Here is a 72,089-nt window from a genome sequence, read left to right as displayed (position 1 = left end):
ATGAACATTCGAATATGAATTTAAGCGATATAAATTGATTTCTAACTTTAATTTGATTACGGATGTATCAATGTTTCCATTTTTATATATCTTTATAGACAAAACAATATTTGTAATATAGAAAAATTTATCTGATCTTAATTAATTTAAATCATTAAATTGATACAATGATTGGGCGCTTAGTTCCCAACAAAAATTCATTCCTGATTTCAATGTCAGTTGGAAAGTATCTATTAAAAATATATGCGATATTCCTAATTATATTTCGCATGTTTGTTAAGAAGATAATAAACATAAACAATTCTAAATATAATAGATTAATAACTTAAATAGTCTACACTTGTTTAAAAAAAAAAACGTTCGATGTTTATCTCTTTCGGCATATGTTTTGGCAAAAACAAATAACTTATCGCGAAATTTTCCAAAACTACGTGCCAAAAGAAACGCGCCCCCTTTTTTTCGAACCCCTACAAAAAATTAAAGGGGTTCCATTAAATCTACTATAAAGTTTGTTACGCACTTTGAATTTAGATAAATTATTGACTGAAAACAAAAAAGTATATTAAATTAATAAAAATCCCCCAATATAAACAATTTAATTTAAAAAAAAACGTAAAAAGTTACAAAATGATAAAACTGGTTCAGGGTCAACATTTTTCACAACATAAATAAAATTTATTTCGACACTATAAATTTGAAGGCGAAGGACCAATACGATATAACAAATGAAGGGTATTTAAAATTTCTCTATATTGTTTACAAAACTTGAATTTTGGAAAATAAAAACAAAATTATAGCCTATTTATTTTTAGTTTAGAATAGAAAAAGCTAAAAATTATATGTATATCACTGACCGCCATCTGATGTTATGAGGGGCTACTTCTCCCCCGTCGCCACTTATTTATGTTGTTAGAAAAGCGTTCATTAATTTAATTGATTAAAAACAAAAATACTATACAACAACCGTTAAAAGGGGCTGGGACAGAAATCACGAGTGTTAATTTATGATGAAATGTAGATGAATCTGCTAATGATCTTATTTATTTATTAGATGTTGTAATTTTATTTTAATTAAAGGTATTTTTCGTTATTTTAACTATCATACTTAATTTAATGTTGGCTTTTGCATATTTTTTTTTTTTTTTAAATTTTTTACAACTTATTAAAAATTATTTAGAAAAGTGAAAAAATAATTTACGTCATTTTATTGGCCACTTGTTGTTAGTTTTTTGTTAAAATTTAAATTCTATAAGAATAAATCACAAACTTTGCTAAGAAATGTACGTGTTTTACAACGATTTATGGAAAATTGTTTTTTTTAATACATTGTGTAGTTCATAGTAAAAAGTTGTTACAAGCTTAACACTTATAGGTAGATGGATAGATAGATAGATAGATAGATAGATAGATAGATAGATAGATAGATAGATAGATAGATAGATAGATAGATAGATAGATAGATAGATAGATAGATAGATAGATAGATAGATAGATAGTTTAGTTTATTTCAGACTTGATTTGATTAAACTTGATTTGATAGATAGATAGATAGATAGATAGATAGATAGATAGCTAGATAGATAGATAGATAGATCGATAGATAGATAGATAGATAGTAGATAGATAGATAGATAGATAGATAGCATAGATAGATAGATAGATAGATAGATAGATAGATAGATAGATAGATAGATAGATAGATAGATAGATAGATAGATAGATAGATAGATAGATAGAAGATAGATAGATAGATAAGATAGATATATAGATAGATAGAAGATAGATAGAATAGATAGATAGATAGATCGATAGATAGATAGATAGATAGATAGATAGATAGATAGATAGATAGATAATAGCTAGATAGATAGATAGATTAGATAGATAGATAGATAGATAGATAGATAGCTAGATAGATAGATAGATAGATAGATAGATAGATAGATAGATAATGATAGATAGATAGATAGATAGATAGATAGATAGAATAGATAGATAGATAGATAGATAGATAGATAGATAGATAGATAGATAGATAGATAGATAGATAGATAGATAGATAGATAGATAGATAGATAGATAGATAGATAGATAGATAGATAGATAGATAGATAGATAGATAGATAGATAGATAGATAGATAGATAGATAGATAGATAGATAGATAGATAGATAGATAGATAGATAGATAGATAGATAGATAGATAGATAGATAGATAGATAGATAGATAGATAGATAGATAGATAGATAGATAGATAGATAGATAGATAGATAGATAGATAGATAGATAGATAGATAGATAGATAGATAGATAGATAGATAGATAGATAGATAGATAGATAGATAGATAGATAGATAGATAGATAGATAGATAGATAGATAGATAGATAGATAGATAGATAGATAGATAGATAGATAGATAGATAGATAGATAGATAGATAGATAGATAGATAGATAGATAGATAGATAGATAGATAGATAGATAGATAGATAGATAGATAGATAGATAGATAGATAGATAGATAGATAGATAGATAGATAGATAGATAGATAGATAGATAGATAGATAGATAGATAGATAGATAGATAGATAGATAGATAGATAGATAGATAGATAGATAGATAGATAGATAGATAGATAGATAGATAGATAGATAGATAGATAGATAGATAGATAGATAGATAGATAGATAGATAGATAGATAGATAGATAGATAGATAGATAGATAGATAGATAGATAGATAGATAGATAGATAGATAGATAGAAGATAGATAGATAGATAGATAGATAGATAGATAGATAGATAGATAGATAGATAGATAGATAGATCGATCTAGAAGAGATTAGACAAATTTTTCATTCACATGGTGTTTGTTTTTAAAATGATTTGATGTCATTATTTTTAGAGTGCAAGTTGACATTGAACCAAAATGGCGTTTTTTATGTAAGAGTTTTAAAAAATGTTATAATTTTTTTATAAACATTTTATATGCACTTAAAGGCCCTCCATAAATAGTCATTATTAGTATTAGTAGTAAGTATTTAGTAGTAACTTTTTAATTAGTGATTATAATAACAACAATAAATTGAATTGTTTTGTTTTGGTAAAACGATAAGATTTGAATAAAATTGTCACAACTAAATGCGCTGCACAGACTTCTAAAAATAATTGTTTATGAAATATTTTTTTTTTGAAAACAAACAATTATTTTATAAAGAACTTTGAAATGTACTTAAAGTATCAAAATGGTAAGAGCTGGATGTAACAGATACTTATATAAATACCTACATATCTTATATATTCGAGTGAAAGCATAACTAAGTTAAAACCCTCTCTAACTTAATTCGTAAGGTTGCATGTTCGAAATAAAAATGAGAACATTTTCGAATCGAGTGTGAGAACGCATTCCTCGCAGAGAGTTTTCTAAAACTGAAAGGAACCTTTATGTTATTTAAATGAAATCCTAAGAGTAAATAGATTAACATTTTTAAGAATATAAACTCTTCCCGCACAGATATCAAAGAACTTGTTTAAATTAGAATGCTACTTTATTTGTTTTCGTTCAAAATAAACAATTTACAACTCATTCTAAAAACAAATACATCAAGTAATTAAATTCTACAAACTAAAAGAAATTTAAACAATTTATTGTAATAAACAAATAAATCTAATTAACAAAATATCAAAACAACAAATAAAATCATGAAGTAAACAAATGTTACAATTAACATTGTTGACGTTTTCGCTTTTTTACAACCAACAACAAATCCTTCTAGAAGTCAGTAAAAAGTAAATAATTTATGAGGACCAACAACAGCACATGGCTCAAATTATTTAATTTAGTTTTTTTCTCTGTTGCAGTGTTTACCCAGAAAAACATTTGTGTAAAAATGATAATAAAATTGTACCAGCACGCTTGTCTTTATCATAATATTAAGATAAAATTATTTATTTACTGTGTTTTTTTTTCACTATCAAACAAAATCTGAAAACAAAATATATAATTATACCTTATAATAGATAGTATCATTTAAAAATTTTGTTAATAGACCTAAAAATTAATTAAAAAAAGTAATATCGAGACTTAGTTTTTTTGGGGTGATTTACTAGCACAATATTTCTTTGTGGCTGGACCGGCTTGATTATATGATTGATCCAACATTTCTAGCAGAGTACGTTGTCGGGATTTTGCATTTGTTTTTGCTGGTGAGCCGCCATTTGAGGGTGAACTTTTGTTGTCTGCTACTTTTTTCGGTGTGGATTTAATACTTGCTTCTGCTTCTGGTGCTGCCATTTTGAGCAGTTCTTCAGTTTCACTATCATCCGAAATAGATAGATCAATAGTGGCTGTGGTTTTAGGTGCTGCGACTATTTCATTTGTTTCATCATTTTCACCTTCTGGCGAGGTGGAAGCAAATATATCCTGACTTTCCTCTAGGCTTCGTTTGGCGTTTGAGGGAGGCGACCGTTTATTCATTGGTCGTGGGGTAATGGACATACTATTCAATGTTGTTGTGTTTTTCATATCAACCTTTCTTTCGGCATCATTATTCGTTTGGTTCGTCGCGTTTTCGATAGTTTGTTTCTTCGGCTGACTGCGCTGGAAGAAAAGTAAAAAGATAGAATATTTTGTTTGGTCTCATTGTTTAAAATGTTATTGAATGTTGTAGGTAGTACTACTAAAGTTCTAGTTACGTTCCAGTTCAATTTTTCTTCAGTACTAGTTCAGATCTAGTTCAGTTTTACTTCAGTTCTAGTTCAATTCCAGTTCAATTCTAGTTCATTTATTGTTCATTGCTAGTTCCAATTAATTTTCAGTTCTAGTTCCGGTTTAGTTCTTGTTCAGTTCTTGTTCAGTTCTTGTTCAGTTCTTGTTCAGTTCTAGTTCAGTTCTAGTTCAGTTCTAGTTCAGTTCTAGTTCAGTTCTAGTTCAGTTCTAGTTCAGTTCTAGTTCAGTTCTAGTTCAGTTCTAGTTCAGTTCTAGTTCAGTTCTAGTTCAGTTCTAGTTCAGTTCTAGTTCAGTTCAGTTCTAGTTCACTTCTAGTTCAGTTCTAGTTCACTTCTAGTTCAGTTCTAGTTCAGTTCTAGTTCAGTTGTAGTTCAGTTCTAGTTCAGTTCTAGTTCAGTTCTAGTTCAGTTCTAGTTCTAGTTCTGTTCTAGTTCAGTTCTAGTTCAGTTCTAGTTCAGTTCTAGTTCAGTTCTAGTTCAGTTCTAGTTCAGTTCTAGTTCAGTTCTAGTTCAGTTCCAGTTCAGTTCTAGTTCAGTTCTAGTTCTAGTTCAGTTCTAGTTCAGTTCTAGTTCAGTTCTAGTTCAGTTCTAGTTCAGTTCTAGTTCAGTTCTAGTTCAGTTCTAGTTCAGTTCTAGTTCAGTTCTAGTTCAGTTCTAGTTCAGTTCTAGTTCAGTTCTAGTTCAGTTCTAGTTCAGTTCTAGTTCAGTTCTAGTTCAGTTCTAGTTCAGTTCAGTTCAGTTCAGTTCTAGTTCAGTTCTAGTTCAGTTCTAGTTCAGTTCTAGTTCAGTTCTAGTTCAGTTCTAGTTCAGTTCTAGTTCAGTTCTAGTTCAGTTCTAGTTCAGTTCTAGTTCATTTATTGTTCATTGCTAGTTCCAATTAATTTTCAGTTCTAGTTCCGGTTTAGTTCTTGTTCAGTTCTAGTTCAGTTCTAGTTCAGTTCTACTTCAGTTCTAGTTCAGTTCTAGTTCAGTTCTAGTTCAGTTCTAGTTCAGTTCTAGTTCAGTTCTAGTTCAGTTCTAGTTCAGTTCTAGTTCAGTTCTAGTTCAGTTCTAGTTCAGTTCTAGTTCAGTTCTAGTTCAGTTCTAGTTCAGTTCTAGTTCAGTTCTAGTTCAGTTCTAGTTCAGTTCTAGTTCAGTTCTAGTTCAGTTCTAGTTCAGTTCTAGTTCAGTTCTAGTTCAGTTCTAGTTCAGTTCTAGTTCAGTTCTACTTCAGTTCTAGTTCAGTTCTGGTTCAGTTCTAGTTCAGTTCTAGTTCAGTTCTAGTTCAGTTCTAGTTCAGTTCTAGTTCAGTTCTAGTTCAGTTCTAGTGAGTTCTAGTTGAGTTCTAGTTCAGTTCTAGTTCAGTTCTAGTTCAGTTCTAGTTCAGTTCTAGTTCAGTTCTAGTTCAGTTCTAGTTCAGTTCTAGTTCAGTTCTAGTTCAGTTCTAGTTCAGTTCTAGTTCAGTTCTAGTTCTAGTTCAGTTCTAGTTCAGTTCTAGTTCAGTTCTAGTTCAGTTCTAGTTCAGTTCTAGTTCAGTTCTAGTTCAGTTCTAGTTCAGTTCTAGTTCAGTTCTAGTTCAGTTCTAGTTCAGTTCTAGTTCAGTTCTCGTTCAGTTCTAGATCAGTTCTTGTTCAGTTCTAGTTCATTTAACAAAATCAATTTTCGATCTTAATTTCTATTAAAGTATTTGTTTATTAAATGAATTAAAAATAAAAAAGGATATATTTCTGCTGTGTATATTTTATTTGTAAAATATTTAGCCATATGTTTCGTATAAATATCACAAACTCGAACTAAATTTAATTTGAATCATTAAAAAAATTTCGAAAATGAAAATACAATAACCTGGGGTTAGTAGTTTTAATATAAGAAATAAAAAGTAAAATGTAGTGTTAGTATTAATTTAGAAATACAAAAAAATATGTAATTATAGAAAATAATCTAAAGCTTGTCAAACAAGACAAATACTGATAAAAACAAAAGAAGTGCAATTTCTACTCACTACCAACTAAAATATCAATTGATGCTACAAATAATGTTTGAAAAAAATGATTTAAACATGCTTAATTTGTTTACCTTTATCTTTTCCAATTCGCTATATAAAAATGTATACAATTCCTTGGCGGGCAATTTACGGGTATAGAATTTTTTCAAAACCGACCATAAATCCTTGACCAAAATATTGTTCTCAATAAAGAATGTGTGCATCTTATGAACTTGATCGCGTAATTCCTCATTGCCAAATGTGAAATATACTAAAGGACGTGTGGTCACCGTACAGGCCATTAATTGCAATAAAGCCTTAAGCGTAGCCTCACCACCAAACGCACCACAACCCCAATTGCCCGAAGCCACACCGGGTGCTAATGTAGTGAGCGAAGTGGAAAAGCCTACATAAGCTTTATTCAGTTCGCGCAGCATTAACTCCTCGTGATACTGATGAGTTGAATCCTGAAAGTGTAAAGCATCTATGGCCACTATGTGGCACATACGTCTTCGTGAGGAGTCACGGGGTGTATTGTCTTCATGATTGCCAGCCCATTGGAAGGTATTGGCGTAGCCGGTATAATTGCTGTAACGTTCACAGCCCACCATTAGCAGAGCCTCGGTAGGTCTTAAACATTCGGTAAAAAGTTTGGAAATTATTAGTTCGGGACAAATAACAAAACGTATTTCCTCTTGGACACAACCTCCACCCAAAACACCACCGCCCAAGTATTTATTGGCAAAGTCCACTTGCAGCAGGCCCAAACCTTCATCCTCTATAGTGCCATCGGAGGTTATATGTAGAGGTGTTATACCTAAAGGTATAGAAGATTCCGACCAATTTGGCATTTCATTATGAGGCATATAACGTCTTTCAAATGTAACACATCCAGTGGGCACATTACTGCGATCATCTTCTAAAGGACATACCCGGCGGAAATAGTGGCAAATACATTTAATTTTTTCCAAAACTGCTGAACCGGATGATTGAAATAGACGATTAAAGTTAATATCAGGAAACGTACTGTACTCAGACTTTTTCTTTAAAGTATTACGTCTTGGATAGGTGCACAGGAAGGCATTAGCCAAAAGACAAGAGATTTGTTCCTGTGTTAAGGTGACGGCATGACATTTACCCTGCTTTAGCAGAGGTATTGGTGCCTGCACCAACTCTGGCAGCCTCAAGGCCAAACGTATTATACGTGGCAATAAGTTATCAAAGAATATTTTCGACTCATCCTCGTCGTACTCCTCACCGAACAGTTTATGTAAAGCACGAAAATTCCAAACTCCCTCATATTTAGTGTTATATGACAAAATCGCCGCCTGTAGATCATGGGAATTCTGTATGGGTCTGAGTAGAGCCTTTTCAATCATTTCCCAACGATTTTCAATGCTAGAGGAACCATCTTCTTGTACTACCGGATACTGCGACTTTGAAGAACACGGCAGTCTTACATGCAAGGCATCCCATTTGTGATGTGATTTTAAAGGTTTAGGTGGTTCAGTATCTGCATTACGTATGGGAAAATGATGTAAGACGGTATGAGACTCTGAGGGTTTCACCGCAGGCAAATGATCCAATTCAAAGGGATTTAGCTGACGATAAATCTCCGACATTGAACAGCCGCGCCAATTCACTTCAGGCAATTCATCTTAAATTTGAAGAAAAAGTAGTAAAATTAAAAGAAAATAGTTGTAATATTGTAGTTGCTATTTACCCTCCGACATTTGTCCATTTCTTGAATCCTCCTCGCCATCACCCAACATTCTTCCACACTTGACGGTGGCCACTGTTATACGCCTGCAACTTAATGCAGATTGTAATAGAGTCTGTTGAAATTTAAGCAAAATGTTTGCTGTTTTTTATTGAAACACTTTTTAAATAAAATAAATATAGATTTCTAATGTTTTTTATTAATAAAATTGCACTGATGTTTCATCAATTTCTATAAAAAATACATTTTTACCGGCTGTTCAACTTAGTGTTGTTTATTTATTGTTTTTCATTGATTACTCGTTATTCGTTTTTGCTCTCAAAATGTCAAAAAGAGAAATCTACATAATTTGCATCTGGCAATGCTGTTTGGTTATACAGCAGGGTGTGTTATATTTAAATGTTAAAGTGTGGAAAAATGAAATAGTTTTAAGTTAAAACTTTAATATTTAGAAAAAATAATTAATATTTTTTGTAAAATTTATTGAAATTAATTTAAAAAAATGTATTTTTTGCATTTTTATTGTCATAGTTGCACAAAATGTTAATAAATATTTACCTGTGGTACTTTAATTTTAAATAGTGGTGAAATGAATACAGATTTTCATAAATTAGTTAGTTAGTTAGTTGGTTAGTTAGTTAGTTAGTTATTTAGTTAGTTAGTAGTTAGTTAGTTAGTTAGTTAGTTAGTCGTTAGTTAGTTTAGTTAGTTAGTTAGTTAGTAGTTAGTTAGTTAGTTAGTTAGTTAGTTAGTAGTTAGTTAGTTAGTTAGTTAGTTAGTTAGTTAGTTAGTTAGTTAGTTAGTAGTAGTTAGTTAGTTAGTTAGTTAGTTAGTTAGTTAGTAGTTAGTTAGTTAGTTAGTTAGTTAGTTAGTTAGTTAGTTAGTTAGTTCGTTAGTTAGTTAGTTAGTTAGTTAGTAGTTAGTTAGTTAGTTAGTAGTAGTTAGTTAGTTAGTTAGTTAGTTTAGTTAGTTAGTTAGTTAGTTAGTAGTTAGTTAGTTAGTTAGTTAGTTAGTTAGTTAGTTAGTTAGTTAGTTAGTAGTTAGTTCGTTAGTTAGTTAGTTAGTAGTTAGTTAGTAGTTAGTTAGTTAGTTAGTAAGTTAGTAGTTAGTTAGTTAGTGTAGTTAGTTAGTTAGTTAGTTAGTCGTTAGTTAGTTAGTTAGTTAGTTAGTTACTTAGTTAGTATTAGTTAGTTAGTTAGTTAGTTAGTTAGTTAGTTAGTTAGTTAGTTAGTTAGTTAGTTAGTTAGTTAGTAGTTAGTTAGTAGTTAGTTAGTTAGTTTTAGTTAGTTAGTTAGTTTAAAATAAAATATAATATAGTAAAATTAACATTTTAATTACAATATTGCATAAAACAACAATATTACAAAAAATATTTAAAAAACCATAAACTAAAATTATAATATGTATTAAAATTGATTTAAAATAGTTTTTTTTTTTATAAAACAATTTCAATCATAAACAATCGTTTATTTACAAACAAAGTCTGACTAACAAAAACAACATGCAGAGTACATTTGTAATAGAGAGCAATTGCATTGTAAATAAACAATGCACATACATACATACCTACAGAAAAAGTATGTGGAAGAATACCGTTAGTTGAAATAAAAGAAAACAGAAAAAACGAAAACAAATTGTCATCAGTTTTTATTTTAAAGTGAAGCTTAAAGGAGTAAAAGTGAAAAATAATTGAAATTTAAAGTGTTTGTAATTAAATTAATATTTTAATAGTGTGATTAATTTATAAAAAGTGTTTAACAATATTAAATACATACATAAATTGTTATAAAAATATAAAAATGTGAAATGGAGCCTTAAACTAAGAAGGAGGCAGCAGTTCTTTTGTTCCCGATGATGCAGAAATGGGTGAGTGACTTTTATTAAGTTACTTTTTTTGTTAAATTTTAGAAATTGAATTGATTTATAAAAGGAAGAATCTATTTAAATTGAAAGTCAACTTTTGGAACATTTCACTTTATCAAAGAGATGTCCATATGGGTAAACTGGTAACTTTTTGAGATTCTGTAAGAAAGGCCAAAGAATTAACTTAAACTAAATTGTTTGATAGAATCATTTTATAACCAATTGCTACATACATATGTGACAAATTATGATATACAATGATCTGCCATGGCGTCAATCACATTTGGGCATGATAGGAATTTTTTTTCACGCAAGCCACATTAGTGTTTGTTTGTTTAATTTAATTGTCAAATTTGATTTTATGTTTTTGATTTGGAAAGCCATTTTTATTGTATGTATGTACGTAGGTAATTAAAGTGGTCACAGTCTCAATTCAATATTGGAAGACTAAAAGTTAAGGAAAGTTTTATTTGGCAGATAATTAAAGAACTAAAGGCAAATATTTAAATAAATGATGTTGGTTTACTTTATTCATATAAAATCTTTTGGAAAACTGAGTTGCAATATATCCGCAATTGAGCTGAAGTTATGTTTTTACGCCACTTTAGTAAATGGTATATTAGAATTATTTCTCAGTCGATTATGCGCTTTATTGTTATTTTAATTTAATGATTCCTACGTAGGTACGTACCTATATCCGATATTTATAAAGTTTGTTTTGTACTGAAAGTGGACAAACAGTTATACATACATATGTTGGAAATGCAGTAATTGTGATGAAATTTAGCATGTGTTACAATTTTGAACTCAAAAATTATATTGTAAAGTGTAGTGATCATCGAGCCATATACATATGTCCCTAGATACCATGATGTTCCTTAAAGGAAATGATATTAACGCTCATTACTGGCACGTTGTACGTTCATTTACATGTTGGTAGAAAAGGATCCTTATATGTATGATGCTCAATTAAGGTAGTATCATCCGATGCTTAGACACATAGTTTCCTAGACATAGTTCCTTAGATTTATTCAATTTGAGTTTATAAGGAAAGTATTATTCGGAAAGAATAACATTGCATGGAAAGGTTTCCTGCGGATATTTGTACTAATGTTTGTTTGACCATGATGATCAGTGCTTCAAAAGTCCCTACAAATTATTTATCTGTAATACGATCGGGTCTGAATTTGTGCAGTACACTTTGATGACATGTCCTATAATCGACTAAAACTAAATTGTTTTGATAGAATCATTTTATAACCAATTGCTACATTCATATGTGACAAATTATGATATACAATGATCTGCCATGGCGTCAATCACATTTGGGCATGATAGGAATTTTTTCACGCAAGCCACATTAGTTTGTTCGTTTAATTTAATTGTCAAATTTGATTTTATGTTTTTGATTTGGAAAGCCATTTTTATTGTATGTATGTATGTAGGTAATTAAAGTGATCACAGTCTCAATTCAATATTTGAAGACTAAAAGATAAGGAATGTTTTATTTGGCAGATAATTAAAGAACTAAAGGCACATATTTAAATAAAAGATGCTGGTTTACTTTATTCATATAAAATCATTTGGAAAACTGAGTTGCAATATATCCTCAATTGAGCTGAAGTTATGTTTTTACACCCTGCGCCACTTTAGTAGGATGGTATATTAGAATTATTTCTCAGTAGATTATGCGCTTTATTGTTATTTTAATTTAATGATTCCTACGTAGGTACGTACCTATATCCGATATTGATAAAGTTTGTTTTGTACTGAAAGTGGACAAACAGTTATTCATATGTTGGAAATGCAGTAATTGTGATGAAATTTAGCATGTGTTACAATTATGAACTCAAAAATTATATTGTAAAGTGTAGTGATCATCGAGCCATATACATATGTCCCTAGATACCATGACGTTCCTTAAAGGAAATGAGATTAACGCTCATTTCTGGCACGTTGTACGTTCATTTACATGTTGGAAGAAAAGGATCCTTATATGTATGATGCTCAATTAATATACTATCATCCAATGCTTAGACACATAATTTCCTAGACATAGTTCCTTAGATTTATTCAATTTGTGTTTATAAGGAAAGTATTATTCGTAAGGAATATCTTTGCATGGAACGGTTTCCTGCGAATATTTGTACTAATGTTTGTTTGACCATGATGATCAGTGCTTCAAAAGTCCCTACAAATTATTTATCTGTAATACGATCGGGTCTGAATTTGTGCAGTACACTTTGATGACATGTCCTATAATCGACTTTGTTCAATTCGCCTAAAGATAACAGCCGATCGGCTGTGCATACTGTGCTTTATATCTTATATATGTTTTAATTATTAACATTTCCAAAGACTTGGTTGACGTAGTGCTCATGGTCCCACTTATGTATATCCATTTAACATGTACATTGAACCTGTAGTAGATTTTTATTACAAATTTGATTCAAAGAAGTCCTTAAGGTTAGTGAAGCATAAGTTAGAATTGGTCTAATAACGCTTTTATAGGATTTGACCAATGTTATATGTAGTGGGACTTAGTTTTAATTTCATGCTTAGGTCGTAGGTCTTGCTATAATCCAAATTGAGTTCTATCTGTCAGTAGTTTTTGTAGACTAAATTGATTTTCATGCAAAAGGTCCAATTTATCATCAATAGTTGAGCTCCATCCGTCGGAACTTTTTTGTAGATTAAATTGATTTTCAAGCAATGGCCTTTCTATAGTCCAATTTATATTCATAAGATTATTTGTGGGTAAGATTAAACTATTAAATACTCTATTCATTCGACTTGTGCATAGAATAGTAAATATACTAAATTATAGACTTTTCAAGAGATTAGTCCATAGAATATTCAATATATTAATCAATAGTGTATATAGGTCTTGACTCCCGGTGCATTTGTCGTTACACTAGTCAATAGATTTCTGATAAGTCTTCGTAGGGATCAGATAAGAAAGCTCTCAACAGTAATGAGACTTATTGGCAATCATGCCAGGAGACTGACTGGGTGGGAAGACTGTCTGGGAGATTGTTGCGACTGTCTGAAATATACTATGTGCAGGGAACAATATTTTGTTTTTTTTTCCTGTTAGGTATGGGGAAAATCTCAAAAATATCCTAAACTTTATAACTCAAACCGGTTAGTTTAGCTCTGGAGGTAGTGAGTAGTACTATAATGGACTCCTACGACCACTAGAGTATCACAACATCATCAAAATTTGTGGACCCAAGTGATTTGCCCTTTGTTCCTAAAACTTAGTCGGTAGACTGGTCATATGATTAGTCCATATGGTAAACAAGTCCATAGTAAAGACTAAACTTAACGATCGAATAAAATAGCCACATCAAATAGTACTTGATGTGGCTTCTCTCCTCAATAGCCATTTTAAAAGTTTCCCTAATATTATTCCTTTAATAAATAAAAATCACAAAATATTATTTTTTTAAAGTTTCATTTTATTTTGTTTTTCGTGTGGTATTTGTTTTTATAACATTTAATTAAAATGACAATATTTTTACAACAGTAATTATTTAAAAAATAAAAGAAAATACGAAATTTAAATAAAAGTTTTACAATAAATTTATGTGTGTTGTATACATACTATATATTGACTTTGAGGAATTACGGTTACATGTTGTGTTATTTTATTTTTTTTTTATAATTTTTATATTTTCAATTTTATTTAAAGGAAACAAAAAATAAACAATGTGGTGGTTATTTTACTGGAACGGAACAATTGAACTTTAGTTGTTTTGCTTCTGTTTTTAAAAAATGTTTCTTTCGTTTTGGTTTTTTTAATTTATTTTTCTTTAAATTGTTTAAATAATGGCAGGCTTTTTATTTCATAGTTTTGTATTTATGTAGGTTCTTTTTGTTTTGTGTTCTCAATTAGACTGTAGGATTTTTTTAAAACTTTAACGAAAACTTTCAAAAAAAATCATTTTAATAAATTTAATTTTGAAAAATTTAGGTGTATAATAATATAATTTGTTTTTGTATGTGCTAAATTTATTTTTTTATTTTTGTTTAATGAAATTTTAATAAAATATTTGTTGTTGTTTAGTTTTATCTCAATATTTATAATTTTTTTCTTTTTTGGTTTTTCTTAATAAAAAGACACGAAAGTGAAAGAGGTTGGTTTTATGTTTTTTTTAATTTTTGCCATAATTTTGTTTACTTATAAATTATACATGTTCTAGTATTCTTAAATATTAAAAACACACCGAGAAATTTTATTAAAAAAATTATTTGTTATTTATTTCTTTTTGTTTTTATTATTTGCTATCGAATTTTAAAATTTTGAGTTTAATATATTCTAAACTTTTAATTTTGTTTTGTATTAATTTTTCTTATTTTTTAAACACCAAAAGCTTAAATTTAGTTTCATTTTTTTTAAGAGTTTTAGAGAGAGAGAGAGAGTGAAAAGTTATCTAAATATTTTTAATTTTTTACAAAATCTTTTTTTTTTTAAATTTATTTCTTTAATATTAATAAATTTTCTCAGCACATTCTTGTTAAACATAAAATATAAAAAAAGGTTTATTTCAACTTTTGTTAAATAAAGAATTAAAAAAGTTTTTGTTAGAGTTGAAAATTATATTTAAAAAAAAAAAGTTTATTTTGTAGTTTAGGTTTGTTTTCTTGTATTTTATTTTTTTTAACTAAAATAAAGAAATTTTACTTTATCACATTTGCATTACGTCTTTGTTCTTAGCACCTGATAAACAATTTTCAAAGTATTTTTAAAAATCGTTGCTTTTCCATTTGTTTATTTAATTATACTTTAAAAACTGTTTTCAAAATTTTGCTCAACTTTTTTAAAGTTTTGCAAAATTTGTTTTACTCATCCACGCCTTTTTTTAAAAAAACTCTTATCTATTTTTTGTTCTACTTACAGTTAAAAAATCTTTTCTTTTTGCTTTCTTTCCTTAAATAATTTATTTTTTTCAAACATTTCCTTTCTTCTTTAGAATATTTCTTATTTACATTAATTCTGCCAACTCAAACTTTATCACAAATCTTTAAAAAAAATGCTTCTTTCCATATATTTTTTTCATTTAATCCTATTTCGTTTTTTGTTTTGTTTTTCTTTAACATTACACTTCATTTCATTTATTTTCTTTAACATTCATTTGCCATAACGTCTCACTCTTTAGTTTTTGTTCATTTTTTATTTATTATGTGAAAAGTAAAATTTTTTATTAAGGATAAAGTTTACAAGACAATTTTGCTATTATGTTTCATTTCATTCGTTCCAGAACATTTCATAATATTCACTTGTAATTCTACTTTTCATTTCCAACTCTGTTCTGGAATTCTATATTTACAGGAGTAAACTGACTCCTGTAATACATCTACATATCCGCTTGTTTAAAGGTTGGTTGTAACCTATTCCTAGAAATCTTACTGGTTAAAATCTGGCATCTATCGTTCATTTATTCACGAATTCATTTGAAAATATTTCCATAAATTGAAAAAAAAGTTGATGTATTACCCAAAAAAATTATATTCCCCCCTATTTGGCATTTCAATTCGAATCGAAATTTTCTCCGTTTGGTAACTTTGATATTCTGCATTTCGATTCGACGTAGCTGCGATCGTAAAGCAGAATGCAACATTGAAACGAAATGGAATTACATCTTATTTTTCTTATGATTCCAATTATTTGATGGAATACCATCTTACGATCGTTACGTAACTGAAAGCAAGAACGTAATCAAAATGCAGAATAGAGGTGATTGATTGAAATGCCGGTCCTAGACTCACAAAGGTATTATTCTGGTTCTTTATTCTATATTAAGGCGATCTGTCTGTCGGCCTATCGTTGTTACCTCAATTTTTATTGAACTAAAGTAATACTTGTACCGGGAATGTTCCCAGACATGATATAATTGGGTCACATACAGTAGCCTAGGAGTAAATCAAAGCAAGACAGAACTGGTACTGTTCATAAAAAACAATATTCCAAGCATCAACCTGCCGCGCTTACAGAACTGCGAAATCTCCTTATCAAACAATGCTAAATATGTAGTTATTATCCTAGAATCCAAATTACCTTTGAAATTTAACATCTAACACAGAGTCAAAAAAGCAACGGTCACCTACTATATCTGTCGTAAAATGTTTGGGATGAAATGGGAACTTACTCCCAACATAGTCAAATAGATGTATACAGCTATAGTTACGTTCTATTCTTTTATACATATCTCTTGTATAGTGGACTTCAACTAAGAAGAAATCAGTTTTACAAAGTTCGGAAATCAGCATGCATTGGAATGACAGATGCTCTAGAAACTAGTCCTTCAGAAGCTCTGAATACTATATTGCACAACGTATAGACCTGAATATAATGCGAGATGTAACTCATCCGGAAGTTGGAGATCAAAAACATATGGACATGCTAAGATTTTAAGCCTATTATTATTCTAGGAGCGAGTGGTGTAGGTGTAACCTACATAGAGAATATACCACCAGAATATTTGCTGATGGTTCTATAATAGAGTGCGGCGTTGTTTCTGACGTCTTCTGTAAAGAAGCTGGGTATTGTTTTACGGTATGAAATATTTGCGACAATGTCAGCCTATACGGTACTATATGATCTCTATATTCGTGGCAACATAGAAAGTTTTGTCGATAATCAAGCGGCGCTTCTTTCACTAAACTCTCATATACTACCAATTCCCTATTAGTCAGACAAAGTAAGAAATATATGGCAGGGTCGCCTATCTGACATTACCTTTGATATCTTCAAAGCAGTATCCTCAGATTCTTCAAAAGGCTGAAAATAAATTAAATAACCTAGGGGGGTAAAGGAGCCAAGTTATTGTGGCCAATGAGAAACACATATGACACCTTATAAACCGAAATAGGCAGGATATATCGAGGTTGATAGCAGTAATACGATGGCTGCTAGCAGACATGCAAGTCGGCTTAGGCTACATCTGACATCTGACGATTGGGGTGGTCCTGTCAAAACGGAGTCCCTTCGACCCTACTTGATTGGTCGCGCGTGGTAGTGAACTACCACGATAACTGACAAACCAACTAGGCCCTAAACGCTAGGTACTCGTACAAGACGTCTAGTGCAAGATATGATACCTTATAAACCGAAATAGGTGGGATATATCGAGGTTGATAGCAGTAATACCAGGACACTGGGTGCTAGGCAGACATACAAGCCTGCTTAGACTATCCTTCAATGAACTCTGTCGCAGTTACAATGACAGGGAAAGGGAAGAAATAGTCTTCCATCTTCATCTTAATATTTCTCACGGCTACAGAATGGATTTAATATTACAAAATACTACATCTGACGAGTGGGGTGGTCCTGTCAAAGAGGAGTCCCTTCGATCTTTTCAATGTTAAAGCTTATTCGATAACGAATATAGAGATAAGAACCAAGATTTGAAAATTTTGAATCTATATTAAAAAACAATATACCGAAAGAAATGAAACATTGTTACATCATTGTCATTTGATATACTTTATCCCTATCATTGATTGTTATTTGAAATTAAATTATTTAAAAATTATAATTATTGTAGTTTTTTTTCTAAATCAAACAAGAAGAAACCCATAACTTTTGTATTATTTTCTTTAGATATCTGTTGTTGTTTTTGTTTCTAATGTATGAAGGATTTGTTGTATTTTGTTTTTTAAATCTCATTTTTAATATTTTTTGCTCGTTTTTTTATTAAAAATCAGTCTCTATTGCATGTTGTTTGTTTGTTTGTTTTAGTTAAAATGTTTGTTTTTGTTAATTACTATTGTTTGTATAAAAGTTTTATTTTTAATTAAACTTTATTTAGTTTTTAATTATTTTTCTTTAGTACGCTTGGCTTATTATTTTCTTTTATTAGTTTTTTTTGTTTTTTTTTTTCATCTAATGTTTTGATTTATTTTTAATTATTTATTAAAAACTATTGCGTATGTGCCTTAGAAAAAATATCACATTCTTACTTCGTTCGATCGAGAGACTTGTTATTTTTTTTTTTACTTTTTTTTTATAAATTTTTGTTTTAATTTTTCTTATTTACAAGACTTTTTTTGTTTTTTTGATTTCTGCTAAAATATATATATATTTATTTATTTTTTTAAAAATATATCAATATTTTGAGGTCATTACGAAAATTATTGCTAAAAATTGTGGTTTGTTTTTCATGTTCTGTTTTTTTTTTTTTTTTTTTTTAACTTAAAATATGTTTCAAACCTTAGTTTCACTTATGTATAGTTTTAGTTATCTAAGTTAATTGTGGTTTTTTAAACTTAATTATTATTTAACTTATAGTTGTAGGTTTTTTGTTTTATTTTTTTTTATAAATATTGTAGACATTTATATAAAAATTAATTTTCTTTTTTTTTTGTTTAGAATTCAAAATATTTTTTTTAGTTTATGCTGTTAAAAATGTTTAAGAGTATTTTTTTTTTTTAGTTTCCTTTAAGTTTAAGAGAAAAAGATAGAGAGTTAAAAATATTGCTCACAACATCAACAGTAAAATATTTTTTTTTTTATTTTTTATATATTTTGTTTTTTTAATATCCAAAAAGACATCTAACACCAAAAAATAGATTTATAAAATTGTATTTAATTTTTTTTTGTTTAGTTTTTTTGTTATTTATATAAATGTATTTTGTAAGTAATTTACATAAGATTGTTTACTTTTTTATTTTTTTTTATTTGTTAACAAGAATTTTTAATTTTTACATAAAACTTAAAATTGGTAATAAAAAAAATAAGAGTCCCTTTTGAAAAAAGTCTGTGTGTTCAACTAAATTATACTAGAAAATTTAAATTACCTTTTTTTTGGAAAGAAAACAAATATTAGATACGTCTTTTTTGTGTTAAGGTGACGACGATATATTAAAATTGACATTCCTCCCATTTAAAATAGGATTTTTTTGTTTTTATCCACAAATACTGCTGAAGATCTTATCCAAATACATTTCAAGTAAATCCCGATATCGAATTTAAGCTAAAATATGTATAACCGTCCGACGATAATAATTGGTGAATGCTTTTTCTTAAGATCATAATTGTCTCTATTAACTTTCTCCATTTTACTAAACCGCTAGCTGATAGCACTAATAAATGGACACTGGGTGCTAGACAGACATGCAAGTCGGTTTGAAGGTACTTCATATCCAACCTTAGTGAGATATCTCGATCTAAACTTAATAACATCGTGAGATTTATCAACGCTACAGACTAGATCTAATACTATACAATAATCCATCTGGTGAGTGGAGTGGTCCTATCAAAACGGAGTCCCTTCGACTCTACTTGACTGTTCGCGCACAGTGAAATATCACGATTTCCTTTAGTACAGAGTATTCCCTTAATTAATCGAGTAAAATTTATCGAAATTTCCTTGTTTGAGATGATGGCTTTCGATATTATTTCTTTCCACACAAAAGTTTACTCGCTCATGAATGCTCATGAATATGTTTATGAAACTATTGATAGCACGGAATGACAATAGAATCAGTAACAGTAAAAGAATTTCAGAGTCTTTATCATGGATTTTTAAACAAATATCTCTCAAAAGAAATCAAAATTTTAAATTAAAGATTCAGGGTATGATGACCTAATTTTCGAGGTTTTTGTTTGAAATAATCTGCTTGCATTTTTAACTTAAATAATATCAGATCACCATATTTTTTAAAATTCCATACTCTAGGCGAATAGGGTTTGGGAGTGATGAATTAAATTGTTTTACATCGAAATACTTCTGCAGAAAGTTTGTTCCACATTTTCCTTGTTATAATGTGTTATACGATCCACTGGCCAATCGACGTTTCTCTAATTTCAGAAAAAAAAAAACATATTCCACTGTAATATTAATAGAAGAGTGATATATATTCCACTTTATGAAGGTGCACCAGCTATTAAATAGAGTTGATACTCTAATATCTCCAATAAGTAGCTTCGCTCTTTCCTTTAAGCGCTCGAGTAGGTGCAAAATAGACAGGGAAACTCCGACCATTACATGAGAGTTGCATTCCATTTTTCGGATAAAAGCGGTGAATATCGCAAGAATATCAGATAGATTATGTGTTACACCGTATAAAGAGACACTTGTTTTGATTATTTTGACTTCATGTCCAGAATATCAAGTTTTTCTGATTTCTTAGGTTATAAACGACATCAAATGCAATTAATTTTCATAATATTCCAAAGTTCAGGGTTGTTAGCTTTTCCCTTTTTAGGAATTGCCTTTACAGTAGATTGATTGGAGGATGTATACTACATTAAATCCGAAGAAATATACTCTCCTCCTCTTCATGGAAGATAAATGTTTTTTTTTTTGGTAAAAATAAACATATTCTTCACTGAATGTATTATCTAACAATGTTCAGAAACTTAGTTTCCTGGACGTAATTCCTAAGAATTTTCCAATCAATGTCCGTGAGGAATGTTATATCCGGTTTAATATCACTTCCAAGACATTTAGATCTAACTTTGACAAATGCCTGACATTGACAAAGATAGTGCTCCAGGGTTTCACTGTTCTTTCCACATGCTCTACTTTCGTCTGAAGCAGCACGTCCAATTTTGAATAGCTTTGCTCGTAATACTGTGTGTGCACTCAGATTACGTACCCTGGTACCTATGTACCTCAGACTTGCTTATTTTTTGGAGATTTCTCGTCATTCTATAAGATAATTGTGGTTATACCCGCTGTTTCATTGTTAAAAGAGTTTAGTTAATCTAAAAATAAATTTAATCCAATGCTAATCCACTTTGCGGTTTTTGAAATATAGTTTGAGTTAAAAACTTACTCCTCAAACCAGTTTTAATGATCAAATGCCAGTAATAGAAGTTTTCTAATAATCTGGCCATGTTTTGGCATTTCTTATCCTGGTTTAATCCACTTTCATTAGCCGCTTAACATTCGAATATTAATTCTCTAGATTTTTGTTAAAGTTCTGAAAATATGTAGTTGTCAATCACGGAATATAGTAATATGCCCATAAATCAGTATAATGCCAAACAACCGGCGAAATCACGACTACTGATTGGGGACTAAGAAACTCAGTTTCTGAGCGTAGTTCAATTAAACCTTAATGTTTAATTATATTAGTCCAAAACTAATATTTTCCATGAATTTTGCACAACAGACCCTATTCGATCTAGGTGTATTTCTTCGGCTTTGGTGTAGTATATATTTGATAATTTTGAGTTCTCTGATAGTACACACAACTTTTAAAATTCTTAAAAACTTTCAAAACAAATGTTTGAGGTCTACCTCATGGTACAAGTTAATCAAATACAAAATAATATACAAAAATAAATTATAATTATAAATGAAAAAATATCTTAAATAATATTATATACAAATATTGAAACCTTTTAAAAATTGTCCTTAAATTGATTTTTAAAAAAAGTATAGATTTTTCTTGATTATTTTTTTTTTTACATTTTTCAATATTTTTAATTTTGTAAATTTTCTAAACACGTCTATTTGTTTTCTCAAAAATGTTTCGTTTTTTATTATAAATAGACACCGAAAACACACATTTAATGATTAAATTTAGTTTTGTTTTTGTTCTGCTTTAATTATATAAAGTTTATACATATACATTTATATAATTTAAAAAAAATGCATTTAATTCATTTGTTTATAATGCAAAAATGTTCGTTGTTATTTTATTTTAATTTTATATTTCTAACGCTATATATAAAAAAATATTATTTTATTTTATTTTATTTTATTTTTTAAATATATTTTTTAAAATGTATATTTTTTAGGTGAAATGATAAAAATACTACTAATAAAATTTATTAAATAAAAGTCTTTAAATCCCTCCAATTGGTTTGAAAATAAATACAATTTTTTTATAGATTTTTATAAAAAAATTAAATGTTTTACTTTTTATAATTTCAACTAATTTTTTTTGTGTGTTTTTATATAATTTACAAGTATTTTTCTAAAAAAACTTTCTTTAAATGAATTTTTTTGATTTCAAATATATTTTAAGAAATTGGACACCAATATTTTATTTTTAATGAAATATTGCTTTGTTTATATATAATTTAATATGCTTTTTTATTTATTTGTTTTTTCCTTTAGTTTTTCATTAATAAAAATTGTAGTTTTTGTACAATTAGTTGCAGTTTAAAAATTAAATATGTTAAAAAATTAAAAAAAAAATCAAAAAATAAAAATCATAAGTTTTGTTTTTTGTTAAAAAAATCAAATTTTATTTAAAAAAAATAATATAAAATAACATTAAACATAATAAAAATTATATTTTATAAATATTGTTCTATTTTATTTAAAATATAATAATAATTTTATTTACTTCACAATTTTCACAGCTTCTTTTTGTTGTGTGTTTATTTAATTTAATTTAATGTTAAGAATTTTTTATATATAATTTTCTTATAAGAAAATTGAGAAGTTTTGAAATTATATAAATTTTGTTTTTGTGATGCTAAATAAAAAATTATTTAAATTATAGAAACTTTTTTTAAAAATAAAAATTAGTTATTTTGTTTATAAATAATAGTAATAATAATAATAATAAAAAAGGACAGTATTCTGTTACCAAAAGTTTTAAAATTAGGCAGTGTTTTAAGTTGAAAAGTTAATAAAAAGTCTAAAATCAATTACAAGAATAATAAAAATAAATGTTAGTAAGTCTTAGAAGAAAAAAAAATATAATAATTAATTAAATAATAAACTTGAAACTTAAATGTCTTTTATTTAAAGCTCTGCAAAAAAATAAATAATTGAAGAAAAAAAAAAAATAATTTAGCAATATAGTATTTTGTTTGTTTAAAATAATCTAGAGCTTTACAATTTTTTTTTTAATATTAAACGAGTTATATAATGAACACTTTTTTTATAAAGAAAAATTATAAATATATATTTAAATTATTATTAATGAAAGAGTAACAGTTTAACTGTCTCCTAAACAAAATGTGAAATTTAAAATTATACACCCTAGAGATATTTGCAGCAGTGTTAAGAGTTTGGTTTTCGCTTAAGATCTAAAAGTTTTAATTAAACTGCATTTAGGTTTATTTCTTTTTACAATTTATTTTTGAAAGACATAATTAATTTCTCTGGGAGATCATTTTCCTCAATTTTAATTTGAGGAAAGAAAAACCTTTTTCAATGATTCCTTGCATATTCTGAGATCTGGTCCTTGCATAGTACGGAGTTAAATATTAATTCGCCTTTAATTATTGGAAAGAGACATGTTTAGAGCGAGTTTTAATCTTGGAGATCAAAGGCCAAAGAGGAATCAGTAATGTCTTCCACTGGGTTTTATGTAGAGATTTAGATTCACTTTATTCATTAGGGGACTAATTCGATATAACTTCTAGGGTTAAACCCTTTGGGAGGGGAGCCAGTCCCCTCTTCTCTATATCTTTATGGCCTTGTTCTTTTTCTAATGTTTTGTTTCTATATTTTTGGATCTTCACTTCCTACGAAGGGAATCACAATCGACCTTATGGTCCCCGAGTGGGTTTGCATTTTTTCCCTTCTATATGTAATACCAATAGTTCCAAGATTGCTTTTTAAGAATCTAAAGTGAACTGAACTAGAACTGAACTAGAACTGAACTAGAACTGAACTAGAACTGAACTAGAACTGAACTAGAACTGAACTAGAACTGAACTAGAACTGAACTAGAACTGAACTAGAACTGAACTAGAACTGAACTAGAACTGAACTAGAACTGAACTAGAACTAAACTAGAACTGAACTAGAACTAAACTAGAACTGAACTAGAACTGAACTAGAACTGAACTAGAACTGTACTAGAACTGAACGAACTAGAACTGAACTAGAACTGAACTAGAACTGAACTAGAACTGAACTAGAACTAAACTAGAACTAAACTAGAACTGAACTAGAACTGAACTAGAACTGAACTAGAACTGAACTAGAACTGAACTAGAACTGAACTAGAACTGAACTAGAACTGAACTAGAACTGAACTAGAACTGAACTAGAACTGAACTAGAACTGAACTAGAACTGAACTAGAACTGAACTAGAACTGAACTAGAACTGAACTAGAACTGAACTAGAACTGAACTAGAACTGAACTAGAACTGAACTAGAACTGAACTAGAACTGAACTAGAACTGAACTAGAACTGAACTAGAACTGAACTAGAACTGAACTAGAACTAGAACTGAACTAGAACTGAACTAGAACTGAACTAGAACTGAACTAGAACTGAACTAGAACTGAACTAGAACTGAACTAGAACTGAACTAGAACTGAACTAGAACTGAACTAGAACTGAACTAGAACTGAACTAGAACTGAACTAGAACTGAACTAGAACTGAACTAGAACTGAACTAGAACTGAACTAGAACTGAACTAGAACTGAACTAGAACTGAACTAGAACTGAACTAGAACTGAACTAGAACTGAACTAGAACTGAACTAGAACTGAACTAGAACTGAACTAGAACTGAACTAGAACTGAACTAGAACTGAACTAGAACTGAACTAGAACTGAACTAGAACTGAACTAGAACTGAACTAGAACTGAACTAGAACTGAACTAGAACTGAACTAGAACTGAACTAGAACTGAACTAGAACTGAACTAGAACTGAACTAGAACTGAACTAGAACTGAACTAGAACTGAACTAGAACTGAACTAGAACTGAACTAGAACTGAACTAGAACTGAACTAGAACTGAACTAGAACTGAACTAGAACTGAACTAGAACTGAACTAGAACTGAACTAGAACTGAACTAGAACTGAACTAGAACTGAACTAGAACTGAACTAGAACTGAACTAGAACTGAACTAGAACTGAACTAGAACTGAACTAGAACTGAACTAGAACTGAACTAGAACTTGAACTAGAACTGAACTAGAACTGGAACTAGAACTGAACTAGAACTGAACTAGAACTGAACTAGAACTGACTAGAACTAACTAGAACTGAACTAGAACTGAACTAGAACTGAACTAGAACTGAACTAAACTGAACTAGACAGCTGAACTAGAACTGAACTAGAACTGAACTAGAACTGAACTAGAACTGAACTAGAACTGAACTAGAACTGAACTAAGAACTGAACTAGAACTGAACTAGAACTGAACTAGAACTGAACTAGAACTGAACTAGAACTGAACTAGAATGAACTAGAACTGAACTAGAACTGAACTAAGAACTAGAACTGAACTAGAACTGAACTAGAACTGAACTAGAACTGAACTAGAACTGAACTCGAACTGAACTCGAACTGAACTAGAACTGAACTAGAACTGAACTAGAACTGAACTAGAACTAAACTAGAACTGAACTAGAACTGAACTAGAACTGAACTATAACTGAAGTAGAACTGAAGTAGAACTGAACTAGAACAGAACTAGAACTAACTAGAACGAAATAAACTGAACTAGAAAGAACTGAACTAGAACTGAACTAGAACTGAACTAGAACTGAACTAGAACTGAACTAGAACTGAACTAGAACTGAACTAGAACTGAACTAGAACTGAACTAGAACTGAACTAGAACTGAACTAGAACTGAACTAGAACTGAACTAGAACTGAACTAGAACTGAACTAGAACTGAACTAGAACTGAACTAGAACTGAACTAGAACTGAACTAGAACTGAACTAGAACTGAACTAGAACTGAACTAGAACTGAACTAGAACTGAACTAGAACTGAACTAGAACTGAACTAGAACTGAACTAGAACTGAACTAGAACTGAACTAGAACTGAACTAGAACTGAACTAGAACTGAACTAGAACTGAACTAGAACTGAACTAGAACTGAACTAGAACTGAACTAGAACTGAACTAGAACTGAACTAGAACTGAACTAGAACTGAACTAGAACTGAACTAGAACTGAACTAGAACTGAACTAGAACTGAACTAGAACTGAACTATAACTAAACTAGAACTGAACTAAAACTGAACTAGAACTTAATTAGAACCGTGAACTGTGATAAGTCGCCCACAGATTTTGAATTAACAAATAGATCTTAAAGTTGTTCAACTCACAATCGGTGTCGTAGTGTTGTATGTTGTCATTTTTATTTCTTTTGTTTTCCAATACAACAATTCGATACAACAATACCAATTGTAAATTGGACAAATATATATTTTTAATTAATGTAGTAATAACAGTTTAAAAGCAAATATCTAAAAGGTGCATTTACAAAATACTTTCTTTTTTACAATAGAATTTTTTTGATATTTTTAACATGAAACATTATTTATAAAAACAAATATACACCAATTTTATAATTTATTAAAACAAAATAATTAAAAATCTATTGTTCTTAAAAAAAAGAATTTAAAACTTTAAACAAAACTTTCTTTTCATTCCGTTTCTTTTTCTGATTTCGTTTACGGGTATTTTTAATGTAATTTCTGTTTTTTATGTTTTACAATTTATGAGGTACTTTTATATTTTTGGCACAGTGAAAGTTTTTTCTTTTTAACTTTTTTATTTATTTAATTTTTTTTTGTAGTTAATTGATTATTTACTGTTTTGCTTTTTTATTTTAATTTACTTTATAACATTTACATTTTTTAGTTTATTACTTTTGTGTGTTTTTCGATTTTATTTTATTTTAAGAATTAATTCATTGGTACGGCAAAATTTTTTTTAGTTTTATTTTGTTTGTATTATTTTTTAAATATTTTAAATTACTTTGTTTTTTTTATACATAAAGGGTTTTCTTGTGTTTAATTAGGTTTTTTGTTTGTTTTTATTTAATTATTGAAACTACATTAAGTTTTAATTCGATGTTCTTGGTTCAATATTGTTTGTTTTTTTTACATTTATTTAGTTTAAGGTTTTTTATTGGTTTTGTTTATAAAAAAAATATTATTAATATATAAGAAATAAAAAAATTGCATATGTTTTCTGTATTAGACAAAATTAATAAACTAAAAATTAAATAAAATTTTCTATTGTTTTTGTTTTGTTAGTTTTAAGTTACTTGTGCTATTTATTTTGTTTTTTTAATCACAGTTTTGTATTAATTATATTCTTTTTTGTTGTAGTTAATGTTTTGTGTTTTAGTTTAAATATATATTTTGATTATATTGTTGTTGTTTTTGTTTAACAATTATTTGATTGTTTGTTGTAGTATGTAGCTATTTTTAATTAAATTATTCTTTTTTTTTTTGTTTGATTGTTAAATAAAAAAAATTTAACTATTGGCGGTGGCTGCTTAAAATTGTATATAATAAGTTTAGGTTTTTAGTAAAAATTTGTGTATTTGTAAATAAACTATTTAAATATTTTTATTTATTTTGTTTTATGGTAGTTTAAAAACAAAAAAAATCATAAAAATATTTTTTTCTGTTTTAAAAAATAGTTATTGTATATTGCTCTATTTGTTTTAAATATATATATATTTTTTTTAATAAAAAAAATTTTTAACTATTGCTATGCCTCTTTTTTGCTATTTTGTTTTTGTAGATTTGTGTATATAATCAATATTAGAAAGTAGTTAACAATATTATTTCTTTAAGTTTAGTTTATAATTATTATTGCATTTTGTTTTTTGTATAAAATAATATTAAAAAAAAGAAACTATTTATTTTATTTTATTTTATTTAGTTTTTGTGTTTAAAAATTTGTCTATTATGCTTCTTTTAAGGCTATTTAGGTTCTTTTTTTTTGCATTTGATTTGTTTTATTTTGTTTCTTAATAAACATTAAAAATAATTCAAATCATAATTAAATTATAATAAAAAATAAATAAAATCTTTAAAATAAACGGCAGATTAGTTAGATTTTAAATACTTGTTTCTTTCCTTTTTATAGTTTGAGTGTTTTTTTTTTTCTGTAATAATAATTAATACTTTTCTTGCTTGTTTTTAGTTTTTAATTTATATCTGAAACCAAATTTAGTTTTATTTTTGTAACTTTCAAGAAAAACTCTCAACTGTGATGTGTGTGTGTAAGTGTTTTAATTTTCTTTTATATATATTTTTCCTATTTAAAATATAATTTTGTAAAGCCCCATAAAATTTTGTTTGTAAATCCTATTTCTTTTTTCCTTAAACTCAATCCAGCACCAAATCATAAAATTTAATCAAAAATTTTTTTTCTTTTTGAAATTATTAAATAAAATTCTAATAAAAATAATAAACTAAAGGAAATTTTACTTTTAAAGCACTTTTTGTTAGTAATTTAGTGTTGTGAACTATCATGAAGTAACATGAAATGTTAGGAAATTTAATAATTGATTTGTGTTCAGTTCGTAGAACCATTTTAGATCCTTTAATTTAAAATAAAAGTTTTTTTTGAACTTTAAGCCTTCACAAACAAATACTACTTTTTAAGAACAATTCTAAAACCAGTTCATGTTTCAGTATTTTGTTAAATTGCCTTTAAGCTTTAGAAGTTTGTAGCTCGAAGGACCATTTAAAACCTAAACTTTGTTTAAAAAGGTGTTTTACTTGCATAGAGGGGTAGACACGAAAGTTATTTAACAATAAAATTTAACTTTCTATTCGAATGTTTTGAAAACAATTTATGTTTAAGAACCTTGTGGTTTGTAAGTTTTAAAAAATTTAAAAATTTGGAAATTTTTAAATTTGAAGGAGCATTTTGGATTAGTAAACTTTGTGCTACAAGCTTCTCTAACTAAGAATTTGCTTAAGTCATTTAGAACGAACAACTCTTGAAGTTTTAAAACTTTACACTTCGTAGGACCATTTTATATTAAAAATGCAAGCTTTTCTTGAATTCAAAACCAGTTCAAATACTTCTTTTTAGACACAATTCTAGAACTAGTTCTTATTTAAGTTATTTTTGTTTGATTGGAAAGTATTTTCTTTTAAAAACCTTAATGTTGTAAAAATTTTGCAATTCGAAGGACCATTTTAGGTCCATTAATGAACTAAAACTTTCGAAAACAAATACACATTCTTAGGAACAATTCTTGAACTTGTACTTTTTTCCGTGATTTTTTTAATTGCTTTAATTAAAACAGGTTTTAACTTCTGTATAATTTATTGAATAAAACTTGGCACGTTTGCGTACGATATGTAAGATTTTATGTTTCGTAGTTCGAAGGACCATTTGAAACACAAACTTTACTTGCATATAGGGGAAGATATGGAAGTTATTTAACAAAAAAGTTAAACTTCCTAATAGATGTTTTGAAAACAATTGAAGTTTTATTACCTCGTAGTTCGGAGGACCCTTTTAGGTATCTTTGCTTGAAATGATTTTGATCTCATATACAAAGAAGTGCTATTTAATGGATTGTATTAATTTAAACATGTTTTAAATATGTAAGATTGTATACTTAGTAGTTCGAAGGACCATTCAAAACACAAACATTATTTGCATATATTGGAGGATATGGATGGAAGTCATTTCACAAAAAAGTTAAACTTTCTAAAGAATGTTTTGAAATTGAAATTTTATTACTTCATAGTTCGAAGGACCATTTTAGGTATCTTTGCTTGAAATGCTTTTGATCTCACATACAAAGAATTGCTATTAGATGGATTGTATGTTTCAATTTTGTAATTTGAGGGACAAGCTTTGATTGAAAAGTTTGTTTATTGAAATGGTTATAAAATATCATGTTGTAGTTGATAAGGTATCCGAATGACTTTTCCAGAGTACCAAGAACCGGCAGTGATATAGATATTGTTGATTAGAAGGAAATTATCTTCTTATGTTTTGAAAACAATTGACGTTTTATTATCTCGTAGTTTGAAGGACCATTTTAGGTATCTTTGCTTGAAATGCCTTTGATCCCACATACAAAGAAGGGCTATTTGATGGATTGTATGTTTCAATTTGAAAGAGTTAAGTAATCTCATGTTGAAGTTGATAATAAGGTACCCAAAATACTTATCAAGAGTTCCAAGAACCGGCAGTGATATAGATATTCTATGTATATTTAACTTCCTAATCGAATGTTTTGAAAACAATTGAAGTTTTATTACTTCATAGTTCGAAGGACCATTAAAGGTATCATTGCTTGAAATGATTTTGATCTCACACACAAAAAAGGGCTATTTGATGTATTGTATTAATTAAAACATTTTTTAAATATGTATACGTAGTAGTTCGAAGGACCATTCAAAACACAAACTTTACTTGCATATAGAGGAAGATACATATGGAAGTTATTTAACAAAAAAGTTTAACTTCTTAATAGAATGTTTTGAAAACAATTGAAATTTTATTACCTCGTAGTTCGAAGGACCATTTTAGGTGTCTTTGCTTGAAATGCCTTTGATCCCACATACAAAGAAGGGCTATTTGATGGATTGTATGTTTCAATTTTGTAGTTTGAAGGACAATACTAGATACCTCAATTTGAAATGCAAGCTTCGATTGATAAGTTTTTTTTTGCTGAAAAGGTTATGTAATCTCATGTTGTAGTTGATAATAAGATACCCAAAATACTTATCAAGAGTTCCAAGAACCCGCAGTGATATAGATATTCTATGTATATTTAACTTTCTAATAGAATGTTTTGAAAACAATTAAAGTTTTATTACTTCATAGTTCGAAGGACCATTAAAGGTGTCATTGCTTGAAATGATTTTGATCTCACACACAAAAAAGGGCTATTTGATGGATTGTTTTAATTAAAACATGTTTTAAATATGTATACGTAGTAGTTCGAAGGACCATTCAAAACACAAACCTTACTTGCATATAGGGGAAGATATGGAAGTTATTTAACATCAAAGTTTAACTTCCTAATGTAATGTTTTGAAAGCAATTGAAATTTTATTACCTCGTAGTTCGAAGGACCATTTTAGGTATCTTTGCTTGAAAGGGACATTTTCCTAATTGCAACAAAATTCCATAACATTCCACATTTCTTTCGTTACATTAATATTTTTTAAAATATTTTCTTATAATTTTACTCCACAAAAAGTGCTAGTTATTAATATTCATTTTTAAATCAATTTTATAATTATAATCCAAAATAAGTTTCAGATATGTACCTAATCATATATATTTCTTAATTTTCAATTTAGAGCCTTTAAGACAAAAAATAAAATTTATTTTTTTTATTATTACTAAACTTTTACTAAAGTTATTAAAAAAAGTAATGTAATTTATAAAAGTAATAAAATAATACCCATAATTTGTTCCCATCTCAACTAGCAAGCCAAATGAAAATTGAATTTCAGTTTTTTACTATAATTAATTTGAATGAAATCTATACACCTAAACAAATCAAATCTTATATATTATAGTTAAAAAAAATATAATTAAAGAAAAAAATGAAACAATATCAAAAGTAAAAGATTTCCTTAAAATCTTTACAATTCCACTTTGTGTGTAAAATTTGAAACATAAACTATAAATAAGTTTTGTTTCTTTAGTATTTTCTCTATACATATCTTATCTATATATATATAAAATCTATATAAACCCCAAGATCTTACGTATTATGCTAAAATCCATATGTCGACATATTTTGAATTTTTATTTGTTGATTTTCCTTCTTTCTCTGTTTAACAATTGATCTAAGTTTTAAGTTGTTTTCACGGGCTGTAAAGTTGTATTAAAACTAACGGCGAAGGAGTCTTCTCCTTCGCGCCTCATCTCAGCGTGGAGCATTATGAATGTGTGTAGTTAGATGTTTGGAGAGATAATCGGCACGAGCAAAACATTTGCCACACGATTCACAATGATAGGGCCTTTCACCGGTGTGTATACGTAAATGACGTGTTAAATCGGATTTGCCACCGAAAGCACGACCGCAGAAGAGGCAAACAAATGGACGTTCACCGGTATGTTTGCGTACATGCAATTTTAGATTCTCCTTAGAACGTACACATTTACCACAGAACGGGCAAGCAAAACGGGAGGCAGGAGGTCTAAGTAAGAAAAATGGTAGAATACAAAAATAGTAAAAGTGTTATATTCGACTGAGCCGAATTTTATATATCCATCATCAAAACTTTTAATGTTCTACAATTATATCGGAATTAGGATTTTTTTATTCAATACTTAGCAGTTTAAACTATTAGGTCCATTTTAAGAGACATTGTCTAAATTTTAAAAAATTTTATGTTTCATTTATTTAATATGTATTTATATGTTGATTTAAGCCATTTTATCGATTTTGGTTAATTTTAACCCACATAGACCATTTATTTAGAATGTATTTATATCTTGATTTAAGCCATTTTATCGATTTTGGTTAATTTTAACCCACATGCCAATCGTTCTCTTTGTTTTAAGATGGACGGACAGACATTCAGGTCTTTATGTTTTTATGGGTGGGCGATTTAGCCTATTTTCATTACGAAATGATTCTGAACATCATAAAATATTTTGGTAAAATTTCATCCTACTAGGTCCTCTCTTCACTGTCCTATAATGCTCTCAACAGACAGACGGACGGACATATCTCGATCTTCTCTTTTTTGATGGTGGATAGAGAAAAAATATCGTTTAAAATCATCATTTACCTCTTGTCTCTTTGCCTTTCCTGAGCATCCACCCGTAAGAAATTGAGTATAGAGGCTTCTTGTGGATTAAGACCCAAAAATTGTTCGTTGGGCAAACGTTCAGCATTGATTAGTGACGTTATAGAATTAAGAGAATTTAAAGAATTCATGGAATTGGCGGCGGCAGCAGCAGCTGCCACTGCTGCTTGCTGTGCAGTTTGAGGTGTCATTTGTTGCTGATGTTGGGGTGTGGTTGCGGCAGCTGCTGCAGCAGCCATAGCCGACATATTATGAGCCAAATGGCCAGGCAGTTGAGGTGCTAAGTGTGGGTGATGTACCAGAGTATGTGGGTGATGTTGTGGTGGTGGCGGTGGTGGATGTTGCTGTTGATGATTTGAGTGATAGGAGGAATCCGTTTCAATATGACTGGTTAGAGATGCTTGAAGTAGACGAGGCTGTAACATTAGATAAATACATATACATCCTTTTTCCTTTTTATGGGCAAATTAACCAGCATACTTACCCTCTTATTTGTACTATGTATTCCTTCAGAGCTGCTTATGTTAGGCTCATTGCTGTTGGTCTGAATTGTTGTATTGGCCGAGGTCTGATTTTCCTGATAACTCATTAAACCGGCGGAATCTACGGTGGCATCTTGTTCATCATCGTGTTTAAGCTGTTGTTGCTGATGCTGCAGCTGTTGTTCCTCTTCCTCACGCTCCTTTTTAATATTAATACGCAAATCTTCGACAGTATCGGTGTCGGCCATCATCATATTCGGCTCCTGAGAACTGCTGACCATTTCGTGTTCCTGCAACTGTTGTTGCAAATGTGCAGCAAATGGATTCTTACCCTTTTTGCCATGTAAACGTTCTAAGGCATGATTCAATCTGTGCTTTTTGAACGATTTCAAATAGCGAAACTGCATGCCACAAACGTCACATGTAAAAAGTTTATCCGCCGGTAAACGGGCCCGATGATTGGTTTCTTTGTGTTTGGCATAAGCTGAACGATATCGATAGGATTGACCACATTGTTCACAAATAAAAGGTTTTTCCTCACCTGGTCCCAAAAGGGGATGTTGCAGAGCGGCATGTTGTTCCAATAGCCAAACATTGGGAAACTGAGCATTGCACACTATACAGCGGGTCTCCTCCTCAATGGGCTCACTAAACAGTGATGAGGTATCCGAGGGACTTTTCAGCAGACTGCTGCGGCTGAGCGACAATTGTCCTGGTGTTCCTGGAGCCGGTGGTGGCGTAGATGAGGTAGATGAAGAGGAGCTTTTCTCCTTGCAACTTGAGGTATCAGTTGGAGTTGTTGAATTCAGCAAGAGCTGTGAATACGACTTTAAACTCGCTTCACCCGTCATCATTCCACTGGAATGACGGCGTTGTAATAGTTGTTCTAAGGAATCTTTATAAAGCATCGATGAGGTAATGGAACTGGTAGTGGCGGCACTTGAATTGCCACTATCACGATCTCTTATAGCAGCAGCTTCATCATGATGGCTGGTTGTCAATTCGATAACGCCATCATTGTCATCGTCTTTGTGACAGGGGGTTATAGATCTTTCGGAGCTTTTGTGTAGAGATGATAAGGATGTCGAAGATGAAGCACTCAACAGGGATGGACCGCTGGAGGTGGCAGTTTGTTGAGGTGAGGGTGTGCTTTGTCTAGTTGACTTGGTTAGTTTTTGTGTTTGTAATTGTTGCTGCAATTGTTGTTGATGATGTTGCTGATGAAAAAATGCAGCTGGTGACGGATAACGTATATTAAAAGGTGGTTGCTGTTGTTGTTGTTTGTACTGCTGTTGCTGTGGTGTGGAACGGTGTTGCTGTGTTTGTTTACTAGCTAAATCGGTAGGCCCTCCAAAATGGGCTGCAGAGGATGCGGTGGCAGCTAAAGCTGCTGATGATAATGAGGATCTAGCTAATAAATCGGCAGTGTTAAGATGCATATGATTGGCATGATAATCTTTGGAAAGTAAATCGCTTAAAGGATTAAAACGTTGGCTAAAGTCCTTAGATGTAGGAGGTGGTGTTAGCAAACCGCGATTTCTATAATGAGTTTTTTGTTAAGTACAAAAAAATGTTTTTTTTGTTTATATGTAATTGAATTATTTTACCTTAAAGCTTCCTCTGCTAACCAAGTTTGATGATGCAACATGGTTAATATTCTGGACGGATCAATATCAAATAAACTCAAACCCAAAGGTGTAAAGGGAAAAGCAAATGGCGTAGGACATCTGGTGGCCATACCAAAATTACGTAACAGCTTTTGTTGGATGTTAAAAAAAAAAATAAAAACAAAAAATAAAGAAATAAATAATCAATATTAGTATTAGTAGGCAATTGAGGGTATTTTATATGTTTATAGGATTTCAAGGTTTAAAGGTTTACTTTTTTTGTATCATTTGTAAAATTAAAAAGCCAATATTTTATTATAAAATGTAGATAAACATGCGTCTAATTATAAATACACACAACATTTAGTTAAAAAAAAACATTTAATTATTAAGATGATTTTACTAAACAAATATGAAAATAGGAGTTGTCAAACTAAAAATTTGAACTAAAAAAATATTTTAGGCAGATATTCTAAAGATATAATGCTATAATGTTTATTTTAATTTATTGTTTTTTGGTTTTGCTAAAGCTTACCATTGTATTGTTATCCTGTAGGGAAAAACTGTAAGGATCTCTTTTTTTTTTTTGTTGTGTTAAAAGTATATATTTTGGTATAATCATAGTATAATTATAATTTGTTTACTTTTGAATTTGTAATTACAAAAGAGTTTGAAATTTTCGTTAAGATAATATGATGGTAAAATGTTGACTCGATTTAAATAACTTTTTTATTTTACTATACTTGAGAGGGTATTATGCGTTTGTGTTTGTAATACCCAAAGTCCTATATCCAACTAAAATTATATCAATCTGAATTATTTTCTGAGTCGATTAGCAAATTCCCCCTGTCCATCCTTCCATCCGTCCGTCTATGTGATAAGTCAAGATATTTCACTAAAGATGAAACTTCTGAAAAAGGGTTAAAATGCTAGTGTTCTAAGCTAGTAGACCGGAGGTAGTGGGTTAGATTCCCATCTGAGGCACTGGCTAAGGAGCGCATAACAGACCCGATACAGGCCTAGATGTTTTTCTTCGGATTTGATCTATGTACATACTCCTTTCAAACTAACTAACCAACTTACAAGTTTAATAGAAGGTTTGATGACCCAGTCGAATTTCGTAATGATCGGGTCCCCTCATCTTGTGTGGAAGATAACCCTTCAGATCCTTTGCTATGATAGTTAGTTATGATAGCCCAGTTTTAATTATTTCATTTTCTCTGAGTCCATTTTAACCAAAATAACAGTTGAAAATATCTGATTTAGAAAGATAATATCTCACATTCATTTTAAAGTTAATGTGATGAAAAAATATACAATTTGTTGGACCAGCGATAAGTTTGAGCTAGAAAAGTGTGTATATGTTTTACCTCTCGAATTGTTGATAAGGTTGTCATTTAATGGTTAAACGAAATCATCAAAATATGATTGATTTTGACAGTTTAATTTCAAAGCATTACCAAGAATGTACTAATGGTATCTTAGTCCACAGTGTCTTATCTATTTTTAACTGTTCAATAGTGAACTAGTGATTATAGTCTACTATATAGTCAAGCCTGATCTATAGTCCACACTATAGACTGATCTACAGTTAAAAACTATAGACTGATCTAAAATCAATATTAGAAATTGATCTGGAGTCAAGGTTGTTGACTAATTTATAGTCAAGTTTATAGACGGATCTCTGATTCAGACTATAGACTGTTCAATAGTGAAGATTAAACTAGACAAGCCTACAGACTGATCTATAGTCAAGCCTATAAACTGATCTACAGTTAAGAACTATAAACAAATCTAAAATCAAGATTGTAAATTGATCTGGAGTCAAGGTTATTGACTTATTTATAGCCAAGTTTCTAGACTGATCGCTGATTCAAACTATTCAATAGTGAAGATTTAACTAGTCAACTAGACTGATCTATAGTTGAGAACTATAGACTGAACTACGGTTAAGAACTATAGACTGATCTTAAATCAAGATTAGAAATTGATCGGGAGTCAAGGTTATTGGTAATTTATAGTCAAGTTTCTAGACTGATCTCTGATTCAGACTATAGACTGTTCAATAGTGAAGATTTAACTAGTCAAGCCTATAGGCTGATCTATAGTCAACACTATAGACTGATCTACAGTTAAGAACTATAGACTGATCTAAAATCAAGATTAGAAATTGATCTGGAGTCAAGTTTCTAGACTGATCTCTGATTCAGAATATAGACTGTTCAATAGTGAAGACTTAACTAGTCAAGCCTATAGACTGATCTATAGTCAACACTATAGACTGATCTACAGTTAAGAACTATAGACTGATCTAAAATCAAGATTATAAATTGATCTGAAGTCAAGGTTATTGGTAATTTATAGTCAAGTTTCTAGACCGATCTCTGATTCAGACTATAGACTGTTCAATCGTGAAGATTTAACTAGTCAAGCCTATAGACTGATCTATAGTCAACACTATAGACTGATCTACAGTTAAGAACTATAGACCGATCTAAAATCAAGATTAGAAATTGATCTGGAGTCAAGTTTCTAGACTGATCTCTGATTCACACTGTTCAATAGTGAAGACTTATCTAGTCAAGCCTATAAGATCTATAGTCAACACTATAGACTATAGACTATCTACAGTTAAGAACGGTAGACTGGTCTACAGTTAGGAGCTAAAATCAAGATTAGAAATTGATATGGTGTCAAGGTTATTGACTATTTTATAGTCAAGTTTATAGACTGATTTCTGATTCAGACTATACACTGTTCAATAGTTAAGACTATAGTTGATCCACCTTATATGGCTGAATCACTAAAGTTAGCAGAAAATAGAATCGAATTTATTACAGTCCTATAGTAATCGGGTTGCTATAATGCTACTGTTTGCATATTAAGAAGTTAGTATCGCTTCTTGCGGTACTTTTAATGAAAAATACTAACAAAATTTATTTGTTTTTTTATATTTTAATGTTTATTGGTTGTTCAAAATGTTTTTTTTTTTTTCTTATTTTTTCATATATTTTTTTGTTGTTTTTTTATCGTTTTTTTATATTTTGGTTTATAACTATTTTTTATGCAAAAAATAAAATATGTAGAAAAAAACGTAACACGTTTTCTTTACAATAAAAATCAGTTTCATATTTTGTTTAATCAGTAATTTTTCTTGTTGTTGTTTTTTTTTTTGTTTTAGCTTCAATACGGCGCATTTTTTTCTTTAAAGGTTATTTATCATTATTATTATAATAATATTTTTTGTTTTTTTTTCTTGTGTTTTAAATATTTTTTTACTGAGGTTTTTTCATCTAAATATGTTTAAGTTTTAGCATCATCTCTAAATTTGCAACCTTGTATTTTTTTTTACTTAATAATTTATTGCGGGGGAAAAATTATATATTTTTAATATTTTTTGTTTTTATAATTTCTTCTTGAAGTGGGGGGGGGGGGTTGTTTTAAGTAAATGTTTTTTTTTTTGGGGGTTTATTTCTTCTGTTCAATTGTTGTTAATTAATCTTCATAATTTACAGCTATGATATGCATTTTTTGTAAATTTTATTTTTTATTTTGTTTAAATTTTAAATTTTTTGTTGTTTTTTTTTTTTTTTTTCTTTCAAAATAAACCTAAAAAGTTGTTTTTTTTCTGTCCTCTGTTTTGGTGTCCTTAATTAGGCGGCCTAAAATATTTTTTTTTTAAATTTATTATTTTAATATAATTTTTTTTATTTATTTTTTTGTGTTGCAGTTTATTTTATTTTTTTATTTTGGAATTTATTTATTTTTTATTATTTTATTTGAATTTCCCGTACTAAAAATGATTATGGCCAAATATCTGGTTTACTTTTTTTTTAATTATTTTTAATTAAAACTAATTAAATAATTGTTTGTCTTATTTTTGTTATTGGTTATGTGGAAAATTGTGCCTTGTTTTTTTTTTAATATATAATTATATATGAGTAGTTTATAAAATGGTTAATTTATTATTTTTTTGTTTTAAACCTTTAATATCATAAATTAAAATTTTAACCTTCCGAAATGTTTTTGTTTATTTTTTTTTAGAAATTTTGTTTTAAAAGAAAGAAAACTTCATGCATTTCTTTTTTTTTGTTTAAATAAAACCTTTATTAATAATTTAAAATAAAAATATATTTTTTTTATATTTTTGTTGTGTAGTGTTTAAATATTTATTTTGTTTTAAATAATAATGGGAACTTAAAATTTCTTGTTATAGCATTAAATATTGTTTGTTTTTTTTTAATTAATAAAAAAAATTAATTACTTAAATCTTAAACATACTAAATTATTAATGTTTTTAAAAAATAAAATTATTTTTCTTTTAAATTAAACATATTTTAAAAAGGGGTCAATATATTACTTTTTTTTCTTTCAACCATTTCATAGCTTCAATAAGTGTGTTTTTTTTTTCTTAATTTTTAATTTTATTATTTTTTTCTTTTTTAAATTAATATATTGTGTTTTATGTTGAAAACAATTGTGTTTTGTCTTAAAATTTAAACTGTTTTTGTTTAATTTAAAAAAAACTTATTCTTTATGTTTTAATAATTTTGGTTCTTTTTTTTTTTTGTTTTTTTAATTAATAACTTATGATTTTTTTAAGTATTTTTTTGTTTTCTTGTCTTATTTGTTGTTTATATTTAAACCTTCTTAAGTATATTAATTATTAAAAATATATTTATTTTTTTTTTTTCGTAGGAACATATTGACGTAATTTAACGTATTGCAGCTATTTTTTGTGTTTTTTTCTTCTTTCTTTTACAAATTTAAAAAAATAATAATAAATTTAAAATTATTGAAAGTATGAAAAGTTTTATTTAGTTTTTTTTTAATAGAATTATTGAAAAGTTTTTAGAGTAGCTGTCCTAAGTATTTAGGAAAATCAAAGAAACAATTTCAAAACTTTTTTTTTATTGAAAACAAAACTTTTCTAACTGGAAGCTTTTTTTACAGAGATAACTGAGTTTGTTCAAGATTTATCATTAATAAACGCTTGATTTAGTTACAGAAAACAACTTTTACACATTCTGGTTACTAAATTTTTATTCAGAAACAAATTCGTCTCATTAAGCTTTATTTTATTTTAACCATTTGCGTTTGGAACTGATTTCTATTAAGGAGTGAGTCAGTACAAAACCTATACACACTTTTTTTGTGAAATGAAAATTCAAATTTTCGTTATATTGACTATAGACAAGACAATAGTCTGGACTATAGACAAGACTATAGTCTGGACTATAGACAAGACTATAGTCTGGACTATAGACAAGACTATAGTCTGGACTATAGACAATACTATAGTCTGGACTATAGACAAGACTATGGTCTCGACTATAGACAAGACTATAGTCTAGACTATAGACAAGACTATAGTCTGGACTATAGACAAGACTATAGTCTGGACTATAGACAAGACTATAGTTTGGACTATATACAAGACAATAGTTTGGACTATAGACAAGACAATAGTGTGGTCTATAGATAAGACAATAGTCTGGACTATAGGAAAGACTCTAGTCTGGACTATAGAAAAGACTTTAGTCTGGACAATAGGAAAAACTTTAGGCTGGACTATAGACAAGACTATAGTCTGGACTATAGACAAGACTATAGTCTGGACTATAGACAAGACAATAGCCTTGACTACAGACAAGACTTTACTATAGACAAGACTATAGTCTGGACTACAGACTAGACTATAGTCTGGACTACAGACAAGACTATAGTCTGGACTACAGACAAGACTATAGTCTGGACTACAGACAAGTCTATAGTCTGGACTATAGACAAGGCAATAATCTGGACTATAATCTAGACTATAGACTGCACTATAATCTGGACTATAGACAGGACTATAGCATGGACTATAATCGGGACTATAGACTGGACTATATTCTGGACTATAGACTGGGCTATAGTCTGGACTATAGACTGGACTTAAGTCTAGACTATAGACAAGACAATAGTCTGTACTATAGATAAGACAATAGTTTGGACTATAGTAAAAACGATAGTCTGGACTATATACAAGACTATAGTCTGGACTATATACAAGACTATAGTCTGGACTATATACAAGACTATAGTCTGGACTATATACAAAACTATAGTCTGGGCTATATAAAAGACTATAGTCTGGTCTATATACAAAACTATAGCCTGGACTATAGGAAAGACTTTAGTCTGGACTATGGTCAATGCTATAGACAAGACTATAGTCTGAACTATAGTCAATGCTATAGACAAGACTATAGTCTGGACTATAGTCAATGCTATAGACAAGACTATAGTTTGGACTATAGGCAAGACTATAGTCTGGACTATAGACAAGACTATAGTCTGGACTATAGTAAATGCTATAGACAAGACTATAGTCTGGACTATAGACAAAACTATAGTCTGGACTATAGACAAGACTATATTCTGTAATATAGTCTGGACCATAGACTGGACTATAGACAAGACTATAGATTGCACTACAATCTGGACTATAGACTGGACTATGGACTGAACCATAGTCAGCACTATAGACTGGACTATATACAAGACTATAGTCTGGACTATATACAAAATTATATTCTGGACTATATACAAGACTATGTACACAGCTATTTTTAAAGAGATCATAGTTTCTTCGTTTTCTAGGCCGATTTGGCATCATGCCACTATGAAAATAGGCTGTTAAGTAGTATTCAAACAATAATGAAAATTTTCAACCACGAGGGGCAAATCCAAAAACTGTCCAGAACTTCGGTCTGTGGAAAGGTATAGGACTTTTGTAAAAAAGGAATTTAAGAACACAGGACATGTCGTCTGACTTTAGTGGAATGCAAGGGAAGCAACTATAAAATCTCTATGGGAGAATTTCCGAAAAAGGTGGATTAATCTATAAATACCGAGTAATATCGGTTTTAGTTTATTTTAACTAAGTAAAAGTATAAGCTATTTTCTGACGCCTGTTCTTATTTAGCTCAATGAGATAATGTGGTTGATAAAGATCACTCATTATCAAGTAATGTGTGAAATAACTACTGGCCATTACGGAAAATTTAAGATTTTTTATCTATGGCTTTCCTAGAGCTAGTTATGAGGGCGATAAATTCAAACTAAAATCACTGACTTAAGATCTGGTTATAGAAAAGTTTCATTGAACTAGAATCACTTCTACAGAACCAGTGGCGAAAGGTTCAAATTTGATGTGATTTTCTTTAAGGATCATACTATCTCCATATTTATATATGTATCTTCCAGTTATCTGTTTTTCCAAATTACAATTTGTTTTCAATAGTTGTTTAATCTTTATGCAAAAAAAAACAATTAGACCTCATCTTAAAAAAAATATACAAAATAAGTACTAAAACAAAGAAACATATTTAAAGAAAAGTAAATAAATCTTAAAACTGTTAAGAGTTAAAATAGTTAATGTCTTTTTTTTTTAATTGTTGATCATAGCTATTGAGTGAATATATTTAAAAAACAAATAATAAAAAAAAAATTCTGTAAAAATGTGTGTAAAAAATGAATGAGCCTCATAGGAAACTTAAATTTTCAACCTTTAGGTACTATTTTATGTATGTATTAATGTATGTATTTATGTATGTATTTATGTATGTAATTATGTTATGTATGTATGCTTAAAAAACAAATTATTAATGAATTTTTACTATTTACTAATAATAGTTGTAGTAAATGGTAGTTAGGTCTATTTTATTTATGTATATATTACAAATTTATCTAAAAAAAAACACTGAAACAATATTATTATTATTTTATGTTTAAAAAAAGGAACAATATTTTAATAAAACTAATTATGAAATAAATGTTAAAGTTAAAATTATAATTGTTAAAATGATATTAATTAAAAAAAAAATATTAAAAAAAACTTAAATTAATAAAATAATTTAAAATTGTTTATTATAATTATGTTAAAAATTATAAGATGTTATTTGTTATTAGAAAATATTTCGGAAAGGTTAAAAATTACATAAAATTATTATTATTATGCTGTTTGTTCAATTCAATTAAATTTTTCATTATTATAATGTAATGAAATTTAAAATGATTCTTGATAGCAACAAGTTTTATTTTTGTTGTTTGTAAGTTTTTGTTTAATTATTTCTTCTTTTATTGGGGGCATAAACTAAAAAAGAAAACATTTTACAAATTTATTTTTTTTTATAATTTGTTGTATTTTCTGTTAAGGATATGCAAAAAACTACTTTGTCTGAGTTAAGTTTTATTTCTTTTTTTTAATTTTTAAACTGTTAAATATTGTATATAAGTTTTATTATATACTATTTTTTATCATTCCAATGTCCATATTTTGGTCAAGTTTTAATTCTTGTTTTTTTTTTTTACTAAAAAGCTCTAACTTTGTTAAGGTTAGTTTAACTTTTCTCTACACCCTTTCAAGCCCCTTTTAAGGTTAGGGTTTAAGTCTTTCTAAGCTTAGGTCTTTAATATCTTCATTTTGTTTTGTATAAGTCAATTCATTTATTTTTTTTTCTTAAAAGAAAAAACTATTCAAAATAGTTTTTCTTTTTATTTCATCTGTATGTGTTGTGTGTTTGTTTATATAAAATATTTTTGTATTTATTTTTTATATATAAATATATATGTATTGTGTTTTTTTCATATTTTTTTATTTTAAAAAGGGGGAGATTAGGCACTACAGTGTGTGTTTTTCTTATTTTTTATTTCAATTTTCAATAATTTTACCAAATTGTTTATGTTTTGTTTTATTTTATTTTTAGAAAAAAAAGTATACTTTTAAACCAAATAAAATTTTCTTCTTATTGAGCAAATTATTATTTCTCATTTTTTTTTTCATTTTCCAAGAAGCCTTAATTATTTTATACCAATTTTATTTAGTAGTCTTTACTATTTCTTTAAAATTGGTTCTATTTGTTGTTGGTTTTTGTTTTTTTTTTTTTTGTCAAAATTATTATTTTCTGAGTGGGAGTGTTTTTTTTTATAAATTATTTACATTTTTAAAAACTAAATAATAATTTAAATGCTGTTTTTTTTTTAAATTTTTATTTACATTATAATTTTTATTTATTATATTATCAATTCAGTATTTCAATTTATTTTTTCTTTTATATATTTTTTAAGTTTTAATAGCTTGGCACTCAAATTATAATTAATTATTTATTTTCTTTATATAATTTTCTATTTTTATTTAGTTATTTATTTTGTTTAAATGATTGGTTACGGTAAATTAGCTATTTTTTTGTTGTTGTTAATCAATCTATTTGTTTGTTTTAAGTTTATTGCTTTGAAACCAATGTAGATTCTTATTGTTTTTTTTTAATATATTTTCTTTTAAAATATTTTCTTATTTTCTTCGGCTAAATCCTATTTATGTTAACGGTCTTTCAATTGGTTTATTTCTTTAATATATTTCTTTATACAAGTTTCTGGTAACATTTTTCTGTCTGTTTTAATATATTTTGAAAAAATCATATACACAAAAGGTTTTGTGGGTGTTTGCTGGAAGTTAAGGGAGGGCGAAGAGATTTCGGAGTTATTAACAAGAATTTGTCTAGACTTGTTAGTAGCCAAGACTATAATCTGAATTGTTTTCCAGTCTATGTTAATCAGTACCCTAATCTCGACTCCATTCTAGACGATAGTCAAGATCATACCCTTTAATTTGAATTATAGACAAAACTATTGACGATAGTCAAGATCATACCTTTTAATTTGGATTATAGACAAAACTATTGTTTGGACTGTAAATAAAACTATAGACTATAGTCTGGACTATACCCAAGACTATAGTCTATACTATAGTCTGGACTATAGACAAGACTGTAGACTGGACTATAGGCAAGACTGTAATCTGGACTATAAACAAGACTATAGTCTGGACTATAAACAAGACAATAGTCTGGACTATAGACAAGACTATAGTTTGGATTATAGATAAGACTACAGTCTGGACTACAGACAAGACTATAGTCCTGTCTATAGTCCTGACTATAGACACGTCTATAGTCAGGACTATAGACGTGTCTATAGTCTGGACTATAAACAAGACTATAGTCTGCTCTATAGACAATACTATAGTCTGCTCTATAGACAAGACTATAGTCTGGACTATAGACAAGACTATAGTCTGGATTATAGATAAGACTACAGTCTGGACTACAGACAAGACTATAGACGAGTCTATAGTCAGGACTATAGATAAGACTATAGTCTGGACTATAGACAAGACTATAGTCTGGACTATAGTCCGGACTATACACAAGACTACAGTCTGAACTATATATAGTCTGACCTATATATAGTCTGAACTATATATAGTCTGACCTATATATAGTCTGAACTATATATAGTCTAGATTATAGACAAGACTATAGTTTGGACTATAGACAAGACTCTAGACAAGTCTGACAAGACTATAGTCTAGACTTTAGACTAGACTGGACTATAGACAAGACTGGACTATAGACAAGACTGGACTATAGACAAGACTGGACTAAAGACAAGACTATAGTCTGAACGATAGAAAAGACTATAGTCTGGACTATAGACAAGACTGTAGTCTGGACTATAGACAAGACTATAGTCTGGACTATAGACAAGACTTATAGTCTGGACGATAGACAAGACTGAATTATAGACGAAACTACAGTCTGGACTATATACAAGACTACAATCTGGACTATATACAAGACTATAGTCTGGACTATAAACAAGACTATAGTCTGGACTATAGACAAGACTATAGTCTGAACTATAGATAAGACTATAGTCTGGACGATAGAAAAGACTATAGTCTGGAGTATAGACAAAACTATAGTCTGGAGTATAGACAAAACTAAAGTCTGGACTATAGACAAGACTATAGCCTGGACTATAGACAAGACTATAGTCTGGACTATAAACAAGACTATAGTCTGGATTATAAACAAGACTATAGTCTGGACTATAGACAAGACTATAGCCTGAACTATAGACAAGACTATTGTCTGGACGATAGAAAAGACTATAGTCTGGAGTATAGACAAAACTATAGTCTGGACTATAAACAAGACTAAAGTCTGGACGATAGACAAGACTATAGCCTGGACTATGGACAAGAATATAATAATCTAGATCATAGACAATACTATAAAATTTTTAATTTTTGATAAAAATGTAGTATTTTTACGAAAATTTCGATTTTGAAAGTTTAAAATTTAAAGTTTTAAAACTTCTTAACTTTTTTGTTAAATGATCTATTTATATTTAAAATAATCTTATCATCCACATCTTAACTTCCAAAACTGTTTAACCTTTTGGTATGGAAAATACTTGAGAAAATTTCTATAAGAATTTTAAAATATATAATTAGTTTATTTTTGCATTTAATTAAAAAAATTAAAGAAATAATAAAATCAAAAAAACAACAAAAAACTTAAAAAAATTGATAACTATTTGTTACTTATTAGTTTTATTTATTGTAAACGGTTTATTTGTTATAAGTTTATGTAAAAATATTTTATTTAAAAACTGTTTATTATTTTAATTTAAAAAAACAAATCAAGGCATTTTGAACAGGGTACTAAGGAAAAATACTTTTATTTTTGTTCAATATTTTATCGGTTTGTAAATAAAACTTTTTATGGTTTTATTTTAATTATTATTTTTAAACTAATTGTTTAAAAACAATAACAACGGCAGCTACGGGTAAAGAGAGAGAGAGAGGAATGATACGATTAAGAATTAAAACTTATAATTGTTGTTGTTGTTTGCTATTAAGTTTAAAAATAAGGGATTTTTTTAAAAAGGCAATTGGAGTTCATTTTTTGTGGTAATATTTTGCACTATTTTTTATTTTGGTTGTTGTAAGGTTAAAAAATATTTTATTTAGCATGTTTTTTAAAGAAAAAAACATCATCACTATTGTTGATTTGATTGTAAATAATTAATTTTTATTTTATTTTTTTTGGGCTTTTTTTGTCAATAAATATTTGTTGTTTTTATTTTCTTGATTTAGTTTGTAGAATAATAAATATTTATTTATTTGTTTTTTTTTTAGTTTTTAATAATAATTTGTGTTTGTCTCTGTAGTTTGGTTAAATTTTTGTTTTATTTAATTAATTATATTGGTACTATTGTTGTTTGTTTTGTTGTTGTAGTTAATAAATTGGAAGAATCGGTATTCTTTTACCCTGAGCCTTTTTTTAGTTTCACTTTTATTTTATTTATTTTTTTTCAGTTAATAATTATTGTGTGTTTTTTTTTTAATTGCTATTGCAAATAAAATTCTTAAGATTTTTTAATAAAAAAATATTTGTATATTTTGTTTTATTACTTTTTGTTGTTGTTGTTTAATGCTCTGTTTTTGTTTTTAATAAGTTTTACATATTTATTTTTTAATTATGGGAGTTTTAAAGTAATTAAATTTGTACGTTGTTTTTGTTTTTATTCTTGCATAAACGTAAAAAAAAATAATAATTTTGTTGTAATTAAGTTCGAAAAAAGTTTTACCCGAAATAAGAGCCAAAAATATAATTTCTGGAAATTGTTTTAATTTTTTACTTTTTGTTTGCCGAAACTTGCTTTTCATTTTTTGTTGTTTTTCATAAAGATTTTTTTTTTATTTTTGTTGGTTCAAGACAGAGTTTTAGTTTTTTGGTTGGTCATGATTTGGATTTTGTTTTATTTTTAGACGTTTTTTTTTGAGAAATTGGTTTTTGTTGTTGTCGAAATTGGATTTTGAATTTGTGTAAACAATATTTTTTGATTTTGTTTATTTATTTGAAATTTTTATTTTCGTGTGCCAAAGCTTATTAAATTTGGTTGTTAAATTTTTAATTTTCTTTTTAATTTAGAATTTTAAATTTTTTTATTTTTTTATAATTTGTTTACAAAAAAACTGAAAAATTATTTAGTTTTTTTTTTTATTTATATATAATTAATATTATTTTTTTGTTTTTAAACTTTAGTTTCTTAAATTATTGTTTATATATATATTTTTTGTATTTAAAAAAAAATATCATTATGCTTATTGACCTTGTTCAGTTTTTTTTTTTTTTTTTTCTATATAATTTTGTGATTATAATATTTTTTCTTAAATAAATTCGATTTGATGTTTGAAGCATTTTATTTTTTTGAGAATTTTAATAAAATGTTTAAAATAATATTTGAGAAAAAACGTATTATTAAAGAAATATATCCATAATTTGTATTCTGACTTATTTGGTAAAAATTGCAGTGAAAATTTAAGATTTTTAGTAAAAAAATTAAAATTTTAACGAAAATGTCAAATTTTAATGAAAAATGTCAAATTTTTGATAAAAATTTTAAATTTAATCGAAAATTTTAAAGATAATTTTCAAATTTTAATGAAAATTTCAAATTTTAAAGAAAATTTTAAAATTTTAACGAAAATTTTCAAATTTTAACGAAAACTCAAATTCTAAAGAAAATTTCAAATTTACGATTTTTAGTAAAAAATTTAAATTTTAACGAAAATGTCAAATTTTAATAAAAAAAATCAAATTTTTGATAAAAATTTTAAATTTCAATGAAAATTTTAAATTTAATCGAAAATTTTATAGAAAATTTTCAAATTTTAACGAAAATTTCAAATTTTAAAGAAAATTTTAAAATTTTAACGAAAATTTTCAAATTTTAACAAAAATTCAAATTCTAAAGAAAATTTCAAATTTTAAAGAAAATTTCAAATTTTATGAAAATTTAAATTTTAAAGAAAATTTTCAAATTTAGTAAAAAAAAAACCATTTTTCACCAAAATTTTTTAAATTAAATGAAAATTTCAAGATTCGATTTTTAGAAAAATTCCCGTTTTTTAGGAGAAGATTTAAAATTTTACTGTTTGTTCCCTTTACTTCTGTTTACTAATCTCATGATGTCGATATACAAATATGGTCCTAAGCTAAGCTTAATTGAAAGCGCTAAATGTTAAGCCGTCGAAGACTGAAATCGGGGTATTCGCAAGGAAAACGAAATTTTTTTAGAACATTAAACTCTGCTTCCTTAACCTGGAAGATACCAGTGAACGACAGAGTAAAGTACTTAGAAATGGGGCCTTAGTCCCCGGTCCTATACTAAATTCAATCAATATCGCTACATGTTAAGCCGACGAAGACTGAAATCGTTTTTTTAGACAAAAATTCCTCAGGACATTAAACTCTGTTTCCCTCAGCAGAAAGATACCAGTGAACGACAGAGTAAATTACTTAGAAATGGGGCCTTAGTCCCACCAACTTTATAAAAGCGTGATTAGATCAATTTTAACTTGTGTTAGCATAATCTGGTTGATTTATTTGGATACTATAGGGTTTTCTGCGTACTTTTTAAGAAAATGGATCCGAACACAAGGAAGACGAAAATTCCTCAGAGCATTAAACTCTGTTTCCCTCAACAAGAAGATACCAGTAACCGACGGAGTAAAGTACTTAGTACTTAGGCACAAAATGGGGCCTTAGTCCCACTGATTTTATATAAGAGTAAATAGATCAATTCAAACTAGTGGACTTCTTTGGGTACTACAGTGAGTTTTGCGAACATGTTACTTAGGTATAAGTGGGACCATGAGCACAACGTCAACCAAAACTTTGGAAACGACGTTGCTGGATATTTCCCAAATTGAAACATGTGTAAGATATAACATATACATCGAACGTATACCTACCATTCAAAGAATTTATCGGGAACTTTGAGACACTGGTCCCAAATAGAGTATAATTGTTTAGGGTTACATTAGAGGTTGATTCTAAACTGGGAGACAAAACGGACCATGGATTCTAAATAGAAAAAGTCAGAAATCTAAATATACTACCGCCTATTATGGAATATGCAAACTCAATTGTTATAAATTTAGCGATAACAGAGTTTAACATATTTACCGATAGGCATGACGGAAATAGGACTTTAAGAGAATACTCTTCTCGAGGTAAACTTTGAGAATAATCATCAACAAAAGAGCAAAAGTACTTGCTACAAAGGGACTTTGACAGAAAGGCCAGGCTTTCGGCGAAATTAGATTCGGATCTTATGTTTAGATATGATTAGTATTAGATTCGGATTGAATGTTTTCAATAGTAATTGTTTAATTGTTTTTAATTAAACAGCCAATTTTTCAGTGAATTTTCAATAAAAAATTTTCAGTGAAAATTTAATTTTCAAATTTCGTGATTTAGTTCGTTTACTAAAATTTTCAATAAGAAAATATGTTTTACAAAATTCAAATCGAAATTTAGCTTAATTTTTAATTACAAATATGAATTTTATTAAAAGTTTTCAATAAAAATTTCGATTATGTTGTGAAAATCTTTTTTTCTTTGAAAATTTTAATTTTGTGTTCAAAGTGAAATTTTCAGTAAACTTGATTAAATGTTTTGAATATTTAGTAAAATTTTCAAATTTTCTTTAGAAATTTTAAACTTTCAAGTTTCAAGAAAAATTTAAAATTTTAAAATTTTTATAAAAAAATTTTGAATTTAAAAAGAATTTTGAATTGTTATAAAAAATTATAAATTTTTATAAAAAAATATTGAATATTAATACAAAATTATTGATTTTTTCTATAAAAATATTGAAAGTTTAGTAAAAATTTCGAATTTGGAAATTAATTTTGATTTTCTAGGATAATTTTGATTTTTTATAAAAAAATAGAATTTTTATACAAAATTATTGATTTTTTCTAAAAAGTTGAAAAAAAAAAAAATATTGAAATTTAAGTAAAAATTTCAAATTTCCAGCGAACATTTTAAATTTTTAGCAAATTTTTTTTAATTTTCAGTAAAAATTTTTAATTTTCTGTCAAGTTTTTAAATTAGATTTTGAAATTTAGAATTTACTTTCTATTTTCTAGGATAATTTAGATTTTTTTATAAAAAAAATTAATTTTTATACACAATTATTGATTTTTCCTAAAAAATTATTGAAATTTTAGTAAAAATTTCGAATTTCCAGTGAAAATTTTGAAATTTTTAGCAAAAAGTTTTTAATTTTCAGTGAAAATTTTTAATTTTCTGTCAAGTTTTTAAATTAGATTTTGAAATTTAGAATTTCAATTAGAATATACACAGAGAGAAAATTTGGTAAAATAAAATCATAAATTTTATTTTTCAAATTATTTTGAAAAATTTCAAGCTTCTTGTTTCGAATTTACTTTAATCATCATTTAAATATGTATGGTTGTTTTTTTTATAGAGGCACTATAAGCTGTTGTTTTCCTTTAAATATTTTTTTTTATTAATAATACGATTTTTGTTTTTTAAAAAAATACTTAAATTATTAATATTTTTTTTTGTCTTTGTGTAAAATGCTTCACTTAAATACAAATATACAAATTTTTATTTGGAATTTTTTTTTTTGTTTTTTGTGGTTTCTTTAAGAAATGCAACTGCTTGCGGTACGCTAATGATATTTTTTTTATAATATATTTTTGTTTATAATGTTTATAATGATTTTTTTTCAATAAAATCGTGCACTACTTTTATATAGTTGTAAAAAAAGTAAAGAAGAAATTATTTTATTTAGTTAATATTTTAAACAAAAACCAACGAAATATGAAATGAAATTTATTTAAATATTTCTTATTAATTTTTGTTTTGTTTTATAAATTATTTATAATTAATTTCTGGTTAAAATATACTTTTTTTTGTTATTTTGTTTTTGAGTTAAATATGTATGTAGTTTTGTTATATACGTATGTATGTAATGTAAGTGTAATTTTGCATTTAAATTTCATATTCATGATGGGTGTATAATATAATGAAGATTTTTATTTTATATTTTTAATAATATATTTTTTTTTTTTGTATATGCAATTGATACTCAAATTTCTAAAAAATAAATTTTCTATAAGTGTTTCTTTCTTGTAGGGTTAAATTTAAATTTACTGTTATGCGGCCTTAAAGTTTTTTTTAGGGGTTTACTTAACAAATTTTATCTTTTTGTTTAAGTTTTAAGGGGGTAAATTTCTCTTAATATAAAAAAAGAACTTTTATGTGTTAAATTGTTTGTTGTCTTGTCATTTCTTAAGAAAAATTATTATTTTTTTTTTATTAATTTTTTATATATTTATAATTTGTTTTGTTTCCTTGATAATATATATATATTTTTTGTTTTGTATTCAACTGTATAAATTTCATTTTTTTCATAATTTTGGGCCAAAAATTTTTGTAAGTGTATATTTTTTATAAATTTTATTTTGTCAACTATTTATTGCTCTAAAATGCTATAACTTTGTTTTATTCAGTATATTTTTTGTTTTCTTTTTTTCCAAAAAATGATTATTTTTGTTTCAATGCCTAAAGTTAATTTTTTTTTGGGTAAAATTTTTTCTAAAAATTTTAATTTAGCGTGTAATTTCGTTTTTTTTTCCTAAAAAAATCAAGTATTTAATTAAATTTTGATGATCTAACAAGGCAACCTATAGTTTAAACATAAAAGTTAACCAATTAATAATAATTATTATTCTTATTAAATTAAATTTTTATAATTTTATAAAAAGCCTAAATGTATGTTTTTCTTTTATTATGAGCTGCTTGAGTAACTTTAGTATAATTTTTTTTTTTATTTCAAATAACAAAAAAATTTAAAAAAATGGCTTTGTCTTCCTATCGTTGAATAAATTTGTAAATTAAAACAAAGAAACAATATAAAAAAATTTCGTTGTAAATTGGGGAACCAAATATCAGGAACTTTTAATTAAATAAAATTATTATTAAAAACCAAACAAAAAAAAAAAAAAAAAAACTAAAAATTTTAAAATAATAATTCTTAAGGAACTTAATTAAATTATAATATTAATAACTTATAAAAATAATGATTTTTTTGTTTTTAATTTGTATGATATTTGTTGTGGAAATGTTTATTAATGAAAATAATGTAAAGCTTTAATTATTGTCTTTATTTTACTCATTCCTAACTCCAATAATTTTTGCTTCATTTGAGCCAACAAAAATTATCAAGAATATTCCGAGAATTGCTCATTCATAATACCCAAAAGAGAGGAATTTAAAATATCGCTTTATGTACCGATCATGTTAACAATTTTGTTAAAATTTTACTTTTAATTAAAATATCCCGATTACATTTATCACTTTCGCGAATAATTTTTGTTTCATTTGAGTAAACATTTTCTATCATGAATATTCCGGGAACTGCTTACTCACAATACAAGATTTATTAATCACCTCAGGGGAAATTTGTCAAGAGAAAAATTATAGTTTAAACTTTTCTTTTAATTAAAATGTCCCGATTACATTAATCATTTTCGCGAATAATTCTTATTTCATTTGAACAAAAATGTCCCGATTACATTCATCACTTTCGCGAATAATTATTATTTAATTTGAGCAAAAATTTTCTATCATGAAAATTCCGGGAACGTTTGGATTTTTAAACACATTTCATAGAACTTTCGACTTTATTAGATTTGATTAAGCAAAAGGAAACTTGCAGCGATCAGTTAAAAAAAAAGTTTATAGCGATCAGTTTTTCATAAAAAAATTTTGCAGTAATCAGGTTTGTTTTAGGAAAAATTTTAACAGCGAAACTTTCACATTGATCAGCTTTCCATAGCAAACTGTTACAGCGATCAGTGTTCTGTAGAAATCTTTTACAACGATCACTTTTTATAGAAAACTTTTCTGCGGTCAGTTTTTCATAAAAAGATTTTGCATAATAAGTACTTTTATGGAAAATTATAATAACAATCCGTTTTCTGTAGAAAAATGTTGCAACGATCATTTTTTTTTTTATAAAAAAAACTTTTGCAAAGATAAATTTCTTATAGAAAACTTTTACAGCGATCAGTTTTCTGTACAAATCATTTACAACGATGAACAGCGGTCAGAAAATTTTTGCAACGATATCTTTTTTTATAAAAAAAAACTTTGGCAAAGATAAATTTTTTATAGAAAACTTTTACAGCGATCAATTGTTTTTATAGTAAACTTTAGTGATCAGTGGCCAAAAAACATTTTCACATTGATCAGTTTATCATAGAAAACTTTTACAGAGATCAGTTTTCTTTACAAAGATAAATTTTATTACAGAAAACTTTAACAGAGTTCATTTTTTTAAAGAAACATTTTACAACTATAAATTTTTTATAGAAAACTTTTACAGAGATCAGTTTTTTAAAGAAAAATTTTAACAGCGATCAGGTTTTCATGAAAGTTTTTTCAGTGGTTTTGGTTTTTTATGGAAAATTTTAACAGCGATCAGTTTCCTGTAGCGATTTTATAATAAATTTTTAAAGTGATCAGTCGCCAAAAAACTCTTTTAAATTGTCAGTCTTTTACAACGATTTTCATAAAAAATTTTTCAGTGGTTTTGGTTTTTTTATGAAACATTTTATTAGCGATCAGTTTTTTGTAGCGATCACATAAAAAAACTTTTAAAACGATCTATTGATCCCAAAGAAAACTTTTAGCGCGATTAGTTTTTTATATAATAAACTCAAATCGATCAGTAGAAATCTTTTACAACGATAAATTTTATAAAAAAATTTTACACAGATAAGTTTTTTAAAAACCACTACATCTTTAATGTCAGAGAATTATATCAAGATTGATTACAGAATTAAAACTTTACTGCAAGGAACCATGAATACCAAAATTGAAACCTAACTGAAGGAAGCCTTAAACCATTATCTGTAATGATTAGTGCGGATGTAACGTTGAATTTACTTGTTAGGGAAAATCTTAGAAGAAAATCAAGATTTTAAGTTAAATTGATCAATTGTGTGAAATATTTGGATCATATTTCTCTAATATTAACCATAATTGTTATGGGCGGATGAGTTGGGTAATGGTAGTAGAATTCAAGAAAAGTCAACAAAATCTCTCTAAAAAACAAGTAAGAGTGTTATATTCGACCTTGACGAATCTTATATGGGGTATAGGGTCAATTATGGACCGATACTCATAAAATTTGGTTAAGAGATTTATGTTTACATAAGACTTATTTCATCGCTAAACTGATATTTATAAAACAGTTATGACTGGTAAAACTGTTTTCCGGGGGGGGAGGGGGGTCTATGCGAAAACGTAGACCGATTTTGTCTATTTTCAATACTAAAAAAACCTTATCAATATAGAGAATATTTATGTAAAATTTCACCTGTCTAGCTCCTCCCGTGTGGTTCCTATAGTGATTTCAACAGACGGATGGACGGACAGACGGAAGGACGTGGCTACATCGTCTCAGAATCTAATAAGGACCCAGAATATATATATACTTTTATGCGTCTTAGGCTAATATTTCGATGTGTTATAAACGGAATAACAAAAGCAATATACCCCCATCTTTTTGATGGTGGGTATAAAAAGCTGTAAAGTTTTGATTTAAACTTTTTTAACAAGCAGTTAAAGTTGTTATAGCAAATGATTTTTAGAGGACTTAGCAATTCTATACCCAAAGCTAAAGATGTATAGATACAGCTATGAATGTATCAAGAATTTTGTCACTAAATTATAAAAAAATCTATATAAATAAAAGAGTAATGTTTGTCGTAATCGATGATGGGATGAGTTTTCAAAGTGTTTCGATGAAGTTTTATGTTTGAACGATAGATGTCATCGAAGTTTTACAATTTGAGAGAACGCGGATCGCGGGAAATTTAGGAAATTTTATTTTTCTCTACATTATTTACGAGTTAATTGTAAACGATATTTTTTTAATTAAAGCTTTACATTATTGATTTTTTGTCTTTTTTATGGAGAGACACAATGAATTTTAATGAAGTTTTGTTTTTAATGAATAAAATATAATGATGATTCCAAAAAAATATAAAAAAATAAAAAGCGAAACAAACCAAAATTTTGTAATAGTTTTTTTATTAATTTTTTTTTTCAACTTTTTCTATTTAAACAGTTCATAAACTAACAAAAAAAATTTTTTAGAGGTTTTACTTTAATTTAAATTTTTCTTTAACTTTTTTTAATAACATTACAAATTCATTGTGTGTAGTAGGGTGGTGGTGGTTTATTTTAATTATTTTATTTTTGTTTTCATTTAAATTAAAAATAAAACAAATATTTCTTTTCTTTTAATAATTAATTAATAATAATAAAAACTAGAACTTAAAAATAATTAATTGATTTTATATTTTTCTTTAAAAAACACATAAATTTACAAATAATTTTTAATTATAAAAACTGTAATTAACTTAATTAAAGCGTAAGTAATAAAAATTAATAATTGATATAAATATATAAATGAGAGAAAAATTTAGAGAAGAATAAAGACAAAGTATAGTAAAAAAAATTAATAATTAATATTAAATTAACAGTTTTATTTAGGTTTAATTTACATTTCTTAGTTGTTAAAATATTTCCAAGGAAATAATAATAATTATTATTTTAATTAAAGTTTTTTTAATTAAACCTTATAAAACACGTCTAATATTTTGCAGTGGAATGTTGTTATTATAATCCTTAAAGAAATATGCTTGAGAGAGGAAGACTAAACTTGTCTAAACTTGTACAGTTAACAGTTATAAAATTTTTATTTAAAAAATAAAAAAAAACACCGTAGTGTGGGAAAAAAGATCAGTTTAATTTTGAGATCTTATTTGTGTTGAGACATACAAATCTAAAACCAATAAAAATAACGAAAAAAATTAAAATAACTAGATTGTGTGTTGAAAATTTTTTCACTTTTATTATCAATTTTTTTTTTTTTGCTTTAATTATTATTTATTTTAATATTATTATTTTTTTTATACTTATATCCAAAAATGTTTTTTGTTTGTTCTTTAAAGGCCGAAAATCACAATTTTGTTTTTTATTATTATTATAATTTTTAAATTTTTTTTTTATTATTATAAAGAATTTAGTTAGTTTTGCCTAAATTGTTTGCAAATATTTTTCTTTAAGTTGGAAAAAATTTTAACATCACAATTTAATACTGAGCCCTAACCTTGTTTTTCCTTTATTTTTTTTTTATAATTAACAAATAATTTTTAAAAAATTTTGTCTAAATTTTTGTGTTGTTTTTTTTTAAGGTTTTTGTTTTGTTTGTTTTTAAAGTTAAGACTAAATTTTATGTTTTTAACACTATCACAGCCAAATTTTTATAAGCCAAAGGGTTGTATAAGCCAAAAAGTTTTGTTTTTTTTTAATTTTTTATAATTTGGTTTATATTGTTTTTGTTTTTTTCTTTAAATTTTGTTTAATTTAGAATTTTGAATTTCGAGTCAATTTATGTTTTAGTTTTTAATAAAAAAAAAAAAAATATATAAAAAATATAAACAAAAATTTTATAACTGGAATTTGTTACAAGTTTTTTAACTTTTTCTTAAGAAACTTTGAAATTTCAAGAGGTGTTTTTTAATATAAAGAAAAAAATTTTGAGATCGGGGTTTTTGTATACATTTTATGTTTGCTTAAAAATTTTGAAAAATTTTCTTTAAAGCTTAAAAAGTTTGTTTAGTTAACGCTAGTTTTTAAACCTAAATAAAACTGTTGGTTTTAGCTTAAATAAACTAAAAAAAAACAAATATTAAAAAAAAATACCAAAGTGCTCACACTCTCTTGTTTAATTTTTTAATATATTTATATTAATAAGAAAAAAAAAAACGATATTTTAAAAGAATATGCCTGTAAAAAAAACAACAATTAAGCTTGCAAAAGCTTTTATTCAACGGCTACTAAGGCTTAAAATTTTTTGGCCGCTCTCTAGCATTGCTGTTGCTGTAAAAAGCTTTTTCTGCACTCTTTTAACTTTCTTAATAAAAATAAATTGTTATTATTACAGCTTAAAGCTGTAATAAAAATAAAAAAATGTATTATTATTACAGCTTAAATCTGTAATAATAATAATAATCTTAATTTCAGAGAAATTGTTAAACTTAAAGCTTTATGCTTTAAAATTCGACATTTTAACTTAGGAAAAGTTGTAAAACTTACATTTTAAGCTTTAAATGGCTTTTTTAAGTTCACTCTCTTAGTACTAGCAAAGTTGTTTAACATATAGCTTAAAGCTTTAATTGATTCTAACAACATTGCTTTAATTGCTAAGAATTTGTCAACTTTAGTCTTGAAACTTAAACAAAATTGGGAAAACTAAAGCTTAAAGTTTTTCTTAACTCTGCAGCTTCCATTGCTACTTAAGGGTTTCTCAAGTTCTCTCTTAACTTAAACAAAGTTGGTAAACTTCAGCTTAAAGCTTTTCTTAACTCTGACAACATTGCTTCTATTGCTGCTTAAGGGTTTCTCAAGTTAACTCTCTTAACTTAAACATAATTGGTAAACTACAGCTTAAAGCTTTTCTTAACTCTGACAACATTGCTTCCATTGCTGCTTAAGAGTTTGTCAAGTTAACTTTCTTAACTTAAACAAAGTTGGTAAAGTATAGCTTAAAGCTTTTCTTAACTCTGACAATATTGCTTCCATTGCTGCTTAAGGGTTTGTCAAGTTCACTCTTTTAACTTAAACAAAGTTGGTAAAATGCTGCTTAAAGCTTTTCTCTGACAACATTGCTTCCATTGCTGCTTAAGAGTTTGTTAAGTTCACTGTCTGAACATAAACAAAGTTGGTAAGTTGCAGCTTAAAGCTTTTCTTTTTTGTCAAGTTCTCTCACTTAAACAAAGTTGTTAAACTGCAGCTTAAAGCTTTACTTTGTCAACATTGCTTACGGGTTTTATAACTTCATTATTTTAACTGAAGGTTAAGTTGTTAAGCTTATAGTTTAAAGCTCTGTCAATATTGCTTCCACTGCTAAATGGTTAATCAACTTCAATCTTTCATTTTAAACAAAATTGTTGACCTACAGCTTAAAGCTTTACTTTACAAAATTGCTTTCATTCCAATTGATTTATCAACTTCACTCTCTTAAGCTAAACAAAATTGTTGAACTACAGTTTAAAGCTTTACTTTTATACTAACTGGTTTATCTATTTCACGAAATTGTTGACTTACAGCTTAAAGCTTTGCTTGACGGCATTGCTTCCATTACTAGCAGCCTCGTCAAACTCGCACTTTTAACTTAAAGAAAATTGTTAAACTTAAAGCTTTAAGAAATATTAACAAACTAGACAAAGTTGCCGGATTTTTTAACTTTTAAATTTGTTTTCAAGCATATTCTAAAATAATATTCGTTTTTTTTATTGTTTTCATAATCGAGTTTCAAAAATATTATAATAGAAATTATTTAAAATAAAAAGAAATCCTAAATATAAGCTTTTTTAATATTGTGCTTGTTTTTTTGTTAAATAATTTTAAATTTTGTTATAATTTTTTTAAGTATACATTGTTAATTATGCCATAAAAGTGTGTTAACTTTTTTTTTATTTTTGTCTCACTACAATTTTGTTTTTGTTTAATTACATACATAATTTTTTGTTTTCACAAATTTAAATTTAAAATTTTTTATTAACAAAAATGAAAAAAAAAAAAACATAAATAGTTTTTTTTAAAGAAAGTTAATGTTAACAAATTAAAAGTAATAATATTAATTTTAAAACTAAATTATTATACAAAAAATAATTAATTAATTTTTTTTTGTAATAATATTATTCATAGTATATACTTGTTTTCTTTAATTATTTTTATTAATTAATATGCTTATTAAACTTATTAAATCTTTATATATTTTTTCTTTTATTTTTTTATATTTTTTTCATATAAATATCGTTAAGATCACAGATATTCTATTTTAACTGTTCTTTTGTTTTTTGTTGTTTATTTTAATAATTTATAATCTTATAATTTTTTTTCATGCAGTTTTCATTTTAAAATTTTATTGTATAAAATTATGTTTTTTTTTTTTTTTGTTTTTCTGATATTGTGTATATTGATTTTTTTTTTACAAAATTTGCTTGTTTTTATAATTTTTAAATTTAGTTTTTATTATTTTTTCTTTTGCAAAGTGCTATTTTTGAAAAAAAAAATAATATGTTTTTTTCTGCTTTTTTATCGAAACGAGAATTTTATTTATATTTTTTTTTGTTATAAGTTTGAGTGTTTTTTCCATTTGTTTAACCAAAACAAGAATTTAACGCATTTAAAAAGACGAAATTTGAAAATAGTTGTTTTACAAAAAACGTAAATTATATCAGAATTTTTTTTATTTGGAGTCAAGAATGCAAAAAAAAGGGAAGATGATCTTGGCTTTCTGTTGTATTTTGGTCTCTATAATTTTCTTTCAGGTTTTTTTTACTGAAAGCTCTTTATATGTCTTTTAAGTTTTCAAGTATTTAAGAATTTTATGCTATAGTAGGCTTGGAAGCTTAAAAGCTAATGAAATACAAGAATTGAACTTGTTTCATAAGTTGAAAAGCTTTTTAATACAGATATGTTTTAATAAATTCATTTCTTTCAGCCTAACAGAGCTTTTATGGAAAAATTTGTAAAGTGTAAAAAGCTTGCCAGACCTTGTTGACTAATTTTAGTTTGAGTGCTTTTATACGCATTATTTAAAGCTTTTTAGAGATGCAAAAAGTTTGAAATCTTAAAGCTAATTAAATTTAATATATTTAAGCTTTTTGTATAATTTTTTAAAGCTTATGCTAACTTTTAATAAAAATATAAGAGAACTTTTATTGGAAACCAAGAACTTTTTTCTTTTGCAAAGTGTATAGAAGCTTGCAAAACCTTTTTTAATAATTTAAGTTTGAGGGCTTTTATACGCATTATTTAGAGCTTCTTAGAGATTTTAAAAGTGCAAAAAGTTTGAAAGCTTTAAAGCTAATTGAATTTAATATATATATAAAAAGCTTTTTGTATAATGAAGATTTCGAATTTAATATAATAATTATATTTTTGTTTCTTTCTATTTTCAGATGTTTACATTTATATAAGAGAAAATGGTAAGTCCTGTTTTGAATATAATTTTTATAAAACATATTTAAAACCCACGACAAAATCAGCATTTCTGAAAGTTGTTTCTATTCTAATTAAAAATTTGAATTCAAATTTTAATAAAAAGTTCTTTCCTATAGCAAGAACTATCGGTTGATACAGTAAGGCTTGGATCAAGTTTAAGCTAAACAAAGAGTTTTACTGGCAAATTTGATTCAGAGGTTAAGATTTTTAGAGAAATGGAGATTGTTGACTTTATTTTTAAACTTAAGAGAGCAAGAAAGCTCTTATGAGAGCACTTCTCTGCGTATCTCTGATATTAACTGTAAATACATTATCTTTATCATACAGAAAGCTTTTACATATACTAATGAAATCAATTTCCACATTGGAAATTGATTTCAGAAAAAAATTTTAAGAAAAGAAGTTTCCTAATAGGTTTGAGAAAGAATTGGATCATTGGGTCAAACCAAGCATAGACTATTACTGTTGACTTGATCTTTAAACGCAAGAGAGCAAGAAAGCTTTCATGAGAGTACTTCTCTGTGTAACTCTGTTTTAAACTGTAAATACATTTATGCAGGGAGCTTTTACATATGCAAAAGTCATTGCAGTTAAAGTTATTAATCCACATTGGAAATTCATTTGAGATTTGTTTTAAAAAAATAAGTTTCCTAATAAGTTTATGAAAGAATTGGATCATTGGGTCAAGCTGGGTGAAACCAAACATAGACTTTTACTGGCAAATTTAATTCAGAGGTTGAGATTTTGAAAAAAAATTTAGATTTTTTACTTTATTTTTAAACGCAAGAGAGCGTATCGCTATTTTAAACTTTAAAGGTACATTGTAAATTATGTCGAGAAGATTTTTTAAGAAAATAAGCTTCCTAATAAGTTTAAGAAAGAATTGGATCATTGGTTCAATACTGGTCAATTTTATTTAGAGGTTAAGAGTTTTAAACGCAAAAGAGCACAATTTCTGGGGTCTGGGGCAAACGTTAAATGTAAAAGCCGTGTTTTTAAATGGCTGCCAAACGTATGCCTCAGACATATTCTTAGAACCCTAGTAGACCTGAAAACACTTGGAAACGCCATATAAAGAATGTGTTGTAGTAGTTTGGAGTTTCCAGAGTCGCCAGAAGAAGGCGATATGTTGTGATAAATTGAACTGGAAAATGTTTATTGAAGTTCACCAACTAGGACGATTAAAGGACTAAATCATATACCGTCAGAATGTAAAATATAAGTTGTCTTACTGGTTTTTATTGCTTTATATACACATACATACATATGTATGTGTAAGCATACCTGCGTGTGAAATTAAGAGTGAATGTAGGAGTGGAAGAAAACTCTTTTTCTATCAGCTGACTAAATAATATGTTCTCTTACTGGTTGTTACTGCTTTTTACACATGTGTAAGCTTACCTGCATGTGAAATTAAGAGTGCAAGAAAGCTCTTTTTCGATCAGATGACTAAATATTCAATAACAAATGTGAATTGAACTGGAAAACGTTTGTTGCCGCCCTATGATCCACTGGAAATTAAAAGACTAAATCATATATCGGTAGGGAGGATAAAGAAGTTCTCTTATTAGTTTTTATCGTTTTTTTATACATGCCTGTGAAATTAATAGTGCTAGAGAGGTCTTTGCCGATCAGGGGACTAAATAGCAACTGTGAATTGCTCTAATATGTTTAGGTACTTGTTGCTTTTCTGATTAAATATAACAAAATTTTCTTTTCTGAAATAATATTAACAAGTCCAAGAATATCATCTCTTCCTATCTATTATCAAATTGACTCCAAATAGTTGTTAATCCGAAAAAAAATGATCAAAATAGAAATTATAGTTTGTCTGAAAATTATGCAATTATTTTTGTGATAATTATTTTATTTCCTTTTTTGTGTATACAGTGTGTAAGTAGGTGTGTGTGGTATTTTGCAGGTCATAAGGTTAAAAATAGTTTTATTTTGTTATTGTTTGTTGTTGCTGTCATTCACTTGATTCAAGTTTATTTACCAACAAATCAATTGAATATTGTAAATACATAGAATAAAACTGTCTATTGATTGTATTTTTGTTATTTTTTTTTTAATATTTGAGTATAATAATAAATATATTGTTATGTAAGTATGTAGTTTGTAGTTTGTTATTTTGTCTATATAAAATCTGTAGGATAGCACCAATTCTATGAATGTTGTAATTATTTTTGTTAAATGTTTTTTTTTTTTTTATAAACAAAAAACAAAAACACTTGTCTATGGTAAAAAATTTAACTATTGTCTTAGGAAATTAAAAAAAAAAAAAAATACTAAAAGTTAAAATAGATTAACATTAAGAAAGTCAGTATTTTAAATGAAAATAGGTATTTGTGGGAGCCCTTTATAGGGGTAGTTAACAACCAATTGGATTTGTAAGGATTCTATTTTTTTTATATACTTTTATAAAATAATATTAAACAAACAAACTTTTACACAAAAAAATAAATATTGGATCACATGAGATCGTTTACTATTTGAAAGCAATGCGCGTTGATAATTTATAAAATTATAAAAAAAAATTACAAAAAAAAAAAAATAATTTAATATTTTTTTCCTTATTACTTCAGTTTTAAGCTGAGTTTAAACGTATAAATTTCCCGTAAGTCTTTTTATTTATTTGTTTAATTAATAATTCGTATAAAGACCTAGTTTTTTTTCATTTGTTATCAGTTTGTTATAATTAAATTCTTGTTTCTTATATTTTGCAGTTTTTTTCAATTACATTTTGGTAAAAAACACTTTTTTTAGGTTATAAGTGTTATTTTTTTTAAAGGATTTTTTACTTAAATTGGTAAAAATCGAGGGTTTTTATATATATAAAAAAATGTGATATAGAGTTGTTTAACATTTAAGCCACAATATTGCCCGCGAAAAAAGTATCGTAAGTTTTGAAATTTTATCTTGTTTTAAGATTTTAAAAATCTGGTCTATAGATTTTTTTGTTTGTTATAAGGGGCATTATTGTTGGCCATTTTCTTTAAACGAAATCAGTTAATTTTTATATATTTTTTTAAATATTTTCAGCATTTTGGTGATAAAAAATATGAGTGTAATTGATTTTTAGTTTCCAGTTTTATGTATGTATGTTTTTTGTCTCATATCATATGTATATGTATATTTTAAATATATATTGTATGTAATGTAATTATGTATAAAATGTTTTATTTGTATGTATTTTATACAAACAGACAGTATCGGGGTTTTATATTTTTCATCTCAAATCTATTATGAAATAATAGTTACTTTTTTTTACGAATTATTTTCTTCAATAAATATTTGGGTTGCTTTGTTATAACTTCTTTAAGAAGCTATAATCTAAAATATTTTTTTACCATTTTCTTTAAAATAGCATTGTGTGTATGTGTGTTAAGTGTTTGGTTGTATATACATTTTTATATATATTATTCTTTCACATATTTCCTTTCTTTTAATATACTTTTTTTAAAGGTATATATCTCTATAAATATGTATGGTTTTTGTAGATATATATATATTTAATAGTAGTTTCCTAATTCTTGTTCAAAATTATTTCTATTGTTTTTCTTTTTTTGGATCGTTTTTTGTTTTATAAATTGTTATTTTTCAATAATAATGTTGCTGTAGATTATTATCGTTTATATTGTTGTAGTGGTTGCTGTTGTTGTTACTGCTGCTGCTATTGTTGTTGTTGTTGTTATTGTTGCTGTTGTTACTATTACTATTATTATTAAGGTTGTAGTTGTTAAAATTATTATTATTATTATTGTTGTTGTTGTTATTATTGTTATAGTAATAATAATAGTAATAATAATAATTTAATAATAAACTAAAATCGTTTCACTATTGCGGCAATTCATCCTTTGTATCGACCGGACTGGGTGATAAAAACTTTCTTGCATATTTGGGAAAATGTGTTTTTTCGTGGGCTTTCAATATTGTCGATCGTGAAAATGTTTTACCACACATTTGACATCGAAATGGACGTTCACCTTGAAAAATGTGTATTTATAAAAAAATATTAATTAATAATAACTATTCGCGTAAAATATGGTAAAATGTAATTTTAAGAAAAAGAAACAATAAAAATAGTAAATAATCTAGTCCGCAGTCTAAAATAATAGTCCAACGACTAATCTATACGCTTCCTTCCATAATTGTTCATTCTCTAGTCATTAGCATAGTCCATATACTACTCTATAGGTTTGTCTGGTCCATAGTCAATTGATAAGTACATTAACTAGCCAATAACATAGTCTACATACGACTTCATAGGCTAGTACGCTCTATAGCCAATACACTAATCCATAGAGTAGTAATCTAATCAATAGAAATACTATTCAATAGAATATTCTATAGACTTGTCATTATATTGGTTTATAAACGTCTCAATAGACTTGTTCATAGAATATCCCATAGATAAGTTCATACACTAATCTAAGGACTATTGAACAGTACATGTTCCTGTCCGTGGACTGTACTAGTCAATAGAATAGCTAATAGACTAGTATATAGACTTGTCCATAGAATAGTCAATAGACTAGCCCATAGAATAGTCATAGACTAATCAACAGTTGTCCACACCATAGACTTATTTATGGACTTGTTAGTAGACTAGTCTATAGACTTGTCAATAGACTAGTCCAGTTTAAAAAAGTTTAAAATAATAGTCCATAGACTATTATATTCTTGTAAATAAACTAGTTAATTGATAAGTTCATTAACTAGTCAATGACATAGTCCATATACCACTCCATAGGCTAATTCAGTCCATAGTCAATTGATAAGAACATTAACTAGACAACAGCATTGTCCACATACCACTTCATAGGCTAGTCCGCTCTATAGCCAAAAGATTAGCCCATAGACTAGTAATCCATAGTCTAGTCAATAGATTAGTCCAAAGACTATACAATAGAATAGTCTATAGACTTGTCATTATATTAGTTTATTGACTTCTCAATAGACTTGTTCAAATAATAGCCCACAGATAAGTTCATACACTTATCTATCGACTATTGAACATTACATGTTACAGTCCGTGGACTAGACTATTCAATAGAATAGCTAATAGACTAGTCTATAGACATGTCCATAGAATAGTCAATAGACTAGTCCATAGAATAGTCATAGACTAATCAACAGTTGTCCATACCATAGACTTATTTAGGGACTTGTCAGTAGACTAGTTTATAAACTAGTCCATAGAATAGTCTATAGACTTGTCAATAGACTACTCCAGTTTCAAATAGTTTAAAATAATAGTCCATAGATTATTCTAGAAGCTTGTAAATGAACTAGTTAATTGATAACTTCATTAACTAGTCAATACCATAGTCCATATACCACTCCATAGGCTAGTTCGGTCCATAGTCAATTGATCAGTACATTAACTAGTCAATAAACATTTCATAGGCTAGTCCGCTCTATACTAGTCCATAGACTAGTAATCCATAGTCTAGTCAATAGAGTAGTCCAAAGACTAGTCAATAGAATAGTCTATAGACTTGTCAATAGACTAGTTCATAGAACAGACTAGTTTATATATACACCTGTTTATGGACTTTAGACTTGTTTATCGACTTGACTAGACAAAACTCTAGTCCATTAAACTAGTCCAAAAACTAATTCATAGACTTTTCCATAGACTAAACTACAGCCTAGACTAGTCAATAAACTAGACCACGGAAGATTCGACAGACTAGCCATTAGAATATTACACAGACTGGCCTCAAGATTTGTCAAAAAACTAGTTCATATAATTTTCAATAGACTGGTGCACAGACAAGTTTATAGACTTGTCTATAGAATAGTTCATAGACCGACCATCCTATCGACTGATTCATAAAGTAGTTAATAGACTTATCAATAGATAAGTCCATAAAAATGGTGAGGAGAAACTATTCGATAGAAATGTATAAAGATTAACAACTGACGAAAAGAACTGTAGACTTGATTGTGTATCTTTGAAAGTGAATTCAGAGAAGTAAATTTTCTAAAGAAGTGAGTCCAAATATGATACTTTTCTAGAATTAGGTCTAAAGATGTCTCCTGTCTATACAAATGAAAGTTATTTTCCTTTACAAATAGGTTCCGAGAAGATATTTTCTAGAGAAAGGTTAATATAAGAATTTTCCTCTAAAAGTGAGTTTAGTGAGATAATTCTTCCAAATTTATCAAAACGGAAAGTGATTTTCAATTCAAAAACTATACGATATTTGTTTCTTTTCCTTATCATACATTTACCACACAAGAAAAAAAATACAATAATATTAAATAAAATTAATATCTACTTACCTGTATGTACACGACAATGATCTTTCATGTGATGACGCAATTTAAACGCTTTACCACAAAACTCACACTTGAACGGTCGATCACCTGTATGTATCGGCAAATGTGTGATCAGTGAGGTTACATCGGGAAAACTTTTACCACAGAACTTACACAAAACAACACTATTCGGATCATTGGACGATGCTGACGAACTGGCTGCTGCTGCAGCAGCTGCCGCCGCCGCAGCGGCCGATGTTGACGAACCAGCGCCACTTAATAAAGACAAACTGCTGCTGGGACAACCGCCATTACCCGAGGCTGATGAATTTCCACCACCAACGCCATCACGTCCTGTTCGGCTAGATGAACTAGAGCCACCACCAACGCCGCCGCCTCCACTGCCACCAAGACCACCACTACCATCGAGATCTAGACCACGTGCCGTACAGCTAGCCAGCGAGGGAAAGGGACAACCGCCAGCCGCCGCTATGGCTGCCGCGAAATCCATATCCATGGCAACGGCTGCAGCCACAGCTGCCGCCTGATCTTGGGCATCACCGCTGGCACTTGCCATCGCTGCATTCATTTGATACGCCAGCGGTGACATGTTAAGATCATGGGCCAAGAGGTGCGGGTGTAGAAGAGCATGCGTGGCGGTTTCACGATATTCCAGAGTTTTAAGAGAGTGCGATAGTATATGGCGCGTTAGTTTATTTTGGTTGGGAAAACTCGCGCCACAATAAACGCAGGTGTAAGGTGGTGGCGTTTGTGGTTGTTCATGGACATAGCTAGAGGCAGTGTTACCAGTTGTGGCGGAGGAGGAGCCAGCAAGGCCGCCGCCACCACCACCACCAGACCCACTACCACCGCCCGCATTGGCAATACCGCCTAAGCCGTGAGGCGAATCGGACGTTTCCTGCAACAACACCAAACAAAAATCCAACATCAACTTCTTTTCATCTTCATCATCTTAAAATTTTATTTTTAGGATTTTTTCATTCTTAATTTTTCTTTTTTGTTTTTGATTTTTATTTTCAAGATTAGAATTTAATAATTTTTGCTTTTTCTTCTTCGTTTTCTTTGTCGTTTATAAAACGATTTTCTTTTTGTTTGTTTTTAAAATAAAATCGTTACAATTTTTATATTTAAAAGAATAGTAATTTTTTTTAAAAAAGAGTAAAAATAGAAAACAAAACTGAGAAAAAATTATAAGTTCTATATTTTTGTTGTTGTTTTTTTTTTATAATTATAGTTTTACTTAAAACAAAAAAAAAAAATACAAATTGCGAAGAATAAAATCATAAAAATATAGAAAAAAGTAGAAAGTTGAAAACAAAATATATTTTTCTTTAAAATCAAAAAAATATATTACGATTTTTATGTCCACAAAAGACCAATAAAATTATTACTGCAAAAATATAGAATAGAATTTTACTCAATAATTAAAAATAATAAAAAACAATTTATTTATTTTTTATTTTTCATTTAAATGCCAAAAACAAGAGGGGCTTTTAGCGATTTTTGATTTCTCTCTTAATTTTTTTTTTCATATCTGAACGTTGGTTGGTAATGCGAGTTTTTTTTTTTTGTAAATTATATTGATTTTATTTTTATTAAATTCCAAAATGTTTTTTTTTAGATACAAAACGTTGTTTGTTTTTCAGTTTATAAAATTAATATTTTAAATTATTTCTATGTTTTGCAAGAAGTTGAATTTCGATTTTTGTTTGGGCGCCGTTAGAAACGTTTATTTTTTTTTGTGTTTGAAAATTTGCGGTTATTTTTTTTTAAACAGTCACGCACTTGTGGTGTTGTCAACTTAATTTTAAAACGGTACGTTAAAAATCGCGTATTTTAAAACGTTTTTATGTTTAGTTTTTAAAATATTGTTTTTTTTCTTGTTGTTTAAATAAAACATAACAAAAATACAAACAAATGATGAAAAAAGAGCGTTTGATTTTGTTTAATTTTTTTTGTTTAGTTTTTTTATTACATTTTACTAAAAATAATTTTGAAAAAAGGTGTTAAATATTGTTTTCTCTAATTTTAATAATTTTATTTATTCTTTTGCTATTTTGCCAATTTTGAAATGTTCCAAATTTGTAAATATTTTCTGTTTCGGTTTTTTGTTTATGCAAGACCCCTTTAAAGCGGCCACTTTTGTAACTTAAATTTAAAACAAAATTCCAGAATTTGATTTGATTTTTTTGGTAACAAAATTTTTTTTATAGTATATTAAAAAAAAAACAATTTTTATGAGCCGAATAAGTGTTGCAAATGAAATTTTATTTTCATAAAAATAAATTTCTTTGGTATTTTACAAATATTTTCAAGAAGTTTTTCCACTGCGTTTTTTCGTTTTTGTCTTTATTTCATTATTTTAATAAATTTTTTAAAAGCAATTTATTGTTGTTAATTAAAACATTAATTGTTTTTATTAATAAATTACTTTTAGTCACTCTTTTTCCTTTTTTTGTTTATTTTATTAATTTAAATTGTAGTAACTTAGTCATTTCTTTTGCAAAGTATTAAATATAACATTTATTTTTAAAAAAGTATTTAAACAAAATAATAATACTTAAAAAAAACACATTAAATTAATTGCATAGCTGTAGCCATTTCCAAAAAACGTAGATCAACTTCTTGACAATAATTTAGTTATTTTTCTCTTCAATTTTTTTTCTTTAATTTTATAGAATGAAAATCATAACAGTTTACGCTGATTTTTGTTCTTTTTTTTTTTTTGCATAATTAAAATATTAATTTTAAATTTTTTCGTAATTTTGTTTCTTTTTTTTTTTTTTTGAAATTGGTGTCAATTTTAGTTTTATTGTAAGTCAAATATTTATTAATTTTTGTGGATATTTATTCTTTCAAAATCTTTTCTATTAAAGTGGATATTCGGACTAATATATAATTTTGTTTGAAAAATTCTTTCAAATCTTCTTTGAAGTACATATTATATTTGGGGAAATTACAAATTTTACGCCTTAAAAGCTTGTATGTTAAACAAGTAAGAATGTATAGTTGGGCATTGCCGATCATATATTAACCCTACACCAGTGAGTTGAATGTAAAAAAATTATGATTATTTTTAATTATAAAGCATTTAACTTCTTTTTAGTCTTAATTCCGCAAAATTTTACAATTTGTTAACAAAAAAGTGAAGTTCAGAAAGAGAGTTTACACGAGGGCAAGGGTTAATAGGTCATATCCTCATAAATGTTAGTGGATGGATTCACGTTTACATTAAAGTTATTTAAACAGAATTGCATCTTGATACTAGAGTTTACCTTCAAGTCATTTTCTAAAGGAGACTTTGTATGGGGGCTAGGGTCAAATGATTGTTAAGAAAATGCAACAGTGATAATTTTGTAGAGATACAAGAACAATTAAAATACTACCCGCCATTCGGGTAGTATGGTTGTACGTAAAGGACCGATTGCGAACATTTTTAATAAACTTCGTCCTTCGTGAAACGTATGTGCCAAATTTCATCAAATTATCGTGAAAATTGCGATCTATATGTAGCGTGCGTACAAGATTTACATGGACACACAGACGGACAGACGGACGGATATAGCTTGATCGACTTAGAAAGTGATTCTACAGGTTCTACACCCACCTTAAAGTGGGTGTTAGAAACATCAGCACTCCTCACTATAGTGGTGTAGGGTATAAATATCTATTGATTGAAATTTTACATTTCTTTGCTTACAATTATCATGTTTATTTTCGAAATGTCGATTTTGTTTGTTAACAAAGCATTATTTTTCGGAATCCTTCTGAAATCCCAATTTATTGCATTAATCATTACTGGCGATTAAAAGAAGAACCATTATGTCAATCTGAAACTCAAGAAATCGTATGTGATGCTCAAACAACTAGACGAATATTTGTGGCTTCATGGTAAATCTACATATTTGATAGGTCCAGATGAGTACTGCAGAAATCGGACATATTACAGGTGACCTCTGCAGAATACAATTGATTCACTTGAAATAAGATACATATATGATCATTCAGGAAGCCTTAATATTACATCATATGAACGTTAGTCCAAATGTTCTTAGATAAAAACTAGGTTGAAATTTGTGGTTGAGAAGTTTTGGGCCGCCCACCTTATAGTACAAATCAAGCCCTCTACGACTACTATTTATTTCGATCAATGTTAAAGGCTGTCACGAGAATAAAGTAATTTGGGTGTCTGGTAGACAAGTTGGTAGTATGTAGTCTATCAGTATGAGGATCGTGCGGCCAGAGTCTCTGGTGTGAATCGAACCCGTAGAATTGGCCGTATAATATGTATAATACATGTATATAAGATGAATTGAAAATAGCATTTAGGTTTGAAAGAGAGTGAATACAAGTTTGCACTGGTTTCATTCCGTATCAATCTGAAATTATACAGTTTATCAAACTCATCTTGAATAACAAAGAATAGACCTTTTCTTTGATCTGAAGAAATCTGATTTCTATATGCTAATTATTTTTGATTTTATAGATAATTATCTTTCTAGAAATTCAACTTATTACATAACCCTACTCAAGACTTCAAGGTGAAACCTTAAGCTCTACCAAACTAATCACTTTTTTAGTATTCTAACCGAAGTTTAATAAGTCTCGATAAGTTGTTATTTCAAATTTTCAATATAAATATTCCGAATTTTCGAGCACAGAAGCCTTAACCGCATGCATTATAAAAAACTATATAAAGTCTATGGAAATGATAGAATCAATTTCAAATGAAAGCAGAGTAAATAAAGTACTGCTCTATTTGGAAAAGCTTCTCGTTGAAAAGTACAATAAAAGAAGTTTACTTCAACACAAAAGTCCCAAAAATACATCCGAAAAAACGCTAATTTTCATTAAAATCTAACCCTCCGCTTGGCTATAATTCGTCTTTTGTCACAAATGTACTTTTTGTAAACGAGAGTGAAGCCAGTCGTCACTTTAGCGTTCCCTTTGTAAGCGAGATCACACAGAGGGAAAAAGAAATATATACGCCTGGTATCAAATTGACACTAAACTGTTTATAATTTTTCAATACCATCTGTTGTCATAGTATACGTATACGTACGATAACACTATGTAATGTTTACAACATTGCAACAATTCGTTGTCGAAATCTAAATTTTATACACATCCGTTGTCTAAATGTTAACAAACGTGGTAAGCTCACTATTGACAAACAATCAGTTGCCA

The 72,089-nt window shown here is 27.5% G+C and overlaps 3 protein-coding genes across 5 annotated transcripts; all 3 read right to left on the bottom strand.

The window, feature by feature from the left end:
* Positions 1-3,585: 3,585 nt before the first annotated feature.
* LOC119612249 (poly(ADP-ribose) glycohydrolase) lies at positions 3,586-8,672 on the bottom strand. Of its 2 annotated transcripts, none has more exons than XM_037968009.1 (3): positions 8,419-8,672; positions 6,788-8,352; positions 3,586-4,599 (listed from the first exon to the last, which is right to left on the bottom strand). In XM_037968009.1, exons 1-3 carry the CDS (start codon positions 8,465-8,467, stop codon positions 4,552-4,554), a joined length of 1,662 nt encoding a protein of 553 aa, XP_037823937.1. In that variant the 5' UTR covers positions 8,468-8,672; the 3' UTR covers positions 3,586-4,551. The 2 variants fall into 2 exon arrangements, with proteins under 2 accessions (XP_037823937.1, XP_037823936.1); XM_037968008.1 differs by having other exon boundaries at positions 3,592-4,604.
* A 19,685-nt stretch (positions 8,673-28,357) lies between these two features.
* LOC119612248 (zinc finger protein 775-like) lies at positions 28,358-37,828 on the bottom strand. 2 transcript variants are annotated; one of them, XM_037968007.1, is made up of 5 exons: positions 34,810-37,828; positions 33,744-34,741; positions 33,205-33,686; positions 32,703-33,136; positions 28,358-32,105 (listed from the first exon to the last, which is right to left on the bottom strand). In XM_037968007.1, exons 1-5 carry the CDS (start codon positions 34,938-34,940, stop codon positions 31,832-31,834), a joined length of 2,319 nt encoding a protein of 772 aa, XP_037823935.1. In that variant the 5' UTR covers positions 34,941-37,828; the 3' UTR covers positions 28,358-31,831. The 2 variants fall into 2 exon arrangements, with proteins under 2 accessions (XP_037823935.1, XP_037823933.1); XM_037968005.1 differs by having other exon boundaries at positions 33,205-34,741.
* Positions 37,829-59,618: 21,790 nt separating this feature from the next.
* Positions 59,619-67,945, bottom strand: LOC119612247 (transcription factor Sp8-like). The gene is made up of 2 exons (XM_037968004.1): positions 66,906-67,945; positions 59,619-64,600 (listed from the first exon to the last, which is right to left on the bottom strand). Exons 1-2 carry the CDS (start codon positions 67,828-67,830, stop codon positions 64,452-64,454), a joined length of 1,074 nt encoding a protein of 357 aa, XP_037823932.1. The 5' UTR covers positions 67,831-67,945; the 3' UTR covers positions 59,619-64,451.
* Between the last annotated feature and the right edge of the window lie 4,144 nt (positions 67,946-72,089).

The sequence above is a fragment of the Lucilia sericata genome, unplaced genomic scaffold (assembly GCF_015586225.1).
Source record: "Lucilia sericata isolate MDLA Ls3-8-SP2 unplaced genomic scaffold, ASM1558622v1 Contig001638F_arrow, whole genome shotgun sequence".
In the NCBI taxonomy this organism is placed as follows: Eukaryota; Metazoa; Arthropoda; class Insecta; order Diptera; family Calliphoridae; genus Lucilia; species Lucilia sericata.
Note: the sequence above shows the minus strand (reverse complement) of the source record. Positions and strands in the feature narration are given on the sequence as shown.

Bases quoted from the DNA above. Each gene is read 5' to 3' on its own strand.
- LOC119612249 (XM_037968008.1), bottom strand. From the start codon at position 8,467: ATGTTGGGTGATGGCGAGGAGGATTCAAGAAATGGACAAATGTCGGAG. The intron at 8,353-8,418 runs GTAAATAGCAAC...TTCAAATTTAAG, and splicing joins AAATGGACAAATGTCGGAGG to ATGAATTGCCTGAAGTGAAT. The intron at 4,605-6,787 runs GTAAACAAATTA...CTTTTCTTCCAG, and splicing joins GCGAATTGGAAAAGATAAAG to CGCAGTCAGCCGAAGAAACA.
- LOC119612248 (XM_037968005.1), bottom strand. From the start codon at position 34,940: ATGGCCACCAGATGTCCTACGCCATTTGCTTTTCCCTTTACACCTTTG. The intron at 34,742-34,809 runs GTAAAATAATTC...AACTCATTATAG, and splicing joins TTAGCAGAGGAAGCTTTAAG to AAATCGCGGTTTGCTAACAC. The intron at 32,106-32,702 runs GTAAATGATGAT...TTTCTTACTTAG, and splicing joins GAAAGGCAAAGAGACAAGAG to ACCTCCTGCCTCCCGTTTTG.
- LOC119612247 (XM_037968004.1), bottom strand. From the start codon at position 67,830: ATGTTGGATTTTTGTTTGGTGTTGTTGCAGGAAACGTCCGATTCGCCT. The intron at 64,601-66,905 runs GTAAGTAGATAT...ACATTTTTCAAG, and splicing joins TCATTGTCGTGTACATACAG to GTGAACGTCCATTTCGATGT.